General features: G+C 39.1%; 9 protein-coding genes and 1 long non-coding RNA gene across 12 annotated transcripts in view; 5 read left to right on the top strand and 5 right to left on the bottom strand.

The window, feature by feature from the left end:
• The first annotated feature begins 4351 nt into the window (after positions 1-4351).
• Positions 4352-21923, top strand: LOC110051156 (signal transducer and activator of transcription 5B-like). 2 transcript variants are annotated; one of them, XM_020757147.2, is made up of 26 exons: positions 4352-4703; positions 5745-5844; positions 6711-6797; positions 8200-8289; positions 9331-9450; positions 10140-10227; positions 10689-10744; positions 10849-10941; positions 11488-11636; positions 11760-11811; positions 12990-13096; positions 13357-13425; positions 13575-13640; positions 13727-13771; positions 14449-14491; positions 14583-14636; positions 14773-14889; positions 15475-15567; positions 15925-16063; positions 17235-17290; positions 17498-17592; positions 17909-18045; positions 18524-18676; positions 18956-19016; positions 19402-19453; positions 19802-21923. In XM_020757147.2, exons 1-26 carry the CDS (start codon positions 4564-4566, stop codon positions 20171-20173), a joined length of 2634 nt encoding a protein of 877 aa, XP_020612806.1. In that variant the 5' UTR covers positions 4352-4563; the 3' UTR covers positions 20174-21923. The 2 variants fall into 2 exon arrangements, with proteins under 2 accessions (XP_020612806.1, XP_020612808.1); XM_020757149.2 differs by having other exon boundaries at positions 19779-19944.
• Positions 21924-23305: 1382 nt separating this feature from the next.
• Positions 23306-24801, top strand: LOC149115528 (uncharacterized). Its single transcript, XR_016206072.1, has 2 exons — positions 23306-23468; positions 24449-24801. It is a non-coding gene; the product is annotated as an uncharacterized LOC149115528 (long non-coding RNA).
• A 782-nt stretch (positions 24802-25583) lies between these two features.
• On the bottom strand, positions 25584-32397 carry LOC110051225 (major facilitator superfamily domain-containing protein 6-like). Its single transcript, XM_089284994.1, has 2 exons — positions 30651-32397; positions 25584-27181 (listed from the first exon to the last, which is right to left on the bottom strand). Exons 1-2 carry the CDS (start codon positions 32152-32154, stop codon positions 26268-26270), a joined length of 2418 nt encoding a protein of 805 aa, XP_089141120.1. The 5' UTR covers positions 32155-32397; the 3' UTR covers positions 25584-26267.
• Positions 32398-34870: 2473 nt separating this feature from the next.
• Positions 34871-39843, top strand: LOC110051190 (uncharacterized). Its single transcript, XM_020757212.2, has one exon. The coding sequence runs from the start codon at positions 34871-34873 to the stop codon at positions 38990-38992; it is 4122 nt and encodes a 1373-aa protein (XP_020612871.2). The 3' UTR covers positions 38993-39843.
• Positions 39844-39996: 153 nt separating this feature from the next.
• On the top strand, positions 39997-42128 carry LOC110051192 (major facilitator superfamily domain-containing protein 6-like). The gene has a single exon (XM_020757214.2). The coding sequence runs from the start codon at positions 40404-40406 to the stop codon at positions 42027-42029; it is 1626 nt and encodes a 541-aa protein (XP_020612873.2). The 5' UTR covers positions 39997-40403; the 3' UTR covers positions 42030-42128.
• A 443-nt stretch (positions 42129-42571) lies between these two features.
• On the bottom strand, positions 42572-47046 carry LOC110051193 (major facilitator superfamily domain-containing protein 6-like). The gene is made up of 3 exons (XM_020757215.2): positions 46925-47046; positions 43164-44549; positions 42572-42765 (listed from the first exon to the last, which is right to left on the bottom strand). Exons 2-3 carry the CDS (start codon positions 44491-44493, stop codon positions 42587-42589), a joined length of 1509 nt encoding a protein of 502 aa, XP_020612874.1. The 5' UTR covers positions 44494-44549; positions 46925-47046; the 3' UTR covers positions 42572-42586.
• Positions 45758-55741, bottom strand: LOC110051191 (major facilitator superfamily domain-containing protein 6-like). 2 transcript variants are annotated; one of them, XM_089284995.1, is made up of 4 exons: positions 53975-55741; positions 51814-53606; positions 47841-47918; positions 45758-47400 (listed from the first exon to the last, which is right to left on the bottom strand). In XM_089284995.1, exons 1-2 carry the CDS (start codon positions 55632-55634, stop codon positions 53413-53415), a joined length of 1854 nt encoding a protein of 617 aa, XP_089141121.1. In that variant the 5' UTR covers positions 55635-55741; the 3' UTR covers positions 45758-47400; positions 47841-47918; positions 51814-53412. The 2 variants fall into 2 exon arrangements, with proteins under 2 accessions (XP_089141121.1, XP_020612872.2); XM_020757213.2 differs by having other exon boundaries at positions 47841-53606.
• A 1568-nt stretch (positions 55742-57309) lies between these two features.
• LOC110051195 (major facilitator superfamily domain-containing protein 6-like) lies at positions 57310-59758 on the bottom strand. Its single transcript, XM_020757217.2, has one exon. The coding sequence runs from the start codon at positions 59481-59483 to the stop codon at positions 57894-57896; it is 1590 nt and encodes a 529-aa protein (XP_020612876.2). The 5' UTR covers positions 59484-59758; the 3' UTR covers positions 57310-57893.
• A 3985-nt stretch (positions 59759-63743) lies between these two features.
• On the bottom strand, positions 63744-65276 carry LOC110051224 (major facilitator superfamily domain-containing protein 6-like). Its single transcript, XM_089285695.1, has one exon. It carries the CDS (start codon positions 65274-65276, stop codon positions 63744-63746), a length of 1533 nt encoding a protein of 510 aa, XP_089141821.1.
• A 3855-nt stretch (positions 65277-69131) lies between these two features.
• Positions 69132-69722, top strand: part of LOC110051149 (major facilitator superfamily domain-containing protein 6-like) — a 3114-nt gene continuing 2523 nt past the window's right edge. Inside the window, exon 1 of the mRNA XM_020757139.2 lies at positions 69132-69722. This exon is cut by the window's right edge and continues 2523 nt beyond it. Within this exon, the coding sequence (XP_020612798.1) occupies positions 69396-69722 (327 nt within the window). The 5' untranslated portion in view covers positions 69132-69395.

Below are 69722 nucleotides of genomic sequence, written 5' to 3' on the forward strand. Positions count from 1 at the left end.
AGAGTAACAGAAAGGTCAGGAAGAATTAACCATTTACTGCAAACAGACAAGGTGTAATGGGGCTTTTAAAGGAGACAAACATCTGCTAGAAACTCAGAAAAATGTAAAATTCTTCTCCTCGTTTCTGAAGCTATGGCAAACAAGATCTAACAAGCTAGTTACAACGCTCAACAATGCGAAGTGACAGGAGGTAATTGATAAACATGACTACAGCTGGTATCTTCCATGCAAGCTACACAATTTTCTCGGTAAACCTAGGACCTATCTAAACTTTACTTAGCTTGTCAAAACAACTAAACAATTTTCAAAGGTTTTCCTGCAGTTCTAAGTAAAGTTTATGTTAAATAAAAAAGTTCTTAAGCCTTTATTTACAGATAATTTTGTGATCCTTATATGCAAAGGTAAAAGTGCATGACATAAAGGAATCTGATTGTTTTTTAAAATTTCCTCCCTAAATTGCAGAGTGTAAATGTTGCAACTTTCTGCGTTTTCTCTGGATTAAAGTCTCTCTCCTGTTGTGTGTTATTGCTAATTTAGAATAACCAACCTTTGAAAACGTGTTCACAGCTGAACTTTCTTAGAAAAGTGACGTGGTGCTCTGTTAATTAATGGCAGATTCTACTTCCCTTGTATACAGCAGTCAAACAAACTGAATATTTCATTTAAGCAAAGCTCGATGTCTGTTATCATCTTTACTTCTCACATAAAAGTATCTTTCTCAGTCGACAAATGTGATCATTTATCATGACTTAGTTTTGGTATCCAGTTCAGTCAGCTTTGGTTCATTGTTTTTATCTGCATGGTTTAAAATGAAAGCAGCTCAGAATGACAAAGATTTTCAACCTAAAAATGGTAAATGGTAAAAGAACTCCTTAATTCATATAAATGTACTCTACAGGTAAATGATTTTACTCTACAGGTAAATTGATTGCTAATATATAAATAGGGAACTATAATATTGCTACGAGTTGTAAAGCTAACTTGTTTTCTGGGTATCTCAGTTAAAATGGGTTTCAAAGAAATTTTATTGCACAAATGAGAGGTTGATTCGTCCACTTACTTTATCAGTCTTGAAACTACCTCGAACATAGAACGATAGAAAGAGACTTTCTTTGCCTTTGTTTAAAGTCATAAATAAGATGTCTTAGGCATATATGCAGCTGTGAATACTGAACAAAAAGGAACGGGAAGGCCTAAAATGTACTGAATTCATCAACATTTTGTCGATCATTGCATGTGAGCTTTAAAGAAGCCCATCTATCTCATGCCACTACAATCAATCCTCCAGATAAAACGTTCCTCTGGTAGACTTGAAATTATCAACTTAAAAGTTTTTTCAGCGTCAGAGTACGTTTTTGGCTGAAAACCATAACCATGAACTTCTTGAATGAAGTGTTTGGACCAACACATTTAGAGTGACAAACGTTTCACTAGCTTAATGCAAGGCAAATCAGTTGAGAATTACGATTCATGCTTACTTTTTAGAATATACTATAGAGTGAAGGATGCGTTTCAATTAATTGTGTTAGGCTGTTAGGCATTTTGGGTATAAAGCTTTTTGTTGTTTTACAGTTGCAGAGAGTTTATTTCAAATACATCTTTGTAAATGAACGCTATACAATTCACACCATCTTGCTTGAAGGCGGTTGAAAACCTTCTACAAATTCGTTTACAGTAAGCTTTTAACACCTTTACTGGTTAGAACTATCTCAACAACTAATCAGTATAAGCTATAATGTGCGTATTTCTATTCTTCAATGATCCACCAGCCATTAGAGATTTCTTATTGAGGTGGCTGCAGCAGTCGGCTTGTTTATGGCGTGCATGCGTTAGTTACTCGAGCAGCTGTTGTTAAGGTTCAATTTTCGTAATTTCAGAGATGAAAGAGTTCATTTGAGAACTCAAATCAAGCTTAAAAGACTGGAAATAAATTATACAAAACGAAATATAAGAAAAGAAAGTTCTGAAAAACACAACCTACGAAGAAAAACAGTATTAAACTCTGTTGCAGTTATTGACAATGTATTACGTATTGAATGGTGTCGCTATCTTTTGACATCTAAAAGTTTCGTTATTATCATGACTATGGAAATTGGTAACAGGTACATTCTTCGATGAATTTAGAACGATGAAGAAATAAGTTATGACGGTTTGTAACGAATTACCGAATCAGAAAGCTACTTTCTCTTTGTATAGCGGCGGTAAAAATGGCCGACTTAGTTATCTTACAGACCGTGCAACTTTACATTCGTTATGTTGACCAGCACATGCTTCGATATTAGTGAAAACAAAGTTTATTTCAGTGAAATTGTATTTGTAACTCTGTTGCGGTTAAGTTTCGATAAGGTTTTTTTTACTTCGGTCAGTGAATTACATGATCAGATTATGGTAAATCTTTCAAGATCCTTTGCAATGAAGAAGATCATAAGTACGCAACGAATTCATGTCATCCATTTGCTGTTTCTCGATCTTTTTTACAAATTTGAATAACACTGAAACAAAAACATAAATGAATGCAACAAGAGAGGGAGCACATGTCTGAGTGTGTTCTTTTGGTACTAAACAGGCAGTAATGTGGTTTCTCAGTTGAAAGCAAACAAAACAAGTCCAGTAGAGTGAGGCCTGCTTGATTTGGTGGTAGACTCTACCCTGATTACACTATGTCACAAATTTACACAGTCTTCATAAGTTACTTTTGTAAAGATAAGTTATTAAAAGTGCACTTTTCTCCCATTCATTATATACGGCAAATTATCCTTTAACAGGTGGAAAAAATAAAGACGACAGACTAGCATGACTCAGTCGTGATACATCAGAAGTTACTTCGCGTCCAGTGTCGATCGATCGAACGCCCACAATATTGCTGTTCAGTTTTCAAATGCCAGTCCTCATCACCAAAAATCTTCTCCAAGCACGAAAATAACTTCTTTATGTAAGCCATGCAAAATAAACTAAAAACCAGGCTTTACACGTAAACGAACTAAATTCCATCCGAAAGTTTCGTACATGTGATACAAACAATGGCTAGCTCGCGTGAGCCGGCAATAACAGCTAAGGACTTCTTGCTAAACTGATGGGCGTAGCAAGGTATCTAAAACTGATATAAATCATCGAAATCAATTGAATTACGAAAATTACGAAAAACAGTCAGCTGAAATCATTATACAAGGAGCAGAGTTTCATCATTTGTCACTGTGTACAAGACCAGAGCGCGTCACCCTTACGATGTATTGTAGAACATGGCTGGTGATCTCTTACTTGTATTTTGAGTTTACATAAGTACCTTTAATATCGCCCCAGCTTTAAATGCATCTGTCTGTCTTGAGAGTTGCTGTATTTTAGGTCTAAATTCAAGAAGTTGTCCACCCGTGCCTAAAACACCGCGCGTGATGGTCACTGTTGGCGCGTTCCGGCGATCGACGTAACGACCCAGCGAACGTCTTGTTCAATGGCACTCGGAAGCAAGGCTAACTTCCGTCATAACATGGCTCGCTGCATCATGCACAACAATCCATGGTTTTGTGACTACATACCCAACTAAGAGTAATTTTTTATTTCATAGAAAAATGGGAAGACAACACGATACTTCGAAGAAACGGGCGGGTTTCCACTGAGCTCTGATTAGAGTTCAATTCTTGAGTAGTAACGTTGTTTGCCTCATTATTGATGGGTCAGTAAAGGAATAACAAAATCCTAATTTTTTTCCTTGGAGTTTGGCTAGAAAATAGGGCGCATATTCAAAACTCACGACAATGTATGAAAGATACTCTTCTAATTTGTAAGACAACGCTGACCATTCTCCCAACTGTCCACACTGATTTACGGTTTAGGCAGAATTCCAATATTATATTCTCAGAAGAATACTACGATGCCCTAATAATTTGTTTATTTGATGTTTTAAGAATTCTCTATTCTTCCGTTTCTTCTAAGAATGTACTTGAAATAATGGAGTCCTCTGATACTTTCTGGGTTAAAATGCAAATAACTTACTCTTCCGCGTTTTCCCCGATGGTCATGATTCTTAGAATTGAGTATCAACAATTATTTGAAACTTCTGGTTTGAAACGCGTGAACAAAATCTAGATTTAATGTAAGTATGTAAAATGATAAATGTTAAGTATATTTTTTCAAACTCAGCAAAAAGGGTTGGAATAATCTTGTTTGAAACAAATTTCGAGCGAACAGTAATGGCGTGCTGTCTCAACCTCCAATTCATTTCCGGTTTTTCCAGGTTTCCGATGTCACGCAATGATACAGTCCTTTTGTGGCGATTAGTTCCGAAGAGTGTCCGATGCTTGTCTGACCATCCGAAGGCTATGCTCGGACGACTTTTTCCGCCGAAAAAAGGAAGTTGGCCATTTCTCGGAAAGAGGCTCGCGTTTGGCGATATAAACCGAAACCCGTGATGAAATCGATCAGAACTGTTTACCTCTCGTGCCACGAGAACGTACGGACTCACCGTGAAGTGAAGACGATCCTTCGAAGATAGAATTAGTGCTGGCTCGAAATTTCGAAGGATATTTTGAAATAGATTTTTACCTCGGGATCGCGTAGTTTCCAGCCATGTCGTGTTGGGATACATTTCAGAACCTGGAGGGACACCACAAGAATAAAATTCTGACGGAGCTGCAGGCCGCTTTTGGCGGATCAATTGAATTCGAGGCGTCCATTTATTTAATGCAGTGGTTGGAACTTCAACCTTGGTAAGATAAGAAGTACATGATTTGACCGTGGAATTGGTGCTGTTCAATGTGTATAGCTTTGTACTCAGTGATTTGTGCTATATTAAAAAAGAAAAGGAAATCCTCAGCATCCCCCCCCAAGAAAGTAGGGATTAGACTGTACCCCCCATTTTTGTGTCTGTATAGTTTTAATCAGTAGCAAAAGTTTTGCCCGCCGTTTTCATATTTTCCCTTTGTGTTTAAGAACACCTTATGCACAAGGAAGTAACCATAGCTCTTAATAGTTGTTCTCTTTTGTTGTTTTAATTTTCCAGGTATGCATTTGTTCGTTATCTCTCTTGACATACCATGAGTTATGAAGCTTGCAATTTTGTGATCAATAATTGTATTGTTGTAATAGCATTTCCAACTCGGAATGTCTGTTAATTCAACTGCCTTTTATAACAGCATTTTTTAATACTGGCATGAATACCAGGAAGCTATGGTATTCTGCAATCTACCTGAATAGACAGGGGACAGGTTGTCATGTGGATTGCATAAGGAGTTTAATAAGTTTAATCTTATAATGACTTTGTAAAGATTTGTAAAAATGGTTAATGCATCAAAATGTATTCTTATAGTGCAGTGGAAGATTACTAACACTTGAACATGCATAGTGTATTGCATTCCTGGCATGATGAGCCCTTGATTGAACGCTACATGAAAATGTTACATGAATATAATGGAAACGGATAACAGGATAAGATTAAGGATATACATGACTGACTAGGGTGCCATTACGATTTAATGATGTGTCTTATTGTAGGAAGATTATTTTAGTGCTGTACCCACAAAAGGTCTTGTTGACGCTGAACATTTGACTTTTTGTTTTTGTAGAAACTGATGGCATGTACAATTATGTACAGTTTTTAATTATCATTATTATTTTTTTTGCAAAACATTTAATTACAGTACTTACAGTACAGGGTACTTACACTACTTACACTCTTGTGCAATTATGCACAGTTTAATTTTTTTGTATAATAAAGAGTTCTTTTTTCGTGTACTTGTTATTTTTTGCAGGCAGGAGGCAATAAATGTAAATCTTCAGGGAACAAATGTAATCAAAGCCAAGCAGCTAATGGATGCTACAATAGCTCAACTAAATGATCATAAAAAAAAGGTAAGTAAGTCTGTTTGGTAACCTGTAGATACAGTTCTCTCTCACACAGTGGTTTGGCTTTCAACAGAGAATATCTGCGATTTACAACAAAAATGCCAAACCAGTGGCTTTATTTCCAGTACATATATATACCTGTAAAGTGTATCCAACACATGCTGTTGGTTTTACATAACCATGCTATTTTTGAAATACCTTCTCATTGGTGTGTTTTGAAGTGAACATTTCTAGGGCACAGTTAAAGCAGGGCTCATAAAGACTTGGAAACTTTCAGAACTTGAGTTCTGTAAGCTTCTATCACTGTATGATATTGGTTTGGAACATGATTTCCCAAGATGTTGATGGGGTCATAGTAACCATGGCTGATTTGCCTTAGCTGCTGTTTACTGCATTGTGGCTCTCTGAAGTGTAAAAATTGCTATTGGTGTTCATAAATGTCAGGTACATGACTTTTCATAGCTCCTTTTTTGTCAGCAGAACATAGCGAAACCCATGGTGTTAAAATTCAGCAGCTCAAGCTGTTAAAATTCAGCAACAAGAAATTCAAATAAATATTGGTTACAGCAGCTCTACTTCTCTGAGTTTCTTTATGATTGTTCCAAAAGTAGTCTTTGTTCAGGGATGCACTAGTTAACACTGAGCCAGCTCATTAACAATCCCAGTTGGTTTTACTGGCCTTGGCAGCTAGCACCAAAATTTACCTTTGTCTTTGTTTTTTTTTTGTGAAATTTCAGCCAGATTTAATTTCTTTATTTACAACTAGATATAATTCATCACACAAAAGAAATATACACAAAATTCAATAGATCCGTACATTTTGTACAGTAATGTAACTGCGTGCTAACAAAGTTTTTTGCCTATTTTTGTAGCTGGAAGGCTTGGCCTCAATTTCCTTAAATGATTTCCATAATGTGCTGTTAGCAAAAAAAGTACAAGACGTGATACAACAGTTAGAGGTAATTGAAGGCACTTATTTGTTCACCTTTCCCATTGCAGACTATAATTTGCCCGGGGGGGGGGGTACTTTGGGAATTTCTGGGTGGGGATGTGCCCCTGTGACCCTGGAACCCTTAGCCTATACCAGAGCTAGTTCAGCTGAATTTTGCTAACCTATACTAGAGTAAACTCCCCAAATCCCCCCATCTATTGACACTGTTGAGGCCGATTTGCGTAAATTTAAACTGCCGATTTGATTTTTCTATATTTTTGAGTGGCAATTTCTGGTTTCCTTACTCTAGATAAAACCTTCAACCAACCAGTCAGTTTTGTGAAAAATGATACCCTATTCTAGACCCAAACGCTCTGATTTATATACCCTATCCCAGAGTGAACTGCTTGAAAACCATACCTTCACAGCGGCACATACCTATATAGCCCATATATGGCAGTGCCCCCCCCCCCGGAATAATTTGCTTGCCCTCTTGTAGTAAACCCTAATCTTCTGTTTGTCAACTCCTGAATTATCAATCATTTGTCATTCTTACTCTATTTTATACACTGAAAAAAGATGCTCGATTCTGTTTGGTTAACAGTAGTGCAGTTAAATTGTAACACCAGTGTAGCACAAGTGCAAATTGCAACTTAGAAAGATTTCTGAGGTTAGTATGAAAACACTGAAAGTCAGTGCTGACAGTCATCCATGGTGTGTTGAGAGGGGTTGAAGTTTCCCAAGACCATGCAAAGATAGGGGAAGTTAATTAGTCATTTTCTGAACACTTCTGACTTGAAATCTGATGGGTTGTGGTGGTGCGGATCTCCATAATTCACTAACATCTGAATCCTCTGCATAATCAGAGCTTTCTTCTGCATAAAACAGAAAAAGTGTTTCATATTAGTGATAAAGCAGCTGCTTACCCTCCCCACAAGTAAAACTTCCAAAGAGATTGATTATTTTGAAGTTGTTTTCCTCCTAATTATATAAAACAGCAATGAAAACACACCATTTTGTTCATGATGAATTTTTATCCTCCAGGCATTGCAAACCTACTTTAGGGGAAGACCCTGAAAACTAGGTTTTCATCGTCCAATGTAAATTATGTGTGGTTACTAAGTTAACCTGGTTACTAAGAAGGCAATGTTCTACGAAATCTACACATGATTATTTTCATACAGTTTGGAATAAATTACAACTTGAAAATTATTCAGAAACACCTAGCCTTTGAAAAATTTACTTGTGGTTATTTATTCCAAATTGCACTCAAAATCATGTGATTACGTAATACAAATGGCCTCATAATTCTTGCAATGTGTTATTTGTTCAGCATAATTTACAAGTAATCAAATGAATGTGAATTTTACTGGAAAATCAGGCAAGCACAAATTTTTGTATTCATTGACACTCTGATCATGATTTGTTAGGTGAAGTATGGCAGTGATCCAGTCAAACTTGCAGAGTATTTTCATGGAGTTGTGTCCAAGCTGAGAGAATTAGTTCAAAGTGCAACATCTGTAAGTAGATATTGTGACTAGAGTTTGTGTAAGGCCATCCTTGTAAAATGTTCTGTTTCCCATTGCCCAGCGATCCCAGATTTTGTCAGGTAAAAAATGTTACATAACTGATCCATTGCCTGCTCCCAGCAGGTGTTCACATTTTTAGTTTTTTTTCTTATGCCTCTCTTACTGACTTTGACATCTAAACCAGACCAGTGGAAGTGGCTCTGATGAAAAATGGCAGTCACAGGGAAGACACAATCAAAGCTCACACAGAATTACTTGCAATCAAGTAACATATTTCAGGAAATACAGAAAATGAGTACCTTGTTTCTACATGTATCAAGTTATAGAAACAAGAGTGAAAGTTTGGGAGAACGAGGAATGCTGTGGGAACAAGAGCCAACAGGCGAGTGTTTCCACAGCTTTTTTTGAGTTCTCCCAAACCTTCACGAGTGTTTAGAACTATAATTCGATAGAAACACGGAGAGCATGGTTTCTATTTTTTTTTTTAGAAAAACCGTAAAGAAAAAAAATAAAAAGATTCTCATTTCTTGGGCCATCATTATGTCAACAGCTTGTGCTAGTTCTGTGTTTCTATCAAGCTATAGAAACACTGTTTTAAACCAATCAGCATGCATATTTGCTTTGGGTTATTTTGTAATATTCTAATATATCAAATGTATGCTTTTGTAATTAAGATTTGTCAAGATTTCTTTTGACTTCTTTAATTTTTTTGTAGGTCAACTGACCTACATCATGTACACACTGTACTCATTTTTATGAGAGAGATGGAAACAAGACGTGTTATAAGGATGGCTTTTAAGTATAATAATTATTATTGTGACAATTTAATGACTTAGAATTAATTTAAACTGGTGAAAGAAAAGACCTTCCCCGATACATTGGTTAATCAGAAACGTCATATCTTTCTATCTGTAACTGCAATCAAGAGACATGGCACTGGTTCAGGAAAGCTTTAAAACATCAGGAGATTTATGACAATTTTCATAGTTTATAAATGGAAAATGTTATTTTTCTCCTTTTTTGCACCTTAAGATTCCACTAGAAACACTGTCAACTGTGGAAATGGAAGACATGGACACTGAAGAAAATGCTCCCCCTGATCAGTATGCTGTTTTGAAACAACAACTTGAAATACTTGTCAAGGAGAGCCAGGTATATTGTAACTGATGATGTTCTTATTAGTGTGACTCACGATGTGATCATTTGTGATGTGGTTGAGACTTTTTGATTGCATGGTCAACTGCATGGTTACACTTCACCTTTAAAGCATGATGCTTTGCTGTAATTGGTTGGTCTTCAACAGCTATGATTGAAGCAATTCAATCCTCACTGTTTTGGCGAGTTGTTTCCTTCAGCAGTCCACTGTCATATGGATGTCATGTTGCTTGTACTTTCTTGGTCATTGGCATCTATGCTTCTGTAATTTCTATTCCACTATTATGTCCCATATTCTATTTTTAAGAATAATTAGAAGAAACATTTTGCACAGAAGCCAACCAAGACCATGATGTACAATGTAGATGGTGATTTTTGCTGTAAAGTGGCTTCTTTTAACAAATTAATTTAAAATTATTTAAAATGCTTTGGAGGGTGAGGTGGGGGTAACGCTATGTATAATGAACTAGCACCATCATTTCATGCTATGAAAACAGGAGGAATATTATGTAAGCATCAGCCTGATAGATCACCTGGTTGGAATGCAGACTTACATGTAACCTACCCTGTAACCACAAACACTTGTCAAGAAGGCTTGTAAAATGTGCATGTAATATCTTGAAAATTTTGTGATAAATAAGTAAAAACAACAACAGAAAACTGTTCATGAATGCATGATTTTTCAGAAAAATGATGCCCTCCTCAAGGAGATAGAGCAGCTTAAAGAACAATATGTGATCAAGTTCCAGGAAGTGAGCGGGAAAATAGATAAATGTAGGTAGAAAGGGTTTTTTTTGTATCAGTTACTTTTTGTGGATATAATGCAGTTGGTGTCTATGAGAATGATGTGCCTTGTCCTCAATGAAAAGAACAGAAATCTGCAGTTTGATAGAGCAGAACATTTTCCTGGCTTATTGTATAAAGAATTTATTGGAGATGAAGAATTTACCTATATGTATATAAACTTTAAACAATCACAACAGCAATCAAAAGGCCAAAAAACATGACTTCTGTAATATGCTTTTTATGTCTGTTTGTCAAAGACAGGGTTACTGGATTTTAAGTACAAATTATGCTGCAAAATTCAAAGGCAAACAATTTTCAATGTTTAGCATAGACTTTAAAGGTGGTTTTGGGAATACAAATCTTAATGTAATCTTGAGTAAGCTACTGAGTGAGACATATTTCAAGTGTAGTGTGTAGTAAAATGCAGCTTAGTTCAACCTCTTTTACAGATCAAATGGAGGCACAGAAAACAAAAAACTCATCTCAGCTCAGTGAAAATGACAAGGTGAATTTGCATAAGAATCTGATACCGATTTTTGTGTTTCAATTACAAGTGCATTAAGACTGTATCCAAGAATCTAAGTTCTAATAAGTTGTCTCACTGTGCAGAAACAAAGGTTGGACCAAATAAAGCAGGAGACGGAAAAAATGCAGCACGAACTAAGCAAGATGGGAGAAGAGCTGTCAATTGCCAAAAGACTGGTACATGTTCATATTTATGAAAAGATCGACTTATTCTTAAATATGGTGAAAGGGACAGATTTGTGTGGATAGCAGATATGTTTTTGTAACAGCTATCTGCCCAATGGCACAAAAGGTTAAACTTATTTATCGTAGTAACAGAGACATAATTTACAAATCAATTAAATTTTTTGCTTTACATATATTAGGATTATAGCCTTAATGGTTAACCCATTAAACTACTGATCAAATGGTCCTGTTTACAAAGAATTCTTATACATCAAAGTAAAATAATCAATGGCCTGTACATGTATTATGGTTGGTATCTGTTGCCCTGTCTGTCTACACTGATATTTTCTGAGCAATTCCTGAATATTATTTGGGGCCACTACATTTTGGGTACATTAGTTTGAGACTGTTGCTACTTTAGGGATTTACTAAGAACTGTTAAATTTTTCAGTTGAAGAAATAAAAAGAGTTATGATTTTGTTGATATGTTATTTTATAAGAATTGTCACTCTGTCAGTTAGTGCTAATTTCTCCTTCTTCCTTTCTTATCATCTCCAGGGCTTCATTGAATGCCTTTGTACTCACCTAAAAAAATTGTCAGACATAGTCAAAACATGTATTGAAGAAATTGCTGAATGGCGACATTTACAACAGAGGTCGCTTTGTGGCTTTCCATGTCCACCACCTCTTGACAAACTTCAAGAAGTGTATGTACTTTCAAATATTAAGATATTTGCCCTCAATCCTGTCTACTTTTACTCTGTTGTGTGCATAGACTGTACATTATGCCACTAAATTGTTGTCTGTGTTGTTCACTTTACTGTTTATAGTTGTGAAACGCTGGCAGAGCTACTGTGGAAACTATTTCAACAGGCTTCACAGGTCAGTTGTGAGGACCATTCTAAATCTTTATTACATTTTTAAAAATTACTATTTGGTTTATGTTATTTAGTTTTTATGCCAGTGGAATTTGTATTTTGGTTCAATTTACTCATTTATCTGTTGTTGTGTGAACGATTTCAACATTTTGCAAAAATTATACAGACTGGCTTCTCTCCCATCAGGTCTTCCAAGATTAGTGCTAAAAGTTGCAGGGCAACCTGGGTTGGTGTAGGTTGGGGTAAATCATGTCAATTGAATGTAGGTACAGTACTTACACATCTGCCAAAATTAAAGTCAACTAAATACTGATGGGCTTCAGATCTTAAGCACTACTAGGATTGGACAACACTGACTTAGTTTCACCACTTCAGGCTAAATGCTCGAAAAGGTGTAGTCTCGATTACCAGCTACTGTTTGGGAACAGAGCCCAGGAAAGAACATAGATTGCAAATGAGACAGCAACAGAAATCCAGCCTAGTATACGTGCTGTTTGGAAAATTACCGGGAGCTTGAAAGGGGTTATCTTTTATGGGACACATGATACCTTTAAAGGATCTGTAAGCCATAAGTGAAAACTCTGCCTTTCCCTTTTCCAAGAGGGTAACTGAAACTGCTGTTTACTGCCGGGCTTGTAAATAACACGTAAACAGTTAAGTTCATCACCAAACTAACAATAGTATTGGTTTTGCTGCTATAATGCAATGAACCAACTGGACTTAAACCTGCCAATCACAGCCCACAGAAGTGACCTTCTGTTTCATGATGAAACCTTCTGCTCAGATGATAGATTGATGGCAGAAAAATGTGGCCTTGATTGATCAGGGTCCGATTGCTTTTGGAAGGCAATGATCTTGGCATTTGTTTGTCTATCTGACTACATGTTTCTGCAAGCATTAAGTTTCTATCAAAGATGACAGAAATTCAGTGCTGACTGAACTATCTGATTGTCTTACAAGTGGTTGACCTCTTTAATCTTAACGTTTTGATAAAACTCAAAATTTGACAGGGACGGATCTACGAAGTCAGAAAAAGCGGGCATCTGTGAGCCATACGTTCAAATTTAGCTAGTAAGACATTTGCCATTTTACTGATACACAGTTATACCTGTGCGTAGTACTCAATGTTTTAGAGTCCGACTAAAGGGATTGATGCATTGAATTTGTGTCCTTTCATCACAGCTTGACAACCTTTTCCACCAAGCATTCCAAGGTAATGAAATAGAACTTAAGCGCATGGATAATGTCAAAACGTCTGCAAGAAACCTTATGAGGCTATTTTTAAACAGGTAAGTTCTAGTTAGGTGTAGATTTTGAATTTAAAGATTGGAAAAAGAAGCGTTTGGTGTATTTCATCAAAGATTCAAGGATGTGTTTCAGCTGTTATGGCAGTAAGAACCTTTTATTTTATGTCGCGATCTTCTCTTTGGTAATATTGCAGCATTAATGAAAGACCAGGAGGATTCATTTTAGTAATCAAAGGGTTACAATTTAAATGATGCAAAAATGTAGTTGAATGATAGTTTAACCGGGTTTGTTTGTTTTGTAGGACATTTATCATAGAAAAACAACCTCCACAAGTCTTGAAGATACAAACAAAGTTTGGAGTTGCTGTTCGGTATGGGAATAATATATTAATATAAATAAGATTACTAAATAAGCTAATTTGTATGTGTTGCAAGTTTTCCTGGACTTTTTGTGTTGTTTTGTTGTTGTTTTTTTCATCTTCATGTTAACCAAGTAATTCCAACATTCATTTGTGTATAGGCACCTTCTTGGTGACAAGCTTAACGTCCAAATCCACCCGCCTGAAGTCACGTGTTCTCTGATCTCGTAAGTACTTCTGATCTCTACACTCTACAGAATATTTTCCTTTTAGAATCTCATGTCTGTCATGCGGTTAATTTTTTTGTTTTTAGCGAAAAACAAGCCCAAGGTCTTCACACTGGGAATCGCTCTAAAAGGTAAGAACTTGAGACAACTTTGCTGGTCGTATTTACCTCTGCTAGGGACGAACAATGCCTCTTAGACGTACATGTTCATAAATATGGAGAGAAAATTAGGAGCAATACTGAACGTCAAACAAACTTCGTTATCATAAGGCCGAATTTATACTAGGGAGGAATTAGCTGTCTTAGACAGGTAATTCGTCTGCCTGGGACGGATAAATCGTCTAAGAAAAAATCCGGTGTTTAGACGAGTTGGGTGACCTAATTCGTCTTCCATTGATTTGTCTGTCAGACGAATCTGTTGAGGATGAGTTTGGCCCCATAACTAGTCTAAACATCGGTCTTGTTGTACCTAGTAGATTTATTTGAGATAAAGCACCAAGCATTAATTGGAAAAAAAGTTGTTAATTAAAGGAGTTACGGTTCATGCGTTTCAAAAGTTTAGCCTAAATTTTTTAAGTTCGTTTTTGGTAATCCGCGTTAATCTTCTTTATCCTTAACCATCCTTGTTCCTTTATGGTTTATTATTATCTCTTTGATGCTTTGCTATATAAGTTAACTACTATTTTCAGGTTTCCGTCAATTTAAAGGTAATTCTCTATGTGGCCAAAATAACTCGTAATACCGTGATTGAGCTCCTTTAAATTCTACATCTATTGACTGCTTTCAAAATGTTTTTTTTTTTAACGCAGCACTGCGCCATCAAATAACAATCCTGTGCTAAACAGTAAAAAGGTGAGTGTATTTGTCTACCTTATGTTAAATGCCCGTGGATTTTTTTTCCTTTTCTCATGTAAATAACAACTTTATTTTCTCTTTCTTTTAGGCGCTGGAATTCAATCAAGTAACAGGCAAACTCATAGGCGAGTTCAAGAACTTGGTAAGAGCGAAACTACACCCGATTCTGTAGAACTTCTTTTACATGGAATCTCGACTTTCGATTAGTGACTGTAACGTAGCCTTTGTTCGGTGGTCATCTAGCTAAGGTAACGTGTTATCTTTTCTTTGTCGTGCAGTCGCTGACCAAGGCCACGAGACAGGGCGGTAAAAACAAGGAAGTGGTGACGGAGGAAAAGTCTTCGTTACTTTTCACGACACAGATTAATTTAGGAAAGGAACAGTTTAATATTTCGGTATGTGGACTACGTAACAACGGCAGGTTTTAGAAGTGTGGCTGATTTAAATTCTTGACTTGAATTCCCCTGGCAACCATGTATTGTCAGTCGTCGTCTCAGTATAGTCTAGTATGGAGTTTTTCTCGCAATTTTCAGCCTCATTCAGTATACTGTATCTCTGCAGTTTGGTTTTATGTAGTATTCTCGAAATAATTTAGTTCTGAAGTTAATTTTGAGTGCTAAAAATATTCGCCTGACTCGATAGCAATCGAAGATTGTGGTTTTTACGATTTATGACATCATTACATATGCCATTTGAACTCATAATCGACACATGAATGTCTCACGGATAATAATGCTTGTTGAAATAATGCCTTCCCCAGTCCCACGAACATTCAAAAGTCCAATCCATATAGGTTTAAGGAATTTTTCTTGTAACTTCCTAAGTTTAGGTGGAAGTTCTCAAAGATAATATTATTGCACCTGTCTCTCCTAAAATACCACTACCAAATTTATTTTTTTCAGAAGTTTCTTACAGATGCTTAACATTGTATCGAGGATAGTCCATAACTAATATCAATGGTTTATTATTGTGATCCGTAGGTAATGTCGGTGCCTGTGGTTGTTACAGTTCATGGAAATCAACAGTGTGAAGCCGAAGCTACCGTTTTCTGGGACAACGCATTTGCCGAAAAGGTTCGGGGCTTCTTCCGGATATTCTGAAATGAAAATAGCTCGTATTTTATATTTGTTATAGTTATATTATCAGAAGTATACATGTCGAGTATTTTGTGAGTGCAGATTAATGCTTTGTAGGCAAGTTGCGTCAGATGTAACTGGATATTCGCGTACTTTCATTGTGTGAAGTTTTGATTAGTTCCCACCCCCTAAATTAAAGAACTTATTAGCCAAACATCGTTGTAAACCGCTCTTGTCCTTTTGCTTTATCCATCGTTCTAGAGAATCCAAAACGTAATATTTTTAAGTAAGTCATATCTTAACATCAGTAGATAAGAATTTCCCAGAGTTAAAACAATTTTGTTCTGTCTTTAGGAAAGAAAATTGTTCGATGTCCCGGATCAAGTCGAATGGTCACGTGTTGCTGAGGCTCTCAATAAACGTTGGGTTCTCAATAATGAGGGTGAACTCAGTCCCGAAAGCATGGCTTTCTTAGGAACAAAACTCTTTCCAGGTAGAACTCCTGTTGTGTTACGCTGTAGAGTCTGCTGTTGCTTATTTTGTTTTTCTTTCTTTTGACTAGAGAAGTGAACGTTTCGCCCACGCCAAGATCTTTTAGCGGAGCTCCTTTCGGGGCGCGCGAGCGGAGCCCCATAACTTAGAAAATTTGATAACCCATCGATCTAAAAGATTTGGGTTGTCACGTGACTGTCCGTACGTACGTCCATAAGTACGTCCGTCCGTACGCCAATACCATGAAAAATAAGAGAGTAGCACCATTACCATAGCTATATCTTTGATTTTGGGTATCCGTGTAATGGTTAATTGACAGCTGTCAAAACAAGCTATCCGCTGACCAGTATCACGTATCGTGGGCTCAGGTTTAGAGCTCATTGAGGGTGCGTGTGTTTTTGAACTTGACCTCTAACCAGGGACTGGTTTTTCCATTGGATCGCAGGCTCAAGCCAAGTTATTACTTTGGGGGAGAAGGAGGGAGTACGTGCAAAGACAAAATTTCGGCGCAAATTTACCTCTGGCGCGTTTTTGACTTTTCTTCCGACATATTCCTTGTGCAATCGTCTCGTCAGTTTGTTAGAATTTAACTGGGAAAAAAAAAAAACGAAACCACACGCTGAACAATTGCATGCTCACAATTGGTCAGTTTTTGAGTTTCTGATCCAAGCAAAACAAATCCTCTTTTTTCTATATATCTAATTAGTTGTTTTGGTGTGTAGTATCGCTGTATATTTTTACGAGTTTTGCCGTATTTTGACGAGCCCGTAGGGCGAGTCAAAATACAAACAACGAGTAAAAATATAAAGCGATACTACACACCAGAACATCTAATAAGAGATTTATTATTCAACTACTGTAGTCAATAAATGTATCAATGAAAAGAGGGAGAGTGTGACAGTTTTCCGTACGCGCGCCAACCTGTACGACAAACAGGTTTTCTACTGTACAAATAACTACAATATCGCTGTATATTTGTACTGTTATTTGGACGGTATTCGCTGCAGTTGGATAATAAGGTGAGTTATTGCAATCAGGAGCTCCGCTTTTAGGCTTGGCTAAATCTATATATTAGTTTCCTTGAAACTATCGAGAACACTGCTTCAGAAGCGAGATATTCAGTGATTGTGTTTTGATAACCATTCGAATTATCGTGTTTTCTTCTTTTCAAGGAAAACTCGAGGGAGGTAGGGACAACGCCATGGTGACGAGACAAATGTTTTATAAGGTACGTTATATAAACCTCGTGTTTCACTCATGTAATGCATTTCATATAAGTCGTGTAACTTGTAGTTTTGTTTTGGGTCCAGTTAATAATTCCACATTCTGTTATGGTTTACGGATTTGTTCTGAACTCCATGTACGATGTAACCCTAGACGGTTTGCTTTGTCTACGTTAAGGATAGACTTCAATATTATTTGCATCTCACATTAGGATCATGTGGATAAGCGGTCATTTTCTTTTTGGAAATGGTTTTTTGGTGCGCTGGATGTAGTTTCAAGGCGGTTACTGGATGAGTGGAAAGACGGGTAGGTTAATAATAACAATATAGTTGTCATTCAAATATTGAGGTATTTGGCAACATACGACGCGAAATTAGAAGTTACCGCCACTCCGTGTTGTAGCTAGACTCAGAGCCTCTCTACTCTAAGGCGTTTACACCTTCCACACTAATTTGATCGAAAACGCATACGTATGAAGTCTAGAGTGGAGACAAGGAGCCCTGAGTATCGTTTGAGTGTGAACAGCGCAGGCACATTGAATCTACATTGCAAACCTGCGAAGTACTTATTTAATCATAAATGCACGACAGAAGGTCAATCACTCTATTGGTTGTATTTGTAGACGCGTGGCTGGCTTTTTGAGCAAGAATGCCGCGCATGATATGCTAAGCGGGTGTAATCCTGGCACATTCCTGTTGAGGTTCAGTGAAGGTGAAGTGGGTGGTGTCAGCGTCGCCTATGTTTCGTTCACTGATGGTGGTAAGTGATACTAAGTGTTACTAAGTGATACTGCTGTGACAGTTGTTTTCGTAAAAACAAGCAACCTTCCTGCCATAAAAGGAAATAATAATCAAAATTCAATGTTGAACTCATGAAATGTTAAGTGGAGACGTTCTAGAACGGCCAGCAACCCTTTTTAATTATCGTGTAAAAATATTCACAATTTTTCTTGAATGTTTTACCTTCCTTATGTTCGCCTATGTTACTCTTAGTCATTCAACATGGTGAAATAGCAATTATTGCCGCTATGTCATACAGTATCACTCCAAATTTAGTTGGATAATCACTAGAATTTCTAAAAAATTGCAGAAAATGTGCTTTTTAAAGGGTTTTGATGGGAGGACGGTAGAGGGTATTGAAGAGATGTCACGACTCTAATTATCCAGAGAGAGGAACGCACACCAGAGCTTCAAACCAACAGCTGTTTTTGTTTATTTGTTTGTTTGTTTTTTTTCAGGTCCCTGTGAAGTGTATGATGTAGCTCCATGGACGAACGCGCACTTACAAATGCGAAAGTTTTCTGATCGCCTTAAAGACTTAGAGGAACTCGTTTATCTCTACCCACACATCGACAAGAACGACGCCTTTGGCCAATACTATACGAATGATGGTAAGGACCCTGTATACAGTGCTCATAATCCTATAATATAATAAGGTACAAGATACAAGCTACAAGCGGGTGAGGATGGGGGAGGGGGGGACCATTACTGGCGTCTTAAAATTTTCGTGTTTTATTTTATTTTTATTTTCGTAATTTTTATGGAGTAAACAAACAATTATTTCTCTGGAAACTCTTGTGAGCCCTTGCTTGATTACTATTTGCATTTAGTCAACATGTTGTGATTAATCCTTGCAAGTAGAATCCTCTTCATTAACTTATTTTTTGTAGAAAACGCAGCTGCTGAAAATACAGAATATCAACAAGCTTTCCTGGCGGTCAGGCTAGCGGGGTGAGAATTAATTAACAGTGAACAGATATTGACTTATCCACTTTACGGTCATCAGTGTCTAGGAGTTAAATGCATTGTATTTATTTGCATCTCCCATCAACTGTAAGCATTTACTGGGACCGAATTGTTAATTTTAAACGTCATCTTTCTTGGTTAGTCTGCTGGTTTTGAAAAAAAAAAAAACCCTTATCGATATTTAACGATCATCGCGGTTCTTTCTGGCAACCATACGTATCTGGGCTGTCTCTATACCATCTGCAATCAGACTAGTTGTGCCACTTGCTTAAAATTGAAATCGATACAAAATGTGAAAGCCGTTTGTGCAAAGGAAGTGGTGGCTTTTCTTGTGATTATTTTTTCTAACCTGTACTTATTTTATTCTTAGTAAACAAGGCGGCAAGAGTCCGATGTATCAGGCTGGAAAGGATGGGTCCATGGTAAGTGTCTTTTGATGTGTTTCAGTTTGATGTTAGTGAAGTCGCTTGTTTGTATCAGTTAACCGATTACATTGAAGCTTCTCACTAAGCCGGGCCTGAGTAGAAATCCAGGACAGCAATTTATCTGACTGAATCGTGATGGAATTTAAGGGAAACGTACAGACAGAAGTTATTCTTATTTTGTCGTGTGATTATAACGAAGTGTGTCAGCTGAGTATTCACTTGCGTTCTCACGAGCAATGTCTTAAGGGCTTAGTGTCCTCTTGGAAACCATATATTTCAAACATATCTAAGTAGTATTGTCTTCCTTGTCTAATGGTCGTAGTAATCTCTTTTTTGGTTGCCTAGGAAACTCTGTCATCAAATTCGTTTCCACTTAGCGGTTTTCCAGATATGCCATATGGCCTGTACCCTGGAGGCTCTCCTGCTTCACCAGCATCACCCCAGTCGGTTGCCAGCTCCACCTTCCTAGATGGTACAGAACTCGGTTTGGCAAACCAAGAAATTGTGGGAGACTACGGACAAATGGCGTCTGAGCTGGCTTTGAGTCAAGTGTTTCTTAGCGGCCTTCAAGGCGGACCGGTCGGTGGCCAGCTCGGTGGCCAGCTCGGTGGCCAGCTCGGTGGGCCTGCAAGCTACATGGCTGCGATGGCAGCCGCCATGGGTGATGACTTTGCAGATCTCTTACTTAATGAAACTAATCCTGCGCAGCCGCAGTAGAGGCTAGTTACGAACCTTGGAGACCGTCGAGGAAAGGAACTACTGTTTGTTGATGAGTACCTGTAAACGTGGCTTGCTTTGCTTTCGTAATGCAGTAGGAAAATAATTATTGATCTACATGACGACTCTCACAGTAGTTCCATAGTGTGATAGACTTGGTTCACATTGCAAACAGAGCTTGTTTCCTCGACTAAGAGAACAAATGTTTTCAAACATTTTAATGTTTTCTCTTGCGATTATTTGCCAAAGCGCAAAGCGCATTTTGTCGATGATATAGCTAGGTGTTGAAGCACAACAGTTGCTTTACAAATTATTCCCCCGATTCATTTGGTCTTGCTTAGTTTGTCCGCTTACCAGGGAAACAGAGATGTTATGTTATCACCTGGCACTAAATGTGGTGGGAACCAGAATCAGGGGAGTTTAAAGGAGCTGAACTGTGCCTCCATTTGGCTGAACACAAAGTATCGTTCCTGAGGTTTTTAATTGGAGTTCGATCTTTGTAAGAGTCGAGCTAAAGTGGCGGGTGTGGTTACGTAGTACGAGGGTTGCAGATGTGAAAGACACAGTTACTAATTTTGTTTCTCCCTCGACATTCTGTTGCCTTGGACTCCTCGACGAGTCCTTTATAAAGTATTACGTTTTCTCGCTTGGGATGGATTATGATGAGTCACTGGAGAATCTGAAGAATTTCAAGATTATGTCTCACATGTTTAGTAGGTATTTATTTAGCGTAATGTCGAGGAGCTTGAACGTGTTAGCAAGTGCTGACTTTTTAGTGGACTTCACGGTTCTTGCTGCCATGCAGTGAATTATCAAACAAGAAGGGTCTTATTATCAAACAAGAAGGTCCAGTGTAAGTATAAGATTATGTTGCAATTGTTGTATAATTTTCCAGTGAGATATAGAGAATGCAAAACGGTTAAAAATCATTCGCTTTGTCAGTTAAACGTAATAGATGAGATACTAAGTTAACCACGACAACAAGCTTAAGGTGAAATAATTCACCAGAGTAATATAATCATATATATTAAATCAAAACTGAAGTCAATGGCAGTTTAAAAACGTTTTACAGTTCGGTTTTTACGTAAGGTTGAGATTTCTTAAACGTTTTAATACATGTAGGTAAATTGCATCTTAATAAAAGGGTAAATACTTTGTTTTTCTCCAAGGTTCGTAAACTACCTCTTATTATCTCCTGCATTAGTGAGCAATAGTTACATGCTAATTTAACTTCGAGGCAAAGGTTTCACACAGCTCATATGCGTTATTTTCTGTTAACGATAGTTGGTTGTTGGAGTTTCCTAGTAATGACAGAGGTTAAAGGTATACAGTATCTTGTAAATTTTAAAGTATACAGTATTTTATCTAGATGTTTTGCTACACTGCTTAGTAGATAATCAGTCGCAAAGAAAGTTGTAGGACGAACACCATTTTTCGGCACCGTTTACCGTGAAAGGGTTCAGTGTCGAGGATCGTAGATTAGTGAACCTATCGTTACTGAAATAAGTGTGGGAAAGTTAAGATAATCGTAGGCTTTTTATGTAGATAATGTTTTCTTTTCTAGTAAATTGCTCAAAATGTACAAAGTTTCGAATGAAATCATTAGATACGGCTCTTGAACATCTTTATATAATTTGAGTAACAATTATCTGTAAAATAATTTTCTTTATCATCAGGGAAGTACATGTAGTGGAACGTTTGAGAACGTGGAAGGTAAAGGCGATATTAAACAGAACGTGTTTAAGCCTCAGTGTGGTCTTTCTCATTACCAATAGCATTAGAGATCGGCCCATCGTACTGAAGGAAGTGTGTCCCATCCCTTCATCTTCGTTTGAGATCAAAACTGAGTCAACCATCCTGATTAAATTAAGAGAATCCCGTTTGTGTGGCAGGGGTAAGTCTGATGTCAAAGCAGCTTATATCATGCACTTCACGTGCGTAAAATGATTGCGGATTTCTGAGGTTTTTGTAACATTTTTGTAATTGAAAATGTCAGTGCGAAGCGGGAAGCAACCTAAACAGTCATAAACAGATGCCATCTGGATTACCGGAAGAAAAAATAAGGGGTGGGGCCCAGTAGTGCTTTGTAAACTTTCCAAAGCCATCTGAGCAGCCTCCGACGAGAAGTTTTCAGTCCTATTTAAATATCTCGATTTTTATAGTGTCCCCAGTTACATAGAGAGATTTATCTTTTCTTTATTTAATTCAGCTTTGTTCAAAAAACGAATTGTAATAGGAATCTGCCAGTATTCTTTCGGGTAAATCCATAAAAACGTACATAGTAACGTTTGCCTGAGCCGAAAGTCCTGGAAAAAGGCTACTGGTCCTGGAAAGTTATGGAAATCTGTTAAACTCAAATAAGAAATTTGAAATGTATGACAGACAGTAAGGAGAATTAGCATTGAGATCTTGGGAGTGAAAGGGTTAATGTGAATTTTAGAGCCCTGGAAAAATCAATCTGAGTCCTGGAAAAGTCCTGGAAAAGTCCTGGAAAAGTCCTGGAAATTTGTTTCTGAAAAAGGGTACGAACCCTGTAACAGGAAGGACAGGATAATTTCATTGTAAGGGCTAAAATACTTCACGCGACAGAAGCTGATTATCACGCTCGTACATGTATATGTTTCAATGTCTTCATCTTTACTATGACTCTCGGATACGCTTCAGTCCTACCCTGGTCCGCATGAGAGACTCGTGTTCGCCGCTCCGTGAAAAGAAGAAAAATCAAGAAAAACCTCTGGGCCCAGGGTACTTCAGTGCCTTCAATGTTGAGTTATCTTCGTTGAGTAGCTGCTGAGAAACAAGGTATGCGTGGTTGCATTCAACACTGAAAAACATTTTTTTGCTATGTTACTGTGACAAGCACGAGGTAGAATGGAATCGAGTTATTTTGTGCGCAGAGTACTATTTTCCAGGAGGCTCGAGCGGCGTTTGAACTCGCCTAGCCAGTCATCAAGCAGTCGTCAAGTATTATCTCGTTTTGTTTATTTGGTAAATTTGTTAGATATTCCATGCAAACCTGATTGGCAGAAATGCTTATTATGCTTAGGCTTTATCAGGAGCCATAATCGGGGACGGAGACCGTAAGTCTTGGAATCCGCGCGCACCTATGATATGGGACAATTTTTCTATTTTCAGAACAAATTGCGCCATCCTGACGCCATCCTGACATATATCCGTGCGGATCCACGCACATTTCCGGGGCTCTCGCGTGGATGTTGTCACGTTGCGTGATCAATTGGTGAGAGACTTTGAGAGATTATCTTGCGTATTTTTCACAGCGATGGCAGGGAATAAGGTTGGGAATACGAACCAGGGCGCTTATATGTAGTTTTATGCTCTGAGCTAACGGAAAAGGTGGGCTTTTCAGGGTCGAAAACAAGACTTCAATCTCGCGCTGGGAATGAATAATAAGATCTGCTCGCGCTAGATGTATGCAGCGTATGTTTTTGCGTTTGTTCTGACTTAAGAATATAGCAAGAAAACTCGCTACTCTGGTATCGAGTAAATTTGTGAGTTTCTCAGACAATGTTTAATCATAACCAAAATCTGTTTTGATAGTTTCTTATTGCTTCTGCTTGTTTGGTGAGTTTACAAAAGTTTTTGAAAGGAGAGTCTGACGCGTATAATCAGCTCATTTGCATAGTGCAGCTCGTGCACTTTCAAGTACGACTCGGTGATTTCAATTGTCAACAAATCGTGACAAAGATTTCTTTCGTTATCTTTTGTGCTGAGATGCTGCAACAAATTTCACGAACGCAAAAAAGGCTACTAACATCATGTGTGTTTCTTCAACATAAGCATAGTGAAGTTTTACACTGCGAAAATGAAAATAGACAAGGAGTTGTGATAACTCGATGAACAAAATCGAAATCGTTATTCGAAATTGATTGAAGAAAGCGTCATCGTAACTTTGCTGATTATTTCTGCTTTATTCCCATATTTTCAGCTTAGCTTTTAATATGTTCTCAAACATTTATCAATCTCAGTTAAACATATTTAAAAACTATAGAGTTATTGTTTGAGTTCGATGTACGCTTTTACACGAAAGTGCGGCGGAAGTACAATTTGTCATGTTTACTGACTGTACAAAAACACGCATCGGCGGGCGCTCTCATTCATCGACAACAGAGAATTTACTGGATTTTTACACGAATAAGACTGAGCAGTATCTACGGACGTAAAGTTATTGGGCCATGATGAAACATCAAGCGTTGCTTACAATTCAGGGGAAACTCAAACTGACCAAACTAGCAATTATTTTGTTTTACTTTTCAGTCGCGATAGACTGGCAAATTCCTCGCAAGCGTGTGGCAAGAGGAGCTAGGAAACTATGAAGTCCTGAAGCTGTGCTATATCTAAATATATCCAGCTAGTTTTTTGCTGTGTAATGGAAAAGCTGTTAATCTTCAACATATGTGAAATTTAAAGTCGAGTAATGTACAGCTCACGTAAAAGAAGCATCGGTCGGAACACAACTTAGTCAGCGATATATATAAGCTTAAAGCGGAACATACCTAAATTCGACACTGTCTTACTTCACTCAAACTGGAGCAGCTTACGACGAAAATACTTAAGAAAAATTCCAACAGACGTAAACGCGTTGAGTTGTGGGCCAAAAACATGAAAAATTTCGGGAATTTCGGACGCCATTTCCCCCGTGCGAAATCCGCAAAAATCCTCGCAGCATGTACGCACGTGTGCCGCAGGCAATGGCGCAATTTGTTCTAAAAATAGAATTATTGTCCCATATCATGGGGACAACCCCAATACTAGAAATGGCGCGCGCTTACGGTCTCCGTCCCCGATTATGGCTCCTGGTTTTATATGAAGCCAAACCAAACTTCTGATTCAAGCGAGTTTAGAAGAGAGAAAGCAGAGCTGAGAAAGTAGAGCAAATCCAAAGAAGGTTTGAGTCTGGTGATTACATGTAATGGGTCAGTATATATAATTCTGTGGAATGATGAATTAACGTAACATGACGACTAAAACCTGGGAAGAGCGAAGGAGAGAGAGATTGATTCCCTTCTAGTGGGTTCATAACCCAGCAGTGATTGAGCGTATCCTTCGGAGTGGATGAGGGAAAAGGTCATAAAAAAACATACTTCTTGAAGAAATATGCTACAAGATTTTGTAAAAGATCACAACATTCACGTGTTAAAACTAAAATGTAGAACAACGTCAATCATATATGATGTTGGTGGCAGAATGAGCTTAGTCCCTCAAACTGCAGTGATTGGTGTACTTTTGTATGAAGACATGATTGATCATCGTAGTAATACACCTAACTTAAAAACGTTCGCACTAATTGTGTCTGCGCATCCCTACTGCGCACCCAAATTCACACGCCACGTCATGCAGGAGAGCGCGTGCTAAGTAATAAAATGAATAATGATAGGGCAGATGGCCATTGCCATAGCTTTGCCTGGATTTAACGATCATGGACGTTCTGTGACCCCTACTTTTCTTTCCAAAAACAGATTTTATTTACAATTATCTCCACATGGCCCAAAAATGAACAAAAAGTCAATGTGTGAAGTTGAAAAAATTCCAAGATTTTTGTCCACAGACATCGAATCCTGCGATCTTGCGGCTGCAAGGCGCGCGAAACTATGGTCGCTAAGTGCGAACTTGTTCTCTAAGGAACCTCACCAGTTGACTAAATTCACTTAATAGGTCCACTTAAACAATATTTGGAAGAGAACATTTCACTTCAAAGATCTAATTGCAATATTTTGGGGCTTACAGGCACTGTGGCCTTCAATATTCGCTAACGAAGCCCAATTTGTTCAGATTTAGGGTGTTCTTCCGGGTATGGTCTCTCCAAAACGAAGTCGGTGACCCCCATTTTTTTACATTTCTGGCATACCTAACTCATCATCTTATAGTTGTAAAGTTTTAGAAAAAAATCAATATTGGAAAATTTTCGCGCGAACGTCCTTAAGCAGTTGTGAAATTAAAGCCTGCAAAAAATTCAGACCTGAACGGGATTCGAACCCATGACCTCTGCGATACCGGTGCAGTGCTCTACCAAATGAGTTATTAAGCCAACTGGGAGCTGGTCACTTTGTGAGTTCGTAATATGATCTTAATGTGTTCAGTAAAGGTCATCGTAATCCGTTTCTAATTCCTCGTTTTCTGCTGCCTTATCTTCCTGTAAAGCATACTGAGTCCGTGTGCCAATCCCCTTGGACCATTCAAAACAGCTGAAAAATTCCATGTTGTTTAAAGAAATAAACAAACTCAAATCCACAAGACTGATAATGCCAAATATAAGGAAAGAATTCGTTGCCCCGGCATAAGTGATTAATAGTCCTCCAACCACCCCTCCACCGCCATTTCCAAGACCCCAGTGCACTCCGCCCAGAATGCCCTGCATGGTTGCCGGCGCCTCAGGAATGAGTCCTACAAAGACGACAGCCGCTGACCATACAGCTGCCGTTGACAAGCCATGAAGGATTTCAAAAGGTAGGACCACCCAACTGTTACTTATAAAGGCATAACCGAAGAATCGAATGATGTAACAAGAAAGTCCAACGTATAGAACTTGATGATGGCCCAGCCATTTGATGAACATACCAGAGCAACAGTAAACTACCACTTCAGAAATACAGTGTATAGCTGTGATTGTACTAAACAAGAACTGCGTACCGCCTAAATCTTGCAAATGCCAAAATAGGAATGTCTCTATAAAGCCCAATGCACTTCCGCAGAAAAGGATCGTGATGATAAAGTACATGTATCGACAGTCAAAGAGCACTGCAAGTCCTTGCCAAATGTTCGTTTCGAGTGATTCTTTCTTGTCAAACTCAAACAAGGCTCCAATTAAGAGAGCCACACCCATGAGACAGGCAAATGCGTAAAAGCAAGGCAAGTAGTCTACGCTCAAAGGATTGTTGCAGTTGCTGATCTCTTCAATTGTACTTAAGCTTGATCCCACGATGAAGGCGGCCAGTCCCCAGCCAAAAGCTCCCCACAAACGCTGCTTGCCGTAGTCTTCCGGTTTGTTGCCTACAAATGATGAAAGAGAATATGTTACTCTGTAAGACAAAGCCTTAGTGCACCCAACAAAACTTAATTAAAAGTCATTATTATATAAACGCCAATCTAATGCCAGGTGAGCTTTCGCGCGAAAACATGATCTCTTCACACGTAAAAATAATTTGTTATCTTCACATGCGAAAAGATCACCGTTGCTATGGTTACAAAATAAATCGCGCCTTTCCCGGCGAAAATTAAATGGTTTGTTATTTCATTGGTGTTTATATAATAAATAGAACATTACATGGCCTCTTGGAGATTCGAAATTTATTTCTCTTCGAGTGTTGAAAACACTTTCAACACTCGCAGAGAAATTTCGTATCTCCGCGCGGCAATGTAATATCCTCTAAAAAATGTTTTCGCGGCGTCCACCTTTGAGGTGAATGAAACATGGAAGGAAATGAAGCGACCCCATTTTGATTTTTTCCCCGGGAAGAATTCCTTGCACAGACTCTTCCAAAGTCCTTAGATTAAGAAGATTGAGGTGTATGGGAAGATACGAAGTAATAGCGTGGCTGAAAATTCCATTCATTCATTCATTCATTCTGTTTATTTGCCATGCCTTGAACTAGTCAAATGAAGCAGGTGTTTACTTCTTTACGGTTCCGAAGCTGCCATCATCAGGACTACAATTGACCTGAAACGAAACTGAAGGATCGATCAAGAAGACAAGACTCATATGCAAGGTAACAAACTTTACTAAAGTGCTAAGCCTAATCAGTTTTATGCAATTTCAGAACGAGATTGTATTAGGTTTTGGATCTTTTCGTGAATCAAGATATGATATGATATCTTTGTTGTTTTCCTTCTTCGTCCTGACACCTGACAATACATAGCTTTTGTTGCTGAACATTTTCATGACGTGTCAATTTAGAACGTTTTCGTAAAATAGTTGAGTTACAGTTGGTGACGTTTTGTGGCTTTTGTGTGGTATCAGGGAGGGATTTTTTGCCATTGTATCTTGTATTTTATTGTCATAATTTCTAGGCTAGTCTATGAATGAATTGTAATAAATAAATTCCCGCGGTAGAAAGCTTAACAAATCTTTTCCGACCCAACTTTCGCACGAGGCCGAAAATGTTTGAAGCTTAGCGACTTTTGCCATACTCATTTTCCATTAAAGATCAAGTACTATTTCAAAAACGAGTGCGAGGGTTTCATCAGGTTTCCAAACGCGAGAAACATTTGAAACCACGAGGTCGCAGGCCGAATGGTTTTATTGTTTTCGAGCGTTTGGAAGCAAATCGGTAGGTAGCCTAACTTCCGGCCAAGTGTGGGAGCCTGGTTACTCAGCTCAAGATGGCGGACAAAACATCGACACCAATAGGAACAAAATTGGCCGGATGAAGAAAGAGCAGAACTTCACTAACGGTAAAAAATGCCTAGAAAATTAGGGGGTCTTCGTTTTATGGTCTTATGGTCTTAGGGTCTTAGGGTCTTCGTTTTAGAGGTCTTCGTTTTAGAGACACCCTTTGGAAACCTGATGAAACCCGAACCACGAGTTTTTGAAATTACTTCTCCGACAAAGAAAATTAGTTTAAATTATCATTTGAATAAGTTTTCTCAATTCAAATATTATATTTGAGACGTGAAATGTGATTCTATCACCTAATTGCTGTTCTGTGACAATTTTTGAATATTCAGTCAATGTCACGCTGTTACCTAACTGTTTGTCAGTTCTGAGCGAACACGTTGCTTCGCAAAGCAAATGGCAGGGTGCTGATTTAGACCTCCTAAAACTCGCGAAGAAGAGGAAAAGTGCGTGGCCAGCGCTAATCTGAGGTAACGTGTGCGCCTAGTCTGTTAAATGTCTGTTAAATAAGTACGCCTTAGAACTGGGAATTTCTAACGTTAGTGCCATTTTAGGTTGAAAGTGTACAGCAAGGTTGAAAGCGAACCAAAAGACGAGGTCGCCACCACTGAGCGAGAATTTAAATTTTAGAAAAAGAATGGCCCTTTCTGTTTTGGGGAGTTTAATAACTGTACCGTTACATTTAACGCCAGCAGTACTAAAATAATTTAGGTTTAAAGTTTGTTTTGTAAAATGATTAAATAAAAAGTGAAGTGATTAAATACATTTTTTTATCGTCATGTGTTTTTCTTGCTTTATCAATATGCAAATTAAGAAAATTTGCATCCGTGTTTGAAATTATTTCCAAACACGCCGTGGTTTTCAACTCGTTTTTAACTGGGTTTCTAAACCCATCCACGTGACCAGAATAAGATGCTCTGGTTGGATAAGAGCTGCATGAATAATTAATGAGTTTGAGAGGGGTAGGTAAAAGGTAAAGTTTGCATACAAGCCAAGTGGCCCATCAGCCCGGAGCTTAACCCGGTTTCTGTAGCATGTAGCGACTATAGTCCATCTCAGGGTAACCCCCAGCATTGAGTTCTCCGGTACCCATTTATACACCTGTGTGGAGAGAGGCACTGTGAGAGTAAAATGTCTTGCCCAAGAGCACAACAAAATGTCCCCGGCCAGGCTCAAACCCGGACCGCTCGATCCGGAGACGAGCTCACTAACCATGAGGCCACTGTGCTTCCACATCCATATAAGATAAAAAAGACCCAGGTATAATAGCCGATAACCGAGAATCGTTGACCGAATCAGACGCCTTTTCCAAGTCTGAGAATCTAATAATAAACAATTACTGGATGGGTATTTAGAATAACCAACGGCGAGTTAAGTGTTTACATGTCTATGATCTGACATTATATTACTACTCTTTGTTGTAGGCTGGTTGGAAGAGGTACCTACTCGTGAGTTTTTTTAATTGAACACAGAATACTGACGTTAGCTGCTATGGATAAAAAACTTTGGACTATCTGGCGAGTCCTTTTCATACAGAACTGTTTTTGGTCTTGTAAGACACGCTAAGGATGTCTCGTTTGAAAAGAAAACCGGAGAAAACGGAGGAAAGCTTTGTTAAAATTTATACTTCAGATAACGGTTAGGCCTAGGGCAAACGTGGAATCCAAGTCGCGTCGAATAAATTAAAAATAGGTGCGACAAAGATTCGACTTAATTCCAGCGTACGTGGTAGCAAGCGTCGAACCTACGTCGATCCTATTTCACATTTTCACCTCATTAAAACACGGGAATAAGCACGTGTCCCCGTGCTATTCAATCGATGCGCTCGACGTTTGCCCTAGGTCTCAGTCATGCGTGTGTTCGAAGCAATGTAATGACCAGGGCCCAGTTGTTCAAAGAGTGGATAAAACGGTTTATAGTGGATAAGTGTTAACCTTATACAACGCTATCAACTAGATAGCTATTTATCTGGTGGTTAGCGTTATCCACCATTTAACAATCCGGGCCAGCGATAAAGATAACCAAGAGAATATGATTCTCTTGAGGTAACTTATAGGCTGGGTGGGTTATTGTCTAAAATGTGTTTTTATGTTCGTGTAATTATAACATTAAAGTTGATAGGCTTACCAAGGTTTTGCAGTGTAGCAGTATCAGCTAAGGTGATGGCTGGTGCGGCAATTAATGTCCCAATAGCAGTAATAACAAAAAGAATGGTAAACAATTGAGAATCTCGAGGAGTTTGCCAGTCATGTGACTTTTGTGTCAAGTCAAAGTTAGCAACTGTGTCCAGTGGCCATGGGTACTCTCCTGCCATGTTAAGAGAATCAAAAACTCTTTCTACGCGCTCTCTGTTTAATCTGCTGGAAAGCTCGTCAATATCAATATCGCTTGAATTATGAAGAAGTTCAAAGAGATCTAATTTGGAGATCACAGCATTGTTGTTTGTAATCATGCCACGTTGTTTAACTAAGTGTGGAACATTGAAGTTCGTTCTTGCCTGGATGTAGGGTTTCAAGTCTCTTTTCATTAAGTTTAGCTTGACGCCACCCGTCTTTTTCTTAGGTGGAAAACTTTTTTTATTCCCTGTAGATGAGTTTATGCGATTTACTATCGATTTGGCGAGAGAGCGATGTTTATTACCGCTTTTTCTCTTGATTTTTGATGCATTACGAAATATAATTTGATTGTCCTCGACCGGAAGCGCTGTGTTTACTTGACCTCGCCTTTTCTCCTTTGGACGTTTAATTGTGTTTCGCTTCGATGCATTTCTCTCCTTCACTTTTCCAACAATTTCAAACCAATGATTACTAGCACTCCCTGTATTCACTTGTTGAGGTGCCTTCTGCTTATGATGAAAGGCGGAATTCCTCCCGGCTGTGGTTCCATTCTCAAGTTCTCCAATAATTTCTTGCACAATTCCCACCGTTGCGTTGTCTTTGCACACGCCTAAATGAAATACAGGGGATACAAGAGACAGAGAATAGTTGGAAACCAGCCACGCCACAAGAGACATAACGAAAACGACCTTGCCTCTCTTGTATGTATCTGCTATTATTCCCCACATTGGTGTTCCAAAAAGCTGTATCAGAGGTCTGATGCCAATTAATATTCCAGTTTCGTGCGCAGAAAGCCATAGCTGTTTATAAAATACCGCGAGATAAGGAAATAACGAACCAACAGCTGAGAAGAAAAAGAAGTAAAAACTCTTGTAAATAACGAGGCGTCTGTTTAGACTCGGGCAACACCTAAAGTGTGGTTTGTCTTCTTCGTATTTCGATGAACTAGATGTTGCTTGTTCCTCAATATTTTCTTGATTGTTAGGCTGGTGCTGGTATGACACACTGTACAAATTATCGTTCTTTCTGACGACGTCTTCAGTGTTTCGCAGTATGAGAGCCAAGCCATACAACTCATCCTCGCTACCGTCGTCATCAGCGCCGGTCGTATTTTTTCTCGCAGCCTGTTCACTTCGTGGAACACTTTCTTCAACGCTATTTTTTTCTTCTTGCTGAAGTTCCTGCCATGATTTCGGTTTCCTGATCATGTTACGGTCGAGATTAAAGAGAAGGCTAAACAACCTGTTCTTGTTTCTTGTTTTGCAGGTACCGGCCACGAACGACTCTTGACCCATCTGCCGGAAAATAACTTGGGCAAATAGTTAATATGAATTTAACCATTGTTCTCAAAACATGAAATGCTTAATTTGGAAAAGCGCAATCAAAACAGCTGAAGATGTCCTCCTTCAGTGAATTGTTTTGTGTCTCGTTAGGGTTTGCTATTGCTTTTCATCTAACGGTCTTAACAGTTTTATGAAATGACAGGATCACGGTTTCCCTTTGCTTACAGAGACTTGAAAGAAAGAGTTGATTTAAATAATTCCGTGTTGAAATTGTTTACTTGTTCTTCATGGACCACACAGACTGGTTAAGACGAAAACAATTTAGTCACGTGATCATATCGAACCCAGATCTCTTTAGGGAGTATATGAGTGCATGTTTAGTCACGTGATTAAGCTTGGCATTCTGCGGAAACCAGTCTCGACTGGTGTCTTAACAAATGATTAAGCCTTGCTAAGATAGAACTTAACGAATATTTTCCGACAGTGAATGTGGCGTCAAACGGCTCATATTGTGGTTTCGTTAATTTTCCCCTTAACTGGAGAACGGGAAAGGCGGTGAAAAAATCCCTTTACAGTCTAAGTGCTTGGGCAGCTTGCGTGGAGTCCAATAATCTACCAAATCCTAACATTTAAATGCGTTGTTTTACACACCGTTTTAACCATTACAGATGTTACAACTTTGAGCTGTGTTTTTCATGTCGGGGTACAAATGTCCTTGACGCCCATATTTTTACAGTAAGCGGTGATTAAAATATATTTGATTCTGATTTTTAAGGCTCCTGAACTAACGGAACAGCGTGAAAACCTTTTTCAAATCATTCGGCAGCAATGGTTCGGTGCTCTGTAGTGTTTTACTTTTATATCGAAAGCTATCTGAGTTTTTACCATTTGATTTGCTTGCTGGGGATAAATTTCACAAGACAATAAGAAACAAATGATTTTACAGTTCCTTGCTTCGCGCCCAAGCGTGGCTGGAGTTGATTTAATTATGACACAAACTTTGCTGTTTTTCAGATGTTAATTATCGTGTTAAGTTATCTATCCTCACAGGACTCCTCACAGTCCGGTTAAACCCAAATCTTCCATGCGAAGGCTCGGTTACATTTCGCAGAACTGTAAAATGGTCTATTACCATTACCTACCATTATACCGCGTCTGTTTTTTCGCTTTAATTACGTACTAATGTGTTTCATATCTAAAACTATCGGAATATTATTATTATTACAAGCAAACAGAGTAGCCTTTTCTAAACATTACCCGGCTTTACACAGTTTCATAATATATGATCTTATTTATTCTCTCCCTATAAAGTAATACATCTCTCATATAATCAATTGATTTCCTGCAGCTTGCGTTCAGGGGCTTTCGTGTCACCCAGAGAGCACACTTCAGTCCATATCAATGAGCCAAATGAGATAGAAAACGGAATAAGTGAATTTTGCGTCGCGTTACATGTTGTTTCACTGGAGTGGTTATCAGAGATTTTACATTTACAGCTGTCAATTGTTTTGATTTGTGTTAGTTTTATTATGTCTCGATAATCTAAATTATTTTTATTATGATTATAGCTAAAAGTTCACTGAGTTATTAGAATAAACGCAAAATCCAAGGATATGCGATTAAAAAAATTGGCAAACTGGAATGTAAAAGAAGAAGCTCGCAAAACGTTTATACTGACAACATGACCTCATTTTTGACAACTTTTGTCCTTCATCATTTCCAAATATATATTTTTAGTTTTCTGCAAAGGAAGTTTGCCATAATTCGCTTTCAAGTGCGAAAACAGGTTCTCCATCATGGGCATAAAATTGGTCTAACTTTCGCTGTTAAATTCAACGAGAACAGCCTCGGGGTAAACAAATCCATCGTCGAATGGGCAAACTATTTGCTTGTTTCGTAGAATTGCGAAAAATGTGATATTTGACAGACGTCAAAGCTCTACAAGATGGCAGAGTGGATACGCCCAAGAAGTTTTCCTGATTCAGTGCATTTTCCTGATTGAAGTAAGTGCAAATATCTTGTTTTGTTTAACAAGGCGTTGGAAGCGCACGTCGGTGTAGTGGATGTAGATCATTTACGTTGGTTTGACATTGCATTCTAGTACTGTTGTCAGGTATTGGTTCATGCCACTTGTTTGACCAAACAATCTCGTCTGTTTCACAATTTGCTCACCTGTTAAGGCTATTAGCCAAATGAATGCTTAACGAACTTGTTCGCCCATTCAAGCGGAACAGATCAAATAAACCGCCTTTATAATGTGCGTACAAAATACCGACTTCGCGCAATGCATCAGCTGGTTCATTAGAGCGTTCATAACGACGGAACTTGTACTGCTAGACTAAGCATGAAAATCCTTTAAAAGTGTGCGAATATAAAGATATTTCCCTTTGTTTCCCACTTTTTCAATTTCTGGTGATTTATGCTATAAGGTTCACGCGTTGAATTTTGTTTTGCTTTATTAGGGCCTTTCACCACGCCCCTTATAATTTCTATGAAAGTTGCAATGAATATATGTTAGTTAAACAGAGTAAATGTAGCCGAACACGTTGAAAAAGTTGAAACAACCGTTTGGACAGTGACTCTTAAAGCAAGTTGCAATGGAATGCGCATTGTTATGTGTGGCTAATTTAATCATCAGCAGATAGCCTTTCAGATCAGTTGCAAGTGTACTGAACTACTCTAAAATCTGATCTTTTATGTTTCTTTAGTCGACTTGATGTAATTGTCAATGGTTGGAGAGCAGGAAAGTCGGACATCCGGTACTGGGGTATCTGGAACCGCTTCTGTACCTCAGAGTTATCGGTGGAAAAGAATTCAAAATATGAATACACGGTCAAGACTGCAGGAGGTCAGCGGTAACCTTAACTGCGCAGAAAAATTTAGCTTGCTTGTGTCTTGTCACCGTGGCTACGGATCTGTGGCGTTTTATGCCGTTTTCTCCTTGTTTATCCTGACATTTCTCTATACGATTTGGAAAATCGTCAGTGCACACTCTCGCTCCGCAAGGAGGCCGGGGTCTAGTAACTCGACTTCACCAACGGTGTTAAGTCCCACGGCGCATACTCCAACTGACTATGCCAGTGCGCACGAGTGGATTAAAACAGAGAATATCCTTGATCATTTTCACCAAAGTGTAAAGAATCTTCGTCCTTTTCCTCAAAGGAAGCCATCACCTACAGTTTACTATCCTCCAGAGAAAAAGGAGCGTGACAAAATTTCTTCCGTTAACAACAACGTCGATTATCCGACAAGAGGAAACGTCATCGTTGGAAACCCATCCCCTACTTGGCCATCGAGTGGAGGAGCGACGAAAAACTCTGATGATTATTATCCAGGCTCGCTTAATACTGTTCAACCGCAAGTAAATTATCCGTCGGTTACAAGATTACCGTATTTTACGGTTCCGTCCCCCACATTACCGTACCCCGCGGCTTTTAATCCTTACCTTCGGCTTCCATTTCCAGGCGGAGTAAATAGCAATCAAAGGTTACCATTTGGAGCTAAGGCTTCTAATCTCATTCCTTACAGCAGTAATTCCATGGGAATATATAACGAAAATGCAGCCCTGCTGTCATCTCCTTTGACAAACATCTCTTACAGAGCTCCCTATTATTTTCCTACGAACAAGAACACGGTTCCTCAAAGTTTCTACGACAACGCTTACTATGGAGACAACGCTTTTCAGAATGCAGACGGTGGTGCCCAGACTTCTCCTTCTCCCCTCATCTCCTTTCTTACAGAAAGTTCCCATGATGCTAATAAGTCACCGCACCACTTTAGAAAGAGCAGGAAAAAACGAAAGAAGTCTAGGAGAAAGGTCACGAAACACAACAAAAAGAAACGAAATCATTCCAGAAAGCACATTGAATACGAATACATCGAAGATATCGACGAGAAAAACAACAGCAATGAGAAGAAAGCCCGTTCAGCAAGACATCGTAAAGTGAATGGTAACAGGAAAGTATTTAAGCATCTTGGAAAGAAATATCATGAGGAAAATATAAATAAGGATCACCATTATGGTGAAACAACAGGCAACAAGCAGCTCAAACCAAATCCGCCAAAATACAAAAGAACGCGCATTTCAACAAAGGTGCATGTGCAGCATCAGGCGAGAAAGAATCTCGAGGTATATAAAAAGCTTCGTTTTATATCACACAAGCATAAACGGACAAATATTCCACATCCACAGGAAACAACACAAGCTAGTTACCCAAAATCATGGGCTCACGACAACCATATACAGCACTTTCGTCGTCAGAAACATTTTCGCGCGCACCACGTTTCACATAGGCGTCAGCATAACTTTTTTAACTTCAAGCTCTACCGTCGTTATAGAGAGCACCATACTGTGAATGACGAAATTCACGGTAAATGGAAAATCAGCCGGCATCGCGTTAGAACTTGCAAACTTATTTCTCAGTTTTCAACTCGAGGAACAGTCAAAATTACTCGGGCGTCTGGACATAACAGGCGGTTTTTGCACACATTACTGATCTGCCGGCCTGTAAGGTTAAGAGTAAGGAGGGGACACCATCCACGGAGATATTCTTTAAAGTATGCGCAACTGTGTAGTAAAAAGTGGTATGTAACAAAAGGAGTTATTCACGTTCACAAAGCTTCTTCAAATGATCAAGATGAGATTCCGCGATACAACGTGCGTATTTGTGAACCCTCTTATGCACATGCCATGAAACTTGTCCCTGCTGAGGGCAAGGACACGAAGGTTTGGAGCATATCTGAACAGTTTGTACGCAAAATGGAGAAAGAAGATGCGAAGAAATTCAATGTTAAGTCTGTATCTTCAAAGAATGGGCACAAGCATAATCACAGGAAGGGCAAGTTGATTCATCACAAGAAAAAGAACAAAGTGAAGGCAAGGGAAGGAGGCGTCACAAGCAACAAGTGGACAGGAGGTCATCACACACATAAAACAGCAACCAACAAAAGACATCGTCATCATGAGTCTAAAGTCGCTCATCATGATAACAAACGTGTTAAACAACATAAATTGAAAAAGTCTCATGACAACAAAAAGGCAAAACATTACCGGAAGAAAAAACTGGCTTCAGGAAACAAAAAGAAGGATTCGACTGGTAAAACAAAGGGTCTGATTGTGGACTCTGATAAAATATTCTACCGAAAACTCTTGAAAGTTCTTAAACTTGCTAAGATGCGTAACAGGAAAAAAGCTAACTCAACCACGGGCAATAATGTGTTTGATTCACTCGAAGCAGTCCTTACGCAAAGCCAAAGTGAAACCAAAAAGTCTTCGCAAAGTAAAAACAAGACGAAAACTGAACTAAATGTTAAGAAAAATAAAATGACCAAACAAGAGGCAAGTAAAAAAGATTCACCAAAGCATGCCCAGAGAATCCAAGAAAAGAGCAATAACAACACAATTCAGAAACTTCTGGCAAAAATACTTCCTGCAGTAGTTGGGATCATTAATGGTGACGCTAATGCTGGCAAATCGGCAGTCACTATGGCAACAACAAAACCAAGAAAGCCCACAACTACACAGAAGACGTCAACATCAACCACACCGACCAGTCAGACTCCAACATTGAAGACTAAATCAAATGACAACAACATCGAGGACATCATGAGGAACATCCTTCCATTGCTGCTTAAGAGAGCTGGGAAGGTACAAGGAAATCCGAGATTGAAATCAAAGCCAAAGGAACACAACCCAAGGCGACCATTGCCATCAAAACAACGAACATCGCAACCAAAGAGAACAGCGGACAAGTCAGGTCTGACCAGTATTTTGGCGAGGTTAGGGTTTGGAAAGTTAGTGTCAAATAGCCTGAGAAATACAATCTCGGCAAAGGAAACAGTAGTCACAAACAAGCCGGCGGTAAAACCTACGCGAAGATCAACTATTGCTCTTCTGAAGACTACTCTGCTGCCAAAGATTCCCGTACAGCCGCCGATAACAAGGTCCACACCAACACCTTCTGTGACTACCATCCAGGCTCCGCCGTCATTAACACATCCGGATACACCGGCGGTACAATCGATCTCTTTACCAGCAATCTCACAAATTTCCCCCGTGGGGCTTCCGCCTGGTCCTCTATCAGCTCCTTCATCAGTTCAGTTACCGGCAACACGTCAAGGATCTTCTGCAATATCCACTTCGGTGTCACCTTTACAGTCTGCTGTTTCCCCTCAGGTAATTAATTCAGATCCTGATTCCCGAAGCATTTTATGTTTCGGAGATAGTTTGACCAGTGGATTTTACAACCACGGGCACAATTTCCATCCATACAGCCAAAGACTTAGCCAGCTGTTAAATTCAGAAGGGAGAATAAAGTATTACGTTAAGACGAGCGGGAAAGTGCGCGAAATGGCGCATGGCAGCATGGCAAGGCGCCTACCGGAAGTACTTGGAAACAGCTCGCGATTTGATTGGGTGATAATTCTTGGCGGAACTAATGACGTAGCGCATGTAAAGAACTTCGGTGACGACGATTCGTTCATGAATCAGTTAATAAGTATCTGGAAACCGAGAATCGTCCGTGATATTGAAGTGCTCCATGAAATCGCGCACAGATACGGTGCACGAACTGTGCTTCTAACTATTCCAGAAACGGCCTATGAAGCCTGGCCAAATTATAAAACACTCTGGGTCATGCGCAATAGACTCAACGAGGATTTGAGGGACTATGCTCGTAGATCACAAGGAAGTGTAGTGCTATGCGACCTGGCCAACCAGCTACCAAGACATTCACTCTCGCTCCAGGCTCAGTCTATTTTGTGGAATGATCACCTTCATCTTACCCCTTACGGCTATGATAAAATGGCCGAGATAGTTTACCAATGTTTGAAACCCTATTTAAATAGCTAAGAAAGGTTTAAGATATCATTTTAATGGTTTTAAACAAAGAATTTATATTTGGGTGCTCAATGCGGGGTGTACGTAATTTTTTGGATTAAAGTCATAGTAATCCCTCGGCCTGATTCTGCTTTTACTGTCAGTTTATTTATGAAAAGGTGTTTTTTTTTCTGAGCAGTTTTGTATTTTTTCAAAGCACACTTTTAACATTTATATCCACATAAAGTATATATAAAGTATATATATAAAATATATATTCGTACAATATATTGTGGCCGTATTTTCATGATCACAAATGTACTGCGCAAGATATATAGAAGTATAACAATGAGGCGTTGTGGAAGAATATGCAGCAATATGCAGCAATATGCGGCAACTTGTTTAAAGCTTGCCTTACAAATCACTTTGAAACTTCGTTTCATTCTATCATTCGCCCCACGAAGTATATAGGTAATCAAGCAGCTTTATAAAAGTTAATATAATGTTTTAATAGATACTATTCGCCATATCCAACAGTATTAAAATTTGCCATTATCAATGTAGTATTTTATTTCCTTATTGAGAGTAGCTATTAAAGAGACCTTTTTGTAAGAGGAGGGTGCGGTGGTTGGATTTAAGAAGCGATTAATTTTCAAGTATTATATTTGCTTCTTAATGATAACGAGAGACCCACGTTGCGTCTTGTCCCAATTTTATTAATTTGAAAGCCACATTTCCATGTTAAACTATTTCTACTTAAAATTACTTTTATATACGATTTACAAGTTACTTTTGCCTGGTGCAAACCCAAAATTGTGTAATTATTTTGCTCATACGTCTCTTGAGTTCTACCCATTGATCCAGTTAAATCGAGTGTGCGATAGTCTGTCACCTGCGACATATTGTTTTAGTTCCAAAATTAGTTGCTAATAAAAACTGTTGTTAAGAGAGTTACAACAAAAGGACTGAGATTAGAGTCCCACATGTTCTATTTTCTTCTAGTGTTGTGTAGTTCTTTTGGCAGGATGACCTATTTGATCATACTTTACCAGATACTTCCTATTCTGTGACAGGACTCGCAAAAACGTAGTCAAGCGTCACCAAGTACCAGTCATGTTTTTTTTAAAGAACAAATAATACCCTGTTAGAAGTCTCCCCAACCAAGAGATCAGCTGCGTTTTTAAGAAAGACTTCGCTCTTCTGGTGGAGTGTATTGAGGTTAACTCCTGCGAAGACAACGAAGAAATCTCGTGCTTAATTGCGTTAACTACGAGAATCACAGAACAACTGCGTGCTATTCAACATGTGAAGTTAACGTATCGATGAAGAACGCTTTCAATCTTAATAAGCCACGTTAACCTTAACATGATAGCTGGTGGGTAAATCTATTTCGCGGTGGTGAACTACTGCGGTGCCTCAGTCAACAAAGCTTCAACTCTCTAGAATGCTCGACAGTGATAACAACGTAAGTGGCGTAAGGAGATGTTTTCCTACAGTGGATAAGAGACTGTGGCTGTCGAAAGCTTTTTACGCTTCATTTTACGTGGCCATTGGTGCGCTATTTCCATATTTACCGGTTTATTTCAAACAACTGAAATTATCTTCGCATCAGAATGGAATACTTATTGGCATTCGTCCTCTACTTCAGTTCTGCGTAACACCTCTTTGGGGCGCATGCGCCGACAGGTTCTGTAAGAGTAAGGCTATTTTTCTGGTGTCTGTTTTAGGATGGCTCGTCTCAAACTTCTCGTTGTACTTTGTTCCTGTTAATAATGATCCTAGATTGTGTGATGTTTATAATTATAGTAACGAAGATGAGATTTCATTTGAACCTATACGAAATACAAGTTATCAAAATATCATCACACGCCAACGGACAAGAAAACACGTGCACGATTTTCATTCAAGGGTGTCGCCTTATCTTGACACCACTGTGCCATTTATTCCGTTTACGTTTCAAGATTTTCGAGATGTTTGTAGTATAACGTCGCAAGGAAATAAGGGCCTAGAGGATACAGAGCACTGGAAAGAAAAACCCGAGGTAGATATAGCAAACTTACAACCTCCCGATCAAAAGCAGTTCCAGGATTCCATGAATGGAGTAGTGACAAGTGGTCAGCATATCAGTTGTAATTCTAAAGAGTTTCTATTTTTACTTCTCGTGACTATCATTGGTACGATCGTCGCGGCTCCGGCGCAGGTGCTGGCAGATACAGTGACACTTCAAAACCTTGGAGGTGAAACTCATAAGTATGGTGGAGTGAGGCTGTGGGGATCTTTGGGGTGGGGAATTGGAGGATTTTCTGTCGGGGCTTCTGCCAGCACAAACTATCACAAGAATCACTGTGGTGAGGATGTAATTGACTACGGACCGTGTTTTTATGTTTATGCAGCAGGGATGAGTGTGGCTTTCCTGTTTGCTACTCAGTTTCAGTTTGATCAGGCCCAGTCAACCGAAGATTCTCCTACAGATATTTCAAAGACTGCAAATATATCTGAAGGTCTCAAGATCTTCCGCAGTCCTCAGTTCTGTTTTGTCATTTTCATCGCGTTTTTCTGTGGTTCAGCCACGGGCTTCATAGAAACGTTTCTGTTTTGGTACCTTCACGAGCTAGGAGGCGGACAATTGTTATTTAGCGTAATTAACGGACTCAATTGTGCAGCCGAGGTGTGTGTGTTTTTCATCACAGACAAACTCCTCTGCTACCTCGGTCATATCAACGTTATTTATGTCACCCTGTTTTGTTACTCTGTTCGTTTCATTTACTTTTATTTCGTTGAGAGCCCTTGGGTCGTTTTGCCAGCGGAGTTACTCCAAGGAATTACAACCGCAGCATTCTGGTCATCTTGTGTATCGTATGTAGGTTTACATCCGGGAGCATCCAACACAGTTCAAGGGATTTTGAACGGTGTTTACATGGGATTAGGTTTTGCAGCTGGTGGACTTTTAGGAGGGTCACTTGTATATGTAGCCGGAATGAAGAGCTCCTTTCTCTTGTATGCCCTCGCTAGCTTTTGTGTCCTTTTAACTTTTGCTTTTATTAACAAATATAATAAAGCTAAACTTTAACATATTAATTGTTATTGCTTGAATACAGTGATCTATGGCGGCGATGCTGTAAAAACAGGTCAAGAGACCAGGCGAACTAAGTGCTGTAGCTATTTATTAAAGATTGGATCATTGGATAATGCAATTCGACAGTTTTCGTTGTCTTAGCCAATATGGGTTATGAGCCATCATACCATGCTCTACAAATATGGTAAGTATACGCGCGAATTTTTGGGTCCTTGTTACTTTTGTTTTAGATTAGTTTTCTACACTTTGGGGGCGTTTTTAATAAAACAATTGTTCCACTCGCGTTTGTTGGATATGGGATGATTATAGCAAACTCGGCGCTACGCGCCTTGTTGGCTATCTACCATCTCATATTCAACGTGCGCTTGTGGAATAATAGAATAATTGTTAAATAGTATAGGTGTAGATATATATATAACGTAGACATTTTAAGACGTGTAGTTGTGATGAACTTAGTAACCAAAAAAAAAAAAAAAAAAAAAAAAAACCATAAGATAAACCCTCCATGAGAATCTAAAATATACATGCAATCTTGCTAACTTTCCAAAATTTTATTTTTTCCTAACATCCTGAAATATTTTATTGACTGCCGCAAACATTATCAACATCGTTATCCCAAGGCAACCAAATATGATAAACGTGGCTTGAGCTCCTAAAGTACTGAACAGAAAGCCTCCAACTACTCGTCCCAGTCCGTGACCTATACCGTGGTATACGCCATGAAGCATTCCTGTTGAAAGATGAAACAAGTGAATTTTTATCCATGTTATCAACTTAATAAAGTCTTCTCTGGCCGTAAGATTATCTTTCCAATTACACAAGTGGGCTGTTTTGTATCCTACACAATTCTACAAGTATCATTTGTGAAAATATAAATATTGCTCAGTGTTCTAGGCATGTATATACAACTTATTAAGATGTATTATTGGTCCTCATAGTCATTAGTTTTATGAGCCAGCTCATTTACTGTTGTTACCTTTATGGTTCATGTGGAATTCTCCTGACCGTTTTATTGGACTTAGCCACCTTACATAGACAAGTTTTTTACTTATTTTTGAACCTTTTTAAGCATCTTTTAGCCACATAAAAATTTTGTCATAGAGAGAGTTCTTGATATTGAAATGTTACCTTGTAATGTAGCAGGAGCTCCCTCCACAGAATTATAAGCAATAAACGCGACAAATCCTGCCCAGCCTCCCGCAGATGTCAGGCCTGACAGTATTTCAAGAAAGAGGAAACACCAGGTATTGGTAATAAAAACGTAACAGGCCAATCTCGTGACGTAACCCACCAGAACGAGATAGATGAGATTAAGAACACCTATTTTAGGTATTAAGTAAGGTGATACAGTGTACACCACTACATCTGCGATAGATCGCACCAGTGGTATTATGCTGAAAATTATCTGAGGAGCTGAAAAGTCTTCCAGGTGCCAAAAAAGGAATCCCAAGATCATGCCAAACGTCATTCCACTGTAAAGAACGACCAGAAAAAATGCAACATAACTTGGTCGACTTATTGCTCTGATTGCTGCTTTAACTCCACTTTGTTTCTCATTGCCTGTGCTGTTATCTTTCTTCCCATTCATATCAAAATCTAGACGAAGACCCGAGAAGAGGGCTAAAAGCTTCAACGTGATGGAGCCATAAAAACACAGGCTGTAGTTGATTTTTCTTTTTTGTCCTGGTACAAAAGGACACAGGTATTGGTCACTTATAATGGCTCCAAAAGTAAGAGCCGCCACGCCCCAACCTGTGGAGGCCCACCTCTTTTGTTTGCCATATTTGTGCACGTCATTGTTCCTTCGTAATAAGCAAACAGCAGCGGCGTCACCAAGAGCAAGGCCTGGGCACGAGAAAAGTGTACCGAACAAACTCACGAGCAGCAAGAACAAAAATACGTTGAATTCACCTTCATGGCGATGTTGCTTACTCTGCAATGTTTGTAAATTCATCTTGTCCGCCATTTCCATTGGCCAACGATCGAGTTCTTGTGATTCTGCCATTATTTGAGAAATCTTGGCAACAAAAGAGCGATTCCGCGTTATCGTCATTTCGCGTCGACTTTCTCCGCCTAGATCGTCCTCACAAGGCTGCATTGGGGTCAACAAAAACGCTATTCCCACAGCTACCATGGCCATAAAAGAAATGATAAACACCAACTTTCCCTTTTTGAACCTGTCAGCAAAAGCACCCCACAGCGGGGTAAATAAAAATGATATAAAAGGCTGAGTACCAGATATTATCCCCGCCTTTTTAGCTGGAAGACCAAGTTGTTTATAAAACAAAGGTAGATACGGTACCACGGCACCAAGTCCAGCAAAGTAAAAGAAATAAAACACCTTTGGAATGAAGTAGTTCTGTTTAAAACAACTGCAGTATTTTTCATCATCGTTGTTGTGATTTTCAATTGCTTCATCAATGTGATTACGGTTGTTGCCGACCTGTTCCTCTGACATATTTACTTTGTTAATTAAGAAAGTCCGTGTCCATTCTTGTCCTTATATGGCAATTTCTAGGAAAGCGACAGCAAAAAAATTAAGAAAAAAACAAGAAACTTACAATGCTAACAAAACTTCTGATACGTATAACCTACAAGCACTGGTGGCTTCGTGCCACGGTCCACGCGTAATGTAATGTAGACAAAAGTGTAGAACAAGTACGCGGAGAGAATTGCATCGGTCACTTACACCTGACGGTAAAAATCAATGGCGAATTCCCTCTATGAGATGCTCCTGCAGGGAATCATGGTAGTTGTTTTCATCATCCTGGACTGGCTACTTGTTTTGATGAATACAACTACCATGATTCCCTGCAGTCGTGGGCTAAGTGAACACTTTATTTTTACTGTATTTCTTTTAAGTTAATGTTAACATTATCTTGTTTTACTGAGACCCTGCTTTAGTGCGCATTAAGGAATTAGAACTACACCCACAGGGAAAGAGGCAAAGCTTTGCAGTACTTAAAATTATATCTTAGCTTCCTTGACTGCGCTAAAGGGGAACCAGTGTTGCCTCCCACTTGTTACACTCGGAGACATTATGGTTGAAAACCTTGGGTTGCGACATATCTAGGGAGGCTATGTTTTTTTTTTTCTAGCTTTACTGATGATACTATTATGAATTAGAACAACGAGCCAAATGATGCATGATACGATGCTATCACCTTGACAGGATCAAGATCTATCTTATTAGGTGTGCACATGGCACTCACTCTGGGGCGACGTAAGTTCAGCCCAGGATGTACTCCCCTGTTCCGATTGTGTGAACCCAGTGGTAGGCTGAAAGCTTTTCCCAGAGAGAGCTCATTTGATACAAATGGCCTGCTGCTTACGATATGTTTGTTATAATTCGTAGTTGCCAGTCATAATTATTTTCGTTTTTTTTTAAAAATCGAGTTACAGTGTAGCTGATCTTTTAGGATCTTAATTAAATAATTACAGTGTTGTAACCTCAGCCTTTAGATTTCTATCACTCTATTCTGGTTTTTCTAATATCTTCGATCGTGAACGTTTCAGTTTGTTCCACCGAGCTGTCTAATCGAAACTGGTACCTGCTTTCACCGTCAACAGAAAGAACAGAATGAACTAGTATCATTTCGTTTCCGATCTGCACTCTTTCACATGTCATTAAGGCCATACGTACATGCACCCTTTCCAAAATGCTTCATTTACTAACGTTTTCCCCTTTCGTTGTTCGTTTAGTTGTATTTTTTAATATATAGTTTTTAAATCTTTTTTTTAGCATGTATGTCAAACACTTTTATCATGAGCCCCTGGCTCGGGAGACTTGGGCAACCACTCCCCGTGTTCTTGACGTAAAATAAATTACCTTACCTTACCTTACCAAGGTAACATTTTTTTACCAACAGAAGCCTACATACTGATAAGTAAAATATATCACTAAATGTTAAACGAACTGTGGAAAGACATTGCCGCAACGGTTGAGCTACATTAATCTAGAAAGAAATAAAAAGGTAGGAAACTCAAATCGTGCGAAACGATAAGCAATTGAGTTGGCTGGCTGCCGGGCTGACGTGCACTATCTGGCGTGAATATAATGATTCTTTTTTGTAGACGAAGTCTGAACCATAGTTTAAGAGAATAGCTGATAAATCAGATGCAGTGACAGACCGAAGAATTCAGAGTTAGAATTAATGATAATTAAAAGATTCCAAACTTCAACAGCTAAATTACGTACATCATAACCAGTGAAAACAAAAGGTATTAATAGCACCTTCCTCATCGTCCTCATATTCCCCGCGGGGGGTATGAGTGAACTAAAGAAAATACCCGCGTTGAACAGATTATAGACTTCAGAAATGTCTAATTTTAACTTTAATCAATATTGCGTGGATGCTAGAAAACTAACAGGAATTATGTTCTTACTGTTCTGAGCATGAGGAAATCGATTTAATTATTTCCAAGACTTAACTCCAGAGTGAGGAAATTGCGTCTTTCATTGCACCTGTCTTTCAGTTACCCGTTCACTTAACATGTCTAGGTAAACCAAGGTTCACAAAATTCAAATTCAGCTAGGTAATTCAAGATCCCATGAACGCGAAATTGTGATTTTTATCAGGAAGTCTTTTAAGACCAGAAACCGGTCGCAGGAGGAACACATTATACACAAAGCAATTTCATAAAAAAAATTTAACATGTTTTATTCTAACGATTTAAAAAAATTTTCCTTTGATCTTGAGAGTACGTTAAGCAGTACAATTTAATAATAATTACGGGTCCTTTACCGCTACCCTTAACAAGACTTTATTCTTTTAAAAGATAGCTCGTTCGTTTTAAGTTTTTCCTTGAAGTGCTTTGCTGTGTCTAAAAAGCCTTTAAAGATTAATAACAAAGACTGTGTTCTAGACGGAAAGCAAAAAGTCATGTACCTACTAATTTAAGCCTCTACATCCAAGCCTCAACCAGTCCTCTCCTTACTTTCAGCAGTGTTAGCCTGAATCCCCGGTAAATATTCATTATACTTTATACGTGTGATTGGGAGTTCATATGGACTATATCTTGACTACAACAAATGTTTGGAACACCTGCCGTACAAGGCGTCTGCTGACAGGTCATCTTCAGGTACGTTTGGTTGTTGGTGTGTTTCACGCGTCAAGATCTCATTTAACTGTCATCCCTCACAGACATCATTTGAAGATAGCCGAGTGTGTTAGAGATGTATCAATAAATTAAATTAACTAAACTGAATTAAACGTCGCTTCTACAACATGCAAACTCCTGACCGATGAAAGAGAGCTATGTCTTGGTTGTTCTCGCACAGTGGCGAGAAGCCTTTTATCATGGATATAATTTTTCTCCGGAAGTGCCACATTCAGTGATTGCCTATGTTTAACTCTTGCATGTACTAGGAGAAGAAAAGAGAACTGACAGTTATGCAAATTATGTCTTAAGTATGGGAGAGCAGGGCTCAAGGACTGCTAAGGGCGAAAGCAAAGTACTGAAAATCTAGCGAGAAGCACATACAAAAGTGTTATAAGTGTTATGTGTTATAAAAGGTTAAGTACATATTTGTTTCTCAGTTTTTAAATAAATGGGTTTCACTTTTTGTTATGGGTGCGAATTTCACTCGCTCCCTCGATCATTTCCTATTAGCTTTGCAGCAAATCCGCTGACAGTGTACATCGCTTTATCATGTGGACATTGGCAGATTTGCCGTCTGATCTCTGATGCGAATAATAAATACAAATGTGCCACCCCTGCCACCCTTAACTTGTAGACGCGTAAATCTGTTTAAACCTTCGCCACCTTCTGGTGATCTGAAACGAAATGAAGTGAAATGAATACCTTTAGGAGTATTTTCTGCGTAGTGTTTAGCCGTAGCCTTGTATAAGCGTGTAACCTTCGTCACCTTCTTACTTTGATCTGAAACGAAATGCCAGTAATGAATGTACTGTTATTCGTTTGATTGTACTGTTCTTTAAGCAAGCAAATGATCGCTTGATAACAGATTGCTAATTATAAGGTTTTAAACTTTATTTGTTAAAAAGTAATTGTTGCTGCGAATACAGGATATTGAGATGTTGGATTGAATCTGACAATAATGTATTAGTGTAGCGGCTAACATCATTTTTTTTGGCAAAATTGTTCACTTAGTGATACAAGCATGAAATTTCACAGAAATGTTTTAAATTAAGTATTCTTTCTTTCTGATCGATTAGCCACTTCAAATTTGGCGGTATAACACTTTTTTTTAACAATTTACTAAATAGGTGGTCTTTATCTCAACATGGCCGCCATTAACTCTAGGTATAGAGTTAATTCGCAGTCTTATACAGGAGAAGTTGATGATGTTGCAGTACAAAAGTTCATTGTCGAGCAAAGAAACTAAAAACATTCAGACGATTCATCTCAAATATAGGTCTTCACATAGAAATGGCTGCTCTGAAATTGATAGAGTCTTTACTTCAGGACAGTGGTTAGACAAGTGCTCTTGTTGAGGCAGGAGTTGCATCATCTGGTACTTCAGAATCTTATCTGTCAGCCTCAAGTGTTACCAGATCTCGTCAAGCACATCATATCACAGCATGTTGTCTATACAAGCAGCGGCACGCTGTATATAATAGCTATAGCAGAGATAAATCTTAAAGTCCACAAGGTGTTCTTGATTTCGAAGAGTGGTGTAAGAAACGAAGACTCGAAAGTCCACAGTTCGCATTTCGTTTTAGCTCTAGAGCTAACCATTCTAACATTGGTTCGTTCATTTAGAGAAGCCAACTTTTGCCTGTATCGTGAGAAGCTGGCAGAACTTTTGCCCTATTTCTTTGCAAACAACAATGTGAATTATGCGTGGTGGCTTTAAATTCACCTCAGAGATATGATGACCATCGATCAACAACATCCAGAAGTAGCACAAATCTTGCACAGAATTCTCGTCAATTGCAATCGACCAAGCCCACGAACAAAACAATGCAGTCATCAAGGATGATGGAGGAGCGATAGGCTTGACAGAGGACCCTACAGCACTCTGGAGGTGGATGATAGCTGGACCAGCGGTGAGCCGCCTAGTCGCTCGCTACGAAGAGGTTGCGGGAACTTAAGATACAACAATCAGTAGCAAACATCACGAACAAGGCGGAAGTGCTCAAATAGCAGTCTGAGAAAGTGGAAAAGCTATTCACAGTATTTAAAGAAATGGGCAATCCTTTTGAAGAAGAGTCTGCAGACCTCCTTGTGTAAGACAAAAAGCTAAGGACATTGCCGATCCGGCTAATCAAAGACTTGTTGCAACTCACTATAGCAGAGGCAAAGATCAGTTCTAATCCTTCATTGAAGGACTGAAGAAAGAAGAGCACACCTTGTTTTATCAAATAGAAAGACGAGATCACTTTCTTCAAGTAAGAGGAAATTTCCAGTGCCGCCAGTTCCAAGGAGAGGACACTGAAAGAGGACTGTCACCTATTTTCCCAACTTTTCATTTCATGTTAAAGCAGACAGTGTGATTTGCATGATTTTTTCCAGCACGAAAACCAGTCAGCTCCGGCTTCCCTCAGTGACAGTGGGAAACTTCACACATGTCAGAAATCACAATTGGTTGAGATACTTGAGTCTAAGACTTTGATACCAAACACAGAACCAGAGGCAGATGCAATCATCATAGATGGATTACTGAGCTCTTGTCAACTCCCAACCCCCACGTACATCAAAGACATTTGATGACTACGCCAATGAGGATATCCTTCCAAGAGTTAGACCATATTCTACCAAGTACCAAAGAGTTGACATTGTGTTTGATGTGTATAAGGAGTCCAGCCTGAAAGTAGAGGCACAATCCAAAAGGGGCAAAGGGATACGAAGAAGGGTTACACCGACCAGCAAGACTCCCCAAAATTGGACAAGCTTTCTGAAAGATAACAACAACAAGACTGAACTTTTCCATTTTCTTGCAGATCGGTTGTCCGAAGCAGACATGCCGTGCTTGGAATACGTCTGTTGCAATCGCGTAATTGCGTTAGAAGATTTAGCACCATGTATGCACAAAGAGGCAGACCCACGTAAGGCTTTAATGATAAAGGTAAACGACACGGATCGATGTGGTAGTTATTGCCATATCTGTCAAGAAATCCTTAAACGAGCCTGGTCTTGAAAAAGTGTGGATTGCATTTGGCCAAGGAGAAAATTTCCGATTGATTCCAGTGCATGAACTGGTAAACACAATCGGTCCAGAGAAAGCCAGTGGACTCCCATTCTTTCACGTGATCCGACACTGTGTCTGCTTTCCGTGGCTAAGGAAAGAAGTCTGCATGGCAAACATGGAATGAGTGTAAAGGGGTCTCGACCACCTTCACCAAACTCAGTCATTGTGTGACATTTCTTGACGACGCTGATCTGCAGAGTCTAGTGCAGTTTGTTGTGGTCATGTATGACAGGTCCAGTGCAGATACAAGTGTGAACGATTGAAGACTGAATTTCTTCGCTCGCAAACAGAGGCCGTATGATGCAATACCACCTCAGTCTGCCTTCAGGCTACATTCAGAGCATGCTGCCTACCAAGGAAGAATTATCTGGGATCAAGCCACTCTCCCTCGACCTGTCACAAAAAGTCCAGCTGATTGGGGTGGAGTAGGCGAGGTGACACGTGGCAGATACTTTGGACTGACATTCCATCAGTTGCTGCAAGTTGTCGAGAACTAACCAGATGTGGCTGCAGAAAGGACTGTTGTGGAAGGTGCAAATGTCTTCCTTCTGGGCTGAACTGTACAGCTTTGTGTAGCTGCTTGTATGAAAAGTAGCTCCACCTGGTCATCGACTATAGTAGGCATGCAATGTAAATTGTATAGCAGCACTATTTGACACTGTTACGAAATCAAAAGCTTGTTTGAAAAGCTGTTTTTGAATTAGCCAGCTAGAAACTGCTGGGCGTAATGAATTGCTGTCCTGAATATCAGAATTCGGTTGAAGTAGGCATGTAATGTAACTTGTGTATTTGAAACGTATACGTGATCAGAGGTAGTTTAAAAAAGAATTTTTTGGGAATTACCCAGCTAAGAAACTTCTGGGCGTATTGAATTACCGTACTGAATACTGGATAGGCAAATAATGTAACCTGTATATAACAGTACTATGAGATCATGAGCGCCTGTTAAAGAAAGAATTCTTTAGAATTGTTTGGCCATTTTCAGAAACTGAAAGATGTATGAAATAGTCAATTGTATCTAAAGGATGCTAGCAGGGAAACGTTGTAATCATGGAGTAATAAACTGCTCAAAGTTTGCTTCAAGATGAGTTGGAAGTAAGGATATTAATTAAAATGGCCGCCGTTTTATCACATCGTTCCCATTTTTAGCCATTTTGAAAAAAACTCTTGTTAATGCGAATTTCAGGTGGCTAATCGACTAGAGTGAAAGAATAGACAATTGAGAAAGTTCCTGCCAAATTTCATGCTTGTATCACTAAATGAACAATTGAAGCTGTTAGCCGCTACACTATATATATTGTTTTTTTAATGGTGCATTGGTAAGATGACTAGACAACTGTCTCTCCCCCGTAACTCAGTTAAATTTGTATAAAGTTATGGGCCTTTCAGCTTTATAAATTTACGGTCTTTTTGAAAAAGTATCGGCCGCCACGGTGTATACGTTTTCCTCATTATTTCCTTGTGAACCTTGAAGAGAACAGCACAATCTCGTTCTTCGAGTCTTCCTTACTGCGTAAATTTGACATTAGGAGGGACTCTTGAAAAACCTCGTTTGAAGATGCAGTGATAGTGGCTGGAAGTAAAACATCAGGAACTTGATTGAGCTTCTTGTTTGTCACTTACCTACCCTACCTAGGCGCCCGCAATTCCAGCAGTCTAGTATTTTTGGACTTCCAATCAGAACTTGTTGTAGAGTTGCCTGTTCTAACACCGCTGGATATCAGGCTCAAGAACACCAGTAGATTGTAAAAGGCAAAAAACCATAGAAACGAGTCTCAGCAAATGACAGGATACCTTAATGTTGGTAGCTTAACATTCAGTAATTCACATTGTTGAACTTGTGAGTTGCTGGTCTGCTTCATAAAGACATAAAGCTTTCACTGTTATAGATACATGTGGTTATAATGCAATGCTTTGTTGTGGAACACTATGAATATCCCACCTATGATTTGATTTCTTATCAGTTGTGCAGATACTTGCTTGAAGGCTCATGTGTATGCGAAAACGTCATGCTATGCATGAAATATTTCACGGTATACAACTCAAGAACATTCCATGACTAGCATATATGTATTAACCTAACAAAACAATTTGATTTCTTTTTCATTTATGTATACTTTCAAATTATTCACACCGACCATTTGCAGTGTGTTATACAAAATCAGCAGGCAGTTTTTGAAAGAAACCTTTAAACATGCCATCTTATTACCTTTGATAACAAGTTATTACAACTTAAAAAGTAAAAGTGAGTTGACATAGAAAAGGATGAATCAACATTTACTGTCCACTGGCAGTTCTGCAAGTGTTTTGCAGTGGCCATGTTCTGTGTAATATTGAGATTGACTGGTTAACTAAAGTGCATACCAGTAAGCGTACTTCCTTTTTTCCCAAGAACCTTTGTTCAGCTGCATATCTTTTGCTTTTATTGCTTGCATCAGTTCAGTGACTGCTGTTGTGTGTGAAATAAATGTGATCCTGATTTTTAATGCCATGGATTTTAGAATGGAGGTAAGCTGCTTCTGCAGAGCAAAGAAGCTTTACTTTTTCTTTTAGCAAGAGTTATCAAAACTTTGCCATTAAACAGTAAATCACCGGTGAAATGTAACCTTCTTGAAAGACTTAACCTGACAACTGGCCAACTTGTTTGACGTTTAGTTTCTATTTATATCGTTTGTAATCAACAGAATACCACAGACGCTGTACAGAGTCACCATTTGTAAATACTCTTCTGGAGATTTTCCCTTCCTTCATTCCAATAGCTCAGCCGTCTTCTTTTCAGCTAAAGTGACCTAGCAAGGCTTTCGTGAAGGCAATCATTAATTGTTGAGCTGAGTCCATGATCCCTTTGGTTTTCACTTGTTAAGCAATTCCCAAGTCTTATCAGTGAATCACTAGAGTACCTCGAGAGAGGAAACGTTTTTCAGTTTCGCTTATCGAAAAGTCTTTAACGTAGCCGGTCTTGAAATTGTTTGATTTAACAGTCAGAATCAGCGTGGGATGAGAAACACAAATTACAGTGATCACAAACTCAAAGTATTGCAATCAGTTTCTGTAATAACTGAAATATTCTACTCAATTGTTATTTGTGGCCGCTATTTTTTAAACGATGTCTCTGCTTATTTGCGCTTGTTTTATTTTGGGTTATAAAACACATGCTTGTTATTAGTCATTATCATTTGAACCCTATTCATTCATGTCCCCTTAGTTCCAATGTTATCCATTTTACTCTGCTGAACCTTCTTTTTCATCAGAGCCATTTGTTAGGATGTTTACTAGAATATAAGTGCCCATCAGCACGAGGCAAATTGCTCCAAATATGGAAAATGTGGTGGGAGCACCAAAGGTACTTATCAGAAAACCACCAATGAGCTCCCCTGATCCGTGACCAAGACCCCAGTGGACGCCATGTAAAATACCTAGGGAAGATCCATAAGTAAATTAAAAGTTGTTATTGTCCTCAGCTATTAAAACCATCGTTTTATTCGTTGCCAAAGAAAAGGGGAGCAACCGGTTTTTAGCGTCAAATTCCAGTCTTCACGGGTTCGAGCCACAACTCTCTAGGCTTGTCTTTTAAATGAAAGGAAGCGTACAAAAATGGTTCTTAAGAGATGTGAAGGAGTATGTAAATAAAGTCTAAGAAAACCCAGAAGTACCCACACCCTTGAGAAGTGCGAATGATAATGAAGAATGAAAAAATAACTATTGGTCATACTCAACAGGCTTTGCACTTAATTTGTATTGTTCAGGAAATAGCCATCTTATGAGAACATTGAACAATACTCACCTTGCAGTGTTACAGAAGCACCCTTAACAGAATGAGTTCCCACGTAAGACATCATGGCGGCCCAAACAGCAGCTGTAGTGATACCAGACAACAGTTCCACAGGGAGAACAGTCCAAGGGTTGGAGACAGATGCATAGTAGAATAATCGTATGGAGTAACATGTCAAGCCAAGGTAGAGCACTCTTATGGTGCCGAGATAGGAAATCAATTTGGTAGAAAGGAAATACAGCGTCACTTCAGCAACACAGTTAATTGCTGTCATGATGCTGAAAAGAATCTGAGTGCCACCTAAGTCTTTCAAGTGCCAAAAGAGAAACACCCGGATAAAACCCATTGTGATGCCGACATAGAACGCGGTTACTAAAAACATGGCATGTCTTGGTCGTGTGAGGAGGATTAGTCCAGCGATTATACCTTTGGTTCTGCTTTCAGCTTCTTCTTTACTTTGATGACCGTCATCGTTGGTTTCTTGCGTGTCCGTTTTACCATTATTGTTAAACTCAAATCTGGATCCTATAACTAAAGCAATGATGTTATAAACCACATACATTGCGAAGCATGGATAGTAGTTCACGTCCTTCCGCCTGGCGCTTCCGGGAGGACAAAGGTGGGTGCGGCTGACGGCAGAGCCGACAAGAAACGCCATAGATCCGTAGCCAACAGATCCCCACATTCGCTGCTTACCATACTTATGCGTCTCATCATTCTGCTTCAGCAGGTTTACAGTAGCAGTGTCTGCGAGTGTAAGACTTGGACACGACAGTATGGTTGTGAAGATTGTTGCAAGAAGCAAGTAAAGAAAGATAAAAGTGTTTTTTCTTGAAGGGGTCTTTTTAGATTTCTGACCCTGTAGGGCGATCATATCTGATTGAGACCATGGAGTTTCTTCGAGAGATTCATCTGCCATTTCCGAAACGCCGTCCAAGGACGTCGTGTTGTTTGAGCCTTGTCGAGCTCTTCGGTCGGTTTTCACGTTAAATCTTACCAGTTTCAAATTCTTGTTGAAACCATCCAACTTCATTGTTTCTTCCATCGAGGAAACTTTTCTAATCAATTTAGATATATGGGAGTGTCTCCACTCATTTATTAGTTTTCCTCTTTTCAGTTTTGACTTTTTATGTAATTGAGCGTCGTCTTCTGGCGTTGTTTTCATGTTCCGTGTTGGTCTTTCGTCGGCTCGATGGAACGGAAATGACGCATGTTGTATGGCGCTTCTGACGTGTTTGGAATATGAGTTACCATCAAATCCCCTTGGTATGGCTCGGCGACTGACACTTGCAGTCGATTCAGTCTCGCAAATATTGATTGGAACGAGAGCATAGGCGACCATCCCTAAAATAACAGCAATCATAGCTACAACAAACAACAGCTTTCCTTTCTTGAATCGATCAGCAACGCACCCCCAAAATGGAATGAAGAAGAAAGCGATGTAAGGCTTCATTCCCGTAATGGCACCGATTTGACTAGCGGGCAACTCGAGTTGTTTAAAGAAGAGAGCCAGATATGGCAACAGCGACCCTTGGGCAGAGAAGAAGAAAAAGTAGAACCCTTTGGATACCAAATAAACCTTGTTGATAGCACAACAACCTTCTTTGCTCTGTTGGTCGGGTTGAGTGTCATCGTTGATTTCCTTGGTTTCCTCGGGAGCCTTTTCAGTCATACTTTTCTTTTAGGATGCGAACCTTGAGATTACTGTGATATGTAGAACGGAGTAATTTAGTCTAGCTGTGAACAAGGATTATGAACTGTTTATTGTCAAACGCGATGAATAAGTTATCAAACCTACGTGCAAGTTCAAGTGCGTATCAGATAAATGATGACTGCTTGCGGGTGGTTTGCTGGTTAATGCGGGTGCCAGTAAAAGCAACGAGAGGACAGAACCTCTTTTTTTTGCGGTATACATCTTTAGGTTAATCAGCCTGATATTTCTTTCAGTCAACTATTCTTTCAGTTTTCAGGATTTGAAATTGCAGGGATTAAATCGCTCTGTTCATTTTTAGCTTTATGATTTTAACAACTGAACCATGAGTCAAGAAGGTGTGGCGGTGTCCTTACCACAGCAAACGATTTATAATAAGCTTCAGTTACGCAACAGAAGTTGATAAAACTGCTTAATTGCTCTTACAAATTGCCTGAGGTGTGTTAAAGGAAAAAAGGCGTTTAAGGGAGAGTTTTGCTAGATTTTAAATTGTACCGTGATCTCAGAGCATACCGGGAATGTGTCGATATGTACCATATTACGTACAGGATTTAAGGTTAATTTCCCATTATCGTAATCTTTTTTTATTTAAACATCTCATACGAAATCTTCTCTGGCAAGCGAAAATCGCTCTTATGTTCCATAAAAATTTCATTTGATGACTAATTTTGCTTATGTAAGTGGAGCTTAGTCGAATCTAACGCGCGCTCCTATTAGTGATTTACGGTCACCTGGCAATGGCTAGATGTTCCCAGGAGAGCTACAATTAAAGAATTGTCGCCCCCTTTCAGTACTAACAACATTTTACTTTGACTTGACCTTTCTACCGAATCATTTCTTTTTTATGGCTACAAAAAAGCCCCTTCCAATATTCATAGCAGACCAAAAAGAAAGACATGATTCAAACATTCAAAGCGGCGTAGAGTTACAAATTTTCGGTGAACATATTTATGTCGTTTTCGGCTTTAACCGAGTGATCTGTGTGAGAATAAAACATTCGCTTTCCTCGCTTTAATTTATTAAAGTCCTAATTTTGATATTCTACGTATTTACATGAAATACATTACATAACCCTCCTTGGGATAAATTCGCTTTTATAACTTGAGTCTGAAATAAAAGTGGCTCCAGTAATTTTTCCGACGCCCTTCGATCTTGGTTGTACACTAGGGGTAACTCCACTTACATTAATACCATACACCAAACTCCAGCAATGTAAAGGAAAGGAAATATATCTTCTTTTCGCTCATGCAGTACTTTGTCACATTACGTGGAAATTAGGATACGGCATGCGCAGGCAGTCCCGTGTCATGTTTTTCGGCGGCATGTGAAGGGTAGTGGTTCACACGTAGGATATAGACGCGATCACAGTGTTGATCCAAATTAAAGTCACTGCACCTGCGTATATATCGTACATGAAGACCACTCTGTGTTAGTGCTCGCCATTGTGTCGCTCATGTAAGCCAGTCTTTATAACAGGGAGATTTTGTTTTCCTGCTATATGTTTTTTGTATACGTCAAGAATACCGGGAATGTCCTGAAGAACCATTGTCTTGTTACTGATCCTTACATACACTAGATTTTTGTCATGATAACAAGCTATTTAAAGTCTAGGACAATGAACACATCAAAGCTCGCATAACAATGCAGAAGTTAGATTTAATAGAACAAAAGGAGCTCGCACAACCATGTTCAAACTTCATACTCAGAATCGTTCAGTATTATGATATTTTTCTATTTCAAGTGAAGCCATCTGAACGATTCTTGAACAAAAATTAGAAGTTTTTACAAAAAGCCTAGCATCAATCGACACAGTGTGGAAACATATAATGTTTATAGTCATAGTGGAAACACTCTTCCAGTACGAAAAAGCAATCTAACAGCCACCAGCGGCTATCATAAGAAAAACCCCTCTCGAAATGGCAGCTACATTGTAAAAGAAATAACTATTGTATATATTTTTTTCTTCATTAACCCAGAAAATCGGAGAGAAGCTTATCCAGTTTTCTTCTAACAACAGGTAATATGCATATGATATTTGGTAGCAAAGTTTTGAAAAGTTCCTTATAGGTAGCTAAAACAATGAACCAATCGTGTCTCTGTTTGTGAAAACGCCCAATGACTATTTTTCACTCTAGTCTTGGAATGAAGGCATTGTTAAAATTAAAGCTGTCATTTCAGAAGAGGCTTTCCCTTCAGCTCCCTTTAATTTATCCTAAGAAATTATCTTTTTCCTTCATCGTCACTTATATCTGAGTATTCAGAGTCTGCGCTGCAACCTTCTTTACCGTCTCTGGACCTGCAGAAGTAATTAATCAAAATGTACACGCCTAAAATAACTAGGCACAAGACACCGAAAATAATAAATGTTGTTGGCGCACCGTAATGATGCACCATAATGCCCCCGATCACCTCGCCGGCACCGTAACCGAGGCCCCAGTGCACTCCGTGCAAAATGCACTGCATTGTTGTTGCGGCGCCTGGGCCTGAGTTTATGCTGACGTAAGATAGGCAAGCAGCCCATACTGCCGCTGTTGTAATTCCAGGAAGTAACTCCACGGCAAGAACCATCCATGGAATGGGAATAGCTGAGTAGTAGAACAGTCTTATTGAATAACAAATTAACCCTAGATATAACACTCTTGCATGACCGATTCGTTTTATTAGCTTGGCCGAAAGAAAGTACATGCTGACTTCGGCAAAACAGTTAACGGCGGAAATGATACTAAAAAGAAGTTGGCTGCCGCCCAGGTCTTTGAGATGCCAAAACAGAAATGTCTTTATGAATGCCATGAGAAATCCTAAGTACAAGGCGGTGAATAGAAACATGAGATATGTTGGACTTTTCAAGGCTTGCAGCCCTACACTGAGGCTTGCACCACGTGACTTCTTTGTCTTCTCTTCAAATCTAAATTGCGTGGCTGTTAACAAGCCCAGAAACATTAATCCAGCGAAAGTGTAAAAGCAAGGAATGTAGTCGACAATCTCGTAGTCTTTGTCTTTGCCGCATTGATGAGTCGTTTTCAGGGAAGCACCGACAACGAAAGCACCGACCCCCCAGCCGATCGACCCCGTGAGTCTCTGCATACCGTACTTGTGGGTCTCCGAACCCAGAAGTTGTAGCGTGGCTGTGTCCACCAAAGCTAACGTCGGCGCGGAGATCAAAGTACCGAAGAAAGTTATTAAAAATAAGGCCATAAAACACTGGGTTGTGTCCAACTCTATCCTGACAGTGGTCTTTTCGTCTAGATTAATGAAAAGTTCTAGCGACCAAGGCTTTGGGCCTTTGTAAAAGTAAGGCATGTAAGATTCTTGATGCTTATCTAGCTTCACCATCTTGTCGATTCCTGGTTCGGGAAACTCATAGTTCGGACTGTCAATCACCGGTCTGTGTATGTCAATTAAGCTAGAGTATTTTGGAGTTGACATATTACAAAATCGTTTGACCACTACTTTGTTTTCTTTGGGTCCTGGGACTAAGCTAAGGGTGAAAGTGGATGTAATCAAGGCAATGATAGAAATAACCATGACTACCTTGCTCTTCTGGCACTTGTCCACTATGGCGCCCCATATCGGAATAACAAGAAAGTTCACAAACGGCTTTAAACCCATGAGAATTCCTACTTCGCTTGGTGAAAGCATCAGCTGTTTAAAATATAAAGCCAAATACGGAAGCAACGATCCCCAGGCGGAAAAGAAGAAGAAGTAGAAGGCCTTTGGGATTAGGAGTTTGCGATTAACGTTCGGGCAACACCGCTCATCTTCATCCGTGTTTTCATGATCAATTATGGCTTCCTTGTCTTCACTGGACATTCTTACTAAGTGTTTCGCATCGACGTATTATTCGTTAATTGATGGGCAATAAAATGCTATGTTCGAATCAGTAATAAATGGATGGAGTTTTCCTGCACAGGAGGCCAAAAAGTTGAATTCTTGTATGGGCACGTAACATTTTCAAATTTGTCTTTCTTGAGTCAATTCGTCCGTTTATGGCTGTCCAGTGACAACATGTGAATTTTTTATGTTCACCACCCTAACAGGTGCTGTGTTGTTTAGCAACACAAACTTCTCTTACATCAGCCAATATCCGTCCGCCTTGATTCAAACGAAAACAAGAAAATCGAAAGATGTTTGCCACTTAACATAGTTTTTAAAGCTAACAAGCGAAAAAATTAGGCCATTGTGTAACCGCACCATTTTAAATGTCTTTCTCTCATCCAATATCGATTTTAAGTATTGAAAGCTTAGCAGTTTCACATAAATGTTTCTATTTTTCATTTTACGCCCTGACGTTCTTTAGAAGAGTGTGAACTTAACACCCATAGTGAGAAATCACCCACGCGGTCACTTTTGAAATATGAAAATGATTAACCACTCTTTTATTATCTTAGATTGATTCTTTGAAGTGGTTTTTAGACAGAAAATAGACAGTCCGCCTAGATTTAAATAATCTGGCATTCTTGGATAATATTATTTAAACATGTAACGCAAACTTTGGTTCTTTCAATGGAAAATAAGAAGAGTGCAAAACTGAAGTAACAAGTGGAAATTATCACGTCATTTTAAGATCTATTTGCCAGTTTTTGCCGGTTCAGGTTTTGGACTTTACCCATGTACATTATTCTTTGAATTCACTCATATTCGTTTAACATTATTCCTGTTAGACCAAAGCCACCCGAACATTTAACAGGTGGTTATTTTCTTGCTCGAAAATGTAGATTATAGTTCTACAACGAGTATGTTTTTAAATTAATTGGAGTACCATTGAGTACGGAAGAAAAATACATAACAAAACAAGAATCAAACTTTGACGTACTTCAAAGTTTTCATTTGGTATTTTGATTGAACTATAATCTGTAATGGAAGCATTCATTAGGAGCAAAATAGTGGCACGGATCATTGCTTATTGGTTTACAGTCAGATAAAACTCTCCAGTAATTAACCAAAGATAAGTGGTCTCATTTAGTGGCCTTTTCGCAAACCTTTCCGATGTGCTTAGTAACGTGACGGCGAGAAATAGTTAGACAACAAGACGTTAATGTATACCAAGGCCCCTTGTGTTATCAGATGCCAGTTGTCCAGAGGTTGTAAAATGCTATCCACCAGATAAAATAACTGTTGAGAAATAAACTACATGTATGCCTTGCATTGGACAGTGATAGCGGGGGATAGCGCTATCCTTCCTTTGTTCTAATTTACATGCTTGAATTAAACCTCTTGGAAGACTGAGTCAAAAGTAAAAATTATGAAGGTGGTTCAAACCTGTGAGCAAACGGCAAGTAGTTTCACGCTTGTTTTGGTGGCGTGAAATACCGTGTAGTTGACATGTTTTGCTATATTAACTTGTTCCCAAACTTTCGTTTCGTCTAGTTCCCTAGTAATTTCGTTACATCCGTCAAAACCAAATTTATCACATCTGTTTTTTGTGGTCTTATGCAAGACCACTAAGCTAGAGGCAGACCTCCAGGAGTATAAATAGTTCGACCGGTAGACTGGGTACTAGTAATTGCGAGTCATTGTTTTCGAGTTGTTTCGTCGGCCATTGCTTCTGGTGCAGCGTTGCTTTTGTGTAATTGCAGCCGTTAATCTGTTTTGTGAAAATTTTGAAGGGCTTTCCGTCGAAAATTAGTTGTAGTTGATTGGTATGCAACAAAGGTGGTTGTATAATTCGATCCATCGATAGCTGTGTCATCGATTTTTAACCGAAACTTCGCCAAAAGTTACCTGCGAGAGTTTCACTTGAGAAGTGCTTTTCTTCCGCGAAGAAATATTTCAAGTTTCCATACCGTCTCATTTTTATTTTTATAATTACTTTTACGTTTATTGCTTGAACATTTTCATTTTCCTTTATAAAGGCAAACCATCCCCAGAATGAAACCTTACCACTTCGCCACTCTGTAATTTTGACATGTCATAAGGGAATACAGCTATTAATTCATCACAGTCTGGTTGAAACTGATTGATTGATGATTACCGCGGGCATAAATGATTCTTATAGCGAATACTACAAATTCAAATGGTTGGTGTTTTCTGCTGGAAATCACTCAATATGCTCACCAAATGACTTGTTTTACTGACCATGTCATCTATTCATGGACCTTTCGGATGCTGGACGGGTTTTCATTCTCACCCTGCACTGAAGTCAGGAGATCGCCTGGCGCGTACTCGTGCTCGTAAAAGTCATCTGACTACAAAGCGCATGGCTTGTTTCAAAAACCTTAGCTATTCGCCATTTTGATTAGTTGGAAGCCTGCACTCGTGTGAGTACTTTCTATCCTTTGATTCAACGTTTTTTAGCGCAATGAAGGAACGAACATGTTTGTGCTGAGGACAGAAACAACAATATCAGAATCGCCCTCGACTCGATAGGGTAATTTTAAAGGAAAGGAAACTTAAAAGAAATGTGGATTTGGTCTCATTTGAAAGAAATTAAGTTCATTATGGTTATTTATCTGTAAAGTATTGTGTACATAACACATCAGATTTTTGTTAGAACTCATTACAGTCGTAACGATCAACACAGCTCAAGTGTTCCACCTAAATAAACTTGAAGATTATCTGTAAATTAATGATTGCTGTTCAATTCATGCTGTGTCACGCAAACCTAAACTGCCTACTTTTTGGAATGAGCCTGCTACTCAAAAACCAACTGACAACCCTGGGGTTTATGGATGTTGTTATGTATTTAAAAAGCAAAACATCTTGACACTACATGTACAAGTTCAACTGGCATGTGTAAAACAGTGCCGAGCTCAGAGAGTTAACATAGGACAAGGCACAACGTGCTGCACAAAATAGGGCTAAATTGAGAGATTGTTGTGGTGTTATGTCCCACAGGGACAAAGAGCTAAATAAATTATTATTATTAGAGGATAAATTAAGTAAGTAAACAGTGTTCTGCCATAAATCTCCGCCTTAAAATTTATAACGACTTTTCTACCTTCTCACTTGTAGCAGTTCAGCTTCCAGATACTGACATTTAAATGCAACACTCCAACTGAACGGAATAAAACTAAGCATAAGACCACAAGTACGCATTGCGGACCTATTTTTTAGATGATGTTAACTTCGAGCAAAATCACACAGTTAACCAACCTGATGTTGTAAGATGCACGGGAAAGTGACTCAACCCAAATCAAGAAGACGTTCTAGTTTACACGTGATTGGCGGAGATGCGTCTGCTTTTATCATTATGTCAGTATCAAAGAATAATTCTAAGTACTTTAATAACTGAGAAAGGTTGTTAATCCGTCCGTGCACAAGCAACTCGCGGAAAAACGTTCTAACGCTCTGCTAGCTCTTACCAGCGCGCAAAGGCAAAGCAGGCAAAAACGTAACGGCGCTGGATCGAGTACTCCTCTTGGCATGCCAATACGAAGAAAGCGATCACGAAATTCAAGAGGGAGCGCTATAATTTTGCAGTGTTAATCTGACAAACTTTAAATTTTGGCAAAGAATATAGTGTATTGTTTCAGTCGTTTCCTTATAATAAACCCTAGGAACCAAGTAAGCTCCTCAACGGAAAGGTTCACACCACTATTAAAATTTTGAGTGTGGATCATTTTTAAGTTGGAGTCGAGTTAAAAGCACTTATTTCGCTATTTTCATTTTCCGTGTCAGCGAAGTTTTGCGTTTGCATCATACACACTCGATAATGCTTTTTTTTAGTTTTAACAGGTATTCTACGAGCCACTTGGTAAATTTTAAACGATGGAACTTTGATGGTTTGTTTAATTTTAGCTAAATTGTTTATTATTTTACAGCTAAAGGCATGTATGATATTTAGCATTCGTTTCTTTTACGAAACAAGTATATTTCACAGTTTAATACAAGTGATATAGAGGTTTGTAATTACAGCCAGTTTAAGGAATAGCGAGTGTGGGCTTTACTTGGAGTCAGTCATTTAAATCTTTTTTTTTGCCAGTTTATTCGCACACAGTTGATATGAACTAAACTTATTATTAGTTTATAGGAGATAAGCTACCTTAGGTGCGCTCTGATTTTGATTTTCTTATGATCATAGTTGTAAGGCCTGCTTACGTAATGAAAAAAACGCTATTTCTTTTGTTTTTGTTAATCACCTGAATACCGTTTAAAAATTCGGTTTAGTCGATTGGAGTTTTCAACGAAAACATTACCTAAAAAAACACAAACTGCACCCAATGCAAACACTTTAAAAGCATTTCCTGACCCTAAAAAGTTGATCATTACACCCCCAAGCACTTCACCGCATCCATAACCAAGACCTCTGTAAAACCCATAAAGAATGCCTTGATGTGTTGTGGCATTGCCACTGGTCGACATCTCATTTACGTATGAAAGCATAGCCACCCATGCTAAGGCGTTTGTTATTCCAGGCATGAATTCCAATGGAAGAACTAACCATGGGTTTGATAAAAACGAATACCAGAGACACCGCATAGTGAATCCTACTGCCGCAAGGTATATGACTCGGGTGTGTCCTATGCGTGAGATGATTCTGTCCGATATAAGATACACAGAGACTTCAGCAATGCAGTTTACAGCTGCAATGATGCTAAAAAGTAACTGTGTTCCGCCCAAATCTTTTAAATGCCAAAATAGAAACGTTTTCATGAAGGCGTTCATAATTCCAAAATAAAGCGCTGTAGATAAGAACACGATGTACTTCACGTTGATACTTTGTTTGAAACTATCAATTATTCCAACATCTTTAGCCACTTTAGCGTTCTCTGATTCGTAGGCAAACTTAAATCTTGTGGATGTAAGAAGTGCCAGAAGCATCAAAGCTCCGAATGTATAAAAACAAGGCGTGTAATTTACTTCGGATGGTTTGGTAAAAGGATTAGGACAGTGGTGACTTAATGTGACCAGCGCACCGACTAGGAATGAGGCTATTCCCCATCCAACGGATCCCCATAGCCGCTGATGCCCGTACAGATGCACATCAGGTCTTAAAGTTTGCACTGTAACTGTGTCTGCGAGCGCCAAAGAGGGAGACGAGATAACGTTGCTGACCAAAATGATGATAAATAATATTATGAATAGTTCTCTTGTACTGGCAATCCGTGGTATATTCTCTTCTTTACTGGCATAGACCAACGGCCAAGGCTTGTCATTCACCATGGAGGAGACAAAAACGAAATCCTTCCAGTAAGTAGAATAATTTCCATCTTGAAGAGAAATTCTGGATGAATTGTCTCCGCCCTCGACGGAACGCGATATGAAATTCAATGTGCATAGTCGCTCAGCTGGTGCTACTAAAGAGAGCGAGAACTGAGACAATGCGGTAACAAGAAGCGACAAAAGAAGAACTGATTTCCCTTTTTTAACTCGATCCACAAAGGCTCCCCAAAATGGAGTACAAACAAACTCGACAAAGGGCTTCAATCCCATCAGTATGCCCACTTGAGAAGGTGTCAGTTTCATTTGTTTGTAGTACAATGCAAGGTAGGGCAACAGAGCACCCAAAGACGAAAAATATAAGAAGTAAAATAGTTTTGCTGGAATAAGTTTTCTTTCGATTTCTGGGCAGCATTTTTGCTCATTAATATCGGAAACTTGATCTCCGTATTTGTCTCTGCGTTGCTCTTGTCTACCAAGGTTGGCATTGTCAACGAAGCTCATAGTTTGTTTCGATTTTGGTTGAATTTTGATCGATAGTCTTTTGTTTGCAAGGGGAATATTGAATAAACAGCAAGCTTGATTACGCACTGCAGAAGCTTTTCCTGTTGAAAGTCGCTTGTCTTGAACTTCTCTTCAGCTTCACTTGTCTTGAAGAAATCACATGTGATGCTTGTGGAGTATTCAGTCCATTCTAAGCTTCCGTTTAGGGTTTATCGGATATTCATTTCTTCATTTCTTCATGTACTAGTTCTTAGCACGTTGCAGTTAACTTATCAGCGCAATTTCTGACTTGTTGCACACCTAAAGTCGTTAACTACCCGTTATCACCCGCGGCCATGTCCTTATCAGATTTCGAGTAATCTCAGGCATTTTCAGTTATCATAAACTGTGTTTTATAAAAATGAAATAAGCCAAAAGAGCGTTATTAACGAAGTTACAACTATTAAAACAAACAAAAAATGAGGGTCCCCTCTAGGTTTGGCGGGATGCGGGATTTGGCTTTTTTTTCGCCGTGATATTTCGGATTTGAACTGAAAACAGGGGTGGGAAGCGGAAATTACAAACACGAGTGGGAGCGGGATTTCGTGTTTTTATGGGGTTGGGATGTGAGATTCGCAAGGGGAACAGAGCGGGATACGGGATTTCAATTCTTAGGTGACCTGATAAATACCGCAAGCAGCCAGAAACCAGGGCAGAAAACGAACCTTTTGTACGTATAGCTGGGTCAGGTTTCAAGCAATGAATAGCAACGGCTCTGCACCCTGTCAGGTTCTGTCAAACGTATCCATTATCGCTTGACTACATTAGTATCATAAAACTGTGTGAGGTCTTTGAGTCCTATTGTGATCATTTGTGTTGGCCTCTGATGACATCAATGACATCTGTCTATTTCCGACATTTTCGACGCTTACGTCTGTAATCTTGAGCCCCCGATCCTTTTCCAGTTTTTTTTTGGCCAGTTTCGACCTTTTACAGAGCGCTTTGCTTGTTTTGACCAGGATGGCCCCCCGGGGGGTGGGGGGGGGGTGGGGTACTCTCAGAAACATTTGGTGGGGTGTGAGGCCCGCTTCCAAACCCCCTTACCCTATTTATGACCAAATCTGCGATTTTCCCCAGCCATATTTATGATCAGACCGAAAATTCGATACCTCACTTATAACTGGCGGCTGACACAGTTGTTTTGTTTATGGGCTTATCGATAATGATGAAAAAGTAGCTTCTTCCAAACAACATACCCAATTCAAGAGAGTACAGAAACCATACCCTATTTGAGACCAAAATGCCAAAATCGATACCCTATTTATGGATGACCAAAACGGCTGAAAAACCATACCCTTTGGGCCGCACATACCTATATAGCCCATATAAGGGAGTACCCCCGAGGGGTACACCGGATGGCGGTGATAGTGATTTACCGAACGAAGTATGTGACATTATAAATTGCATAGCCATATGTTTCGAGAAGGATGTGCGAGCGGGAGTGCCTTCATTCGCAAAGAAAAGTTCTGAGCCTAGATTTCAAGGAAAGTGAAAACACTGAAAGCTTTGAAAGAAACTGCCAGGTGTGTTTACGGGTCATGTCTTGAATAAGGGAATGAACAATCTGTTTTTTTTTTCACTAATAGGTGCACGTGGACAAAAGAAGGCAAAACAGACACTATTTACAGAAAGAAACGTTATAATCATTTGTGCTTACTTATCTGCTACCCATTGAATCCTTTTGTGATCTTTTGTGCGATATCTACTTTTAAAAAGTTTCTGTGTTAATTATTAATTTAACAAATTAATAACTAACGCGAAACGTCTTTTAAAAGTGGGTGGGATCGGGATTTCCAGGGTAGAATGGGCGGGATGGTGGGATTAACAGGAAAAATTGGGCGGGAAAGCGGGAACTGAGAACCCTATTGTGGACCCTCAAAAATGAGTGCATACTTTGTTGTTAACTTGCGTGCTTTGGTAGCGTGAAAATTTCCCTTACGTTTGGACATATGCAGGGACAAAACGAATTCTTAATGGAGTCAATTCAACGTTTAGGAGCTCTCTGTCTTGTGTTCTTGTTTAAAGTTTGTCTTACTCGCATTGTAAGCATATCATTTTAAGAATAACCAACCAAGCTTTTCCCAACTTCCGTTGAGATCCAGGTTTCACGCATTCGAGAGATAAAAATAGAGTGCCTACTTTAAAATCCAGCACAACGTTGATATGGGGAGAGTTCAGTTTTGCTATGAGATAACTTACAGATTGTTCATGGGAATACGTACTAATTTATATTTTCATGTTGCAGAGTCGATCTATGTTGATTTATGCGATTTTTGTTGGCATACGGCACTGACATGTCAACTTCCGCACCGGTCTACACTCACATGCTCCCAAGAAAATTAAGGATCGTTTTTCTGCATGAGAATATTTGCTATCAAAGGAATAAAGAAACGTGAGTATGCACATTGTATGATTTTCTGGTATGAGACGTGAATAAACTTTTGGAATAACGCAAAAACGTAAATTTTCATGTTTAAAGTTAGAACAAATTTCGGAGAAAAGGCACAGTTCTCTCTGCTAACGTTTAAACCATTGTTTAACATCTCTCGTCATATGTGGTATGCAATTATTCGGATTAGCCTTTACCCTCTATATATCGACTAAGGGTCTATCCCATGCAATATGCATGGCTTAAAACAATATCTTCATCAATATCTTCATTTTTCATAACACTAATACTAAATACAAATAAGGTATACTTAGGTTCTAGTTCGGAATAAGTAGTTTACCAGTGTTGATTTGTACTGAAAGATTATCCTGTATAAATATTCGTTTATTATTAATGATTACTACGCCAAATCCTTGATTTTGAGTCGAAAGGGCCTGGAGAGAGTGTCCAGAATTGAAACCCTGTCATCCGGACATGAACGTTATCCGTAAAGTGTATTTCCATTTCACAATTTCCGGACAGTCAGTTTGTATACGACGTCTACGTGATCCATGTTAATTCAGGTACTCTGCCACAACATGCCCTCCATTTCGTATGGTATGTATAAGTCACGTAATTGTTATATCAAATCTCTCTCGAAGTGCGCATCATGGAATTTCCCGTCGTACCAAATGCCCCTGTAACCATGTAAGTCGCCTCGAAATGTCCTTCAGGTTGCACCTCTTGTGAGTTGTCAGCTTATTTCTCCTAAGCCGTGTACGGCGACGTTACATGTTTCATGGGAAATAAGGTACGTCGTTTAAGCATCCTAAATTTTCTGCCGGGATTTTACGCCATGTGAATGTCACGACATGTCCTCCGAGGTACGTCATATAAGGTTCTCAAAATATCCCCTGAGTGTAAGGCTTTTTTTTTGTTGGGCTAGAAAAAGGAATTTGTTGTACATTGTGGAAACGCGCGATCGTGACCACAGACTTGTTGCCACATACAAAATTTTCCGTTCAGCGAAATACGTTTCGCAGAAGCACACTAAAATTATGAAATATGTCCAGAATTTGCTGAAAGCTGTAGAAACGAGCATGGTCTTTTTGTTCATATTGGAAGGAGTTCGTGATGGGCATTAAAAAAGCACTTGGCTCTTGGTTGGTTTTGAAATATCAAGCAGCCATTGAAAGCATTTTGCTGCTTAAAAAGGGATAAAACAGCATTCTCAATATACCTGGAATAAATAAAAAAAGTCATCATGCAGGTCTATGTAACACTTTGTAAGCTTCACATTACGACCACAAAATTGCTATGCCAGAACCAGGTGGATACGTCAATAGCCCAAGGGACAAAGTATGTCGTTTTCTTTTGTCGTATTAATTTTTAGATTCTTTAACCCATTATACTGATAGAAAGATTTGCTTCAAACTCCAGGCCGGCTATCAAGTTTTTATTAGCGAGAAAACGATTATCACAACAAAATCCTTATAAGGAAAGCAGAACAATGGAAGTACCAGTCTCGCGGGGTAAATTTTTCTTAGGACATAAAAATTTAACCTGGCTGAACTAAACAGTCGTCCTGTTTTGTTTGATGATGTCACCCATTGTAGGTAACTCGACATCCAGGTTTAAGCATCAATGAAGGTTGTCAATGCGTTTTGGGGTGCGTGTCCACTGGAAAAACCCAAGAATATCCTACTGAGTCAATGGAAGAATGTCCAAGCTATACCAAGGCGTCCCAAGAAAGGCTCTGTGGCAACAATGATGAAGAAGGAGATGAGAATTCAAAACATCGTTTCGATTGTAAAATTAACCGAAACCGACTGGTGTCCAAACTATTTTACCTGTTCTACTTCTCGGCTTTTGGATCGCTGTGGCCCTATCTATCATTGTACTTTAAACAGTTGTTTTTATCACCAAGACAGCTGGGCATCCTTGTGGCTGTTCGATCTCTTGTACAATTTGTTTTCACACCTGTTTGGGGAGCTCTGGCGGATCGCTTCAATAAAAGTAAATTTGTTTTATTATTAGGA

The sequence above is a fragment of the Orbicella faveolata genome, unplaced genomic scaffold (assembly GCF_042242905.1).
Source record: "Orbicella faveolata isolate gen_17 unplaced genomic scaffold, um_ofav_v1 contig_13, whole genome shotgun sequence".
Classification (NCBI taxonomy): Eukaryota; Metazoa; Cnidaria; class Anthozoa; order Scleractinia; family Merulinidae; genus Orbicella; species Orbicella faveolata.

What these genes read in the sequence shown, in the direction of transcription:
- LOC110051156 (XM_020757147.2), top strand. Translation starts at nt 4,564, where the DNA reads ATGTCGTGTTGGGATACATTTCAGAACCTGGAGGGACACCACAAGAAT. An exon ending in TACTTGTCAAGGAGAGCCAG is followed by an intron (nt 9,451 to 10,139) that starts GTATATTGTAAC and finishes ATGATTTTTCAG; the next exon opens with AAAAATGATGCCCTCCTCAA. An exon ending in AAGTTTGGAGTTGCTGTTCG is followed by an intron (nt 13,426 to 13,574) that starts GTATGGGAATAA and finishes ATTTGTGTATAG; the next exon opens with GCACCTTCTTGGTGACAAGC.
- LOC110051225 (XM_089284994.1), bottom strand. Translation starts at nt 32,154, where the DNA reads ATGGGTCAAGAGTCGTTCGTGGCCGGTACCTGCAAAACAAGAAACAAG. An exon ending in TGCTACACTGCAAAACCTTG is followed by an intron (nt 27,182 to 30,650) that starts GTAAGCCTATCA and finishes CATCATTTGTAG; the next exon opens with GCAACAAACCGGAAGACTAC.
- LOC110051190 (XM_020757212.2), top strand. Translation starts at nt 34,871, where the DNA reads ATGGTTGGAGAGCAGGAAAGTCGGACATCCGGTACTGGGGTATCTGGA.
- LOC110051192 (XM_020757214.2), top strand. Translation starts at nt 40,404, where the DNA reads ATGCTCGACAGTGATAACAACGTAAGTGGCGTAAGGAGATGTTTTCCT.
- LOC110051193 (XM_020757215.2), bottom strand. Translation starts at nt 44,493, where the DNA reads ATGTCAGAGGAACAGGTCGGCAACAACCGTAATCACATTGATGAAGCA. An exon ending in AGCTCCTGCTACATTACAAG is followed by an intron (nt 42,766 to 43,163) that starts GTAACATTTCAA and finishes ATCTTTCAACAG; the next exon opens with GAATGCTTCATGGCGTATAC.
- LOC110051191 (XM_089284995.1), bottom strand. Translation starts at nt 55,634, where the DNA reads ATGACTGAAAAGGCTCCCGAGGAAACCAAGGAAATCAACGATGACACT. An exon ending in TGCTTCTGTAACACTGCAAG is followed by an intron (nt 53,607 to 53,974) that starts GTGAGTATTGTT and finishes GATCTTCCCTAG; the next exon opens with GTATTTTACATGGCGTCCAC.
- LOC110051195 (XM_020757217.2), bottom strand. Translation starts at nt 59,483, where the DNA reads ATGTCCAGTGAAGACAAGGAAGCCATAATTGATCATGAAAACACGGAT.
- LOC110051224 (XM_089285695.1), bottom strand. Translation starts at nt 65,276, where the DNA reads ATGAGCTTCGTTGACAATGCCAACCTTGGTAGACAAGAGCAACGCAGA.